This window comes from Anomaloglossus baeobatrachus, chromosome 1 (genome assembly GCF_048569485.1).
Source record: "Anomaloglossus baeobatrachus isolate aAnoBae1 chromosome 1, aAnoBae1.hap1, whole genome shotgun sequence".
Lineage (NCBI taxonomy): Eukaryota > Metazoa > Chordata > Amphibia > Anura > Aromobatidae > Anomaloglossus > Anomaloglossus baeobatrachus.
In genome coordinates, this window is record NC_134353.1 from 13,691,882 (window position 1) to 13,752,829 (window position 60,948).

General features: G+C 47.6%; 1 protein-coding gene across 2 annotated transcripts; it reads left to right on the top strand.

Annotated features, from left to right (window-relative positions):
* Positions 1-6,886: 6,886 nt before the first annotated feature.
* Positions 6,887-56,631, top strand: LOC142268988 (putative carboxypeptidase X1). 2 transcript variants are annotated; one of them, XM_075332376.1, is made up of 14 exons: positions 6,887-7,172; positions 15,158-15,262; positions 32,040-32,149; positions 38,977-39,116; positions 39,299-39,383; positions 46,004-46,154; positions 46,720-46,808; positions 47,796-47,919; positions 48,020-48,216; positions 48,286-48,465; positions 48,911-49,208; positions 49,290-49,429; positions 52,147-52,249; positions 55,346-56,631. In XM_075332376.1, the coding sequence occupies exons 1-14, from the start codon at positions 6,923-6,925 to the stop codon at positions 55,603-55,605; spliced, it is 2,232 nt and encodes a 743-aa protein (XP_075188491.1). In that variant the 5' UTR covers positions 6,887-6,922; the 3' UTR covers positions 55,606-56,631. The 2 variants fall into 2 exon arrangements, with proteins under 2 accessions (XP_075188491.1, XP_075188493.1); XM_075332378.1 differs by lacking the exon at positions 15,158-15,262.
* The last annotated feature ends 4,317 nt before the right edge of the window (positions 56,632-60,948 follow it).

The following is a 60,948-nucleotide window of genomic DNA, read 5'->3' on the forward strand; positions in this document are numbered from 1 at the left end:
TAAACCCAGTGTGCCCCCATCTGCTTTTCCAGCAATGGTATATAGTATACCATATGTGAGCGGAGAAAGTAATGAGAAGACTGTAACCCGGTCCTAGTAGCACACACACACACACATTATACACACACACACACACACACACACACATTACACACACATACACACACACACACAGTTGAAACCCTTAGTTTCCTTCCCCTCTCTATAAGACACATCTGCAGGTTTTCCCTCCGCTCTCAATAAAGACACATCTGCAGGTTTTTCCCTCCGCTCTCTATAAGACACATCTGCAGGTTTTTCCCTCTGCTCTCAAAGACACATCTGCAGGTTTTTCCCTCCGCTCTCTATACAGACACATCTGCAAGTTTTTCCCTACGCTCTCTAAATATATATATATTGATGGGTTATTTATTCATAGAGAACATTAGTTACAGTATTCTGCACAGGCCTATGTACAACAGAGTTTTATGACACTTACTTATGGTAACAGTGCCTGTTAAGGACCTGATTTTGAGAACCTATGTGCTCAAGATTTAATGGATTATCCTTATTTATAACCATCAGGAATCTAAACTAATGGTGTCACATGGCCCTGTGCTGTTCAGTAGAAGTAGGTCACACATTTGTGTGGATTTAAATACATCATTTGGATCCCATTTGATCACATGACCATAGGACCTTCACCTGTGGAATATTGGTTTTTACACCTGTAGTGAGAGGTCCTCTCCCGGACTTATGGTCTCCTCAGCAGGGAACCTGCCCCTTACCTCTGGTTGTTGAAACACTGACAGATGCAGTTATTTTGCGTCTTTTTTGCACAGCACGCTTCTTGCGACCCTGTTGGCTACTTGCCATGAAACGCTTGATTGTTCGGTGATCACGCTTCAAAAGTTTGGCAATTTCAAGACGGCTGCATCCCTCTGCAAGACATCGCACAATATGGACTTTTCAGAGCCCGTCAAATCTCTCTTCTGACCCATTTTGCCAAAGAAAAGGAAGTTGCCTAATAATGAAGCCCCCCTTATATAGGGTGTTGTGTCATTACACCGCACCCCTCCTCATTACAGAGAGGCACATCACCGGAGTTACTTCATTGGTAGTTGGCTCTCAGCCTATACAGCTTGGAGTAGGACGACATGTATAAAAAGCATCATGTGATCACAATACTCATCTGCCTAATAATTCTGCACACAGTGTAGTGCTGCTATTCCTCCTCCTTTTCCTTCCTCCTGAGTAACAACAAGCCTATTTGTTATTTATTTTTTGAAATGGAATCTGTTCTCCAGCTCTCCGTGTTCTGTGTTGCCTGTAGTCAGGGATCTCAGAGCCTGCACCTGTCACTCAGCCACCTACGTCTTCATTTGAAGTCTGAAAATGCTGAGCCACGCCCACATGACCCATGCAACACTGCTGTAAAAAGACTCTATGGGTACTCTGGGGCAATTCCTGAAACTGTCGTGTTGTCTGCCCCAAATTTTTGGAAATATGGAGACTCTTAGGCTCTGTGCCCACACTGCATTTTTCATGCATTTTTTTCTTGCATACTTTAATCAATACTGCAAAGTAACTTGCATCCCAGCAAAGTCTATGAGAATATCTGAAGTGCTGTGCACACGTTGCAGATATTTTCCTTGCACATTTTGGTGCAGACGTCAATTATTTCTGCATTTTTCCCAGCGTTTTCCCTATCTGAATGAATTAAAAACAAAAATGCATGAAAAAACGAGGCAAAAAAGCAAACCATTTTCTGCAGCATTTTTCCTGCCAAGAGATGCATTTTTATGTGCAGAAAAAAAATCTGCAAAGTGGGAACATACCCTTATTCAGGTCTCCAAGTTGTGTCTTGTCTGTAGTGGCAAGGAACTCAGAACGAGAGGCCTACTCCTGTCACTCATCCACCTTCCGCTTCATTTGAAAAATGAAAATGCTGGGCCACACCCTATTATACAGAGGGGTAGTGTTTGTGTGGGGGATATTATACATGGGGGCAGTGTGGGAGAGATATAATGAAGAGAGGCAGTGTAGAAGGTGTATTATAGAGAGAGGCGGTGTATTATGGAGAGAGGCGGTGTAGAGGGTATGTTATGTACAGGGACGGTGTAGAATGTGTGTTATGGAGAGGGGCGGTGTAAAGGATGTATTATGAAGAGAGGCAGCGTAGAGGGTGTATTATGGAGAGGGGCGGTGTATTATGGAGAGGGGCAGTGTAGATGGTATGTTATGTAGAGGGACAGTGTAGAATGTGTGTTATGGAGAGGGGCGGTGTAGAGGATGTATTATGAAGAGAGGCAGCGTAGAGGGTGTATTATGGAGAGGGGCGGTGTATTATGGAGAGGGGCAGTGTAGATGGTATGTTATGTAGAGGGACAGTGTAGAATGTGTGATATGGAGAGGGGCGGTGTAGAGGGTGTATTATGGAGAAAGGCAGTGTAGAAGGTGTATTATGGAGAGGGGCGGTATAGAGGGTGTATTATGGAGAGAGGCAGTGTAGAGGGTGTATTATGGAGAGGGGCGGTGTACAATGTGTGTTATGGAGAGAGGCAGTGTAGAGGGTGTGTTATGTAGAGGGGCGGTGTAGAGGGTGTGTTATGGAGAGAAGCAGTGTAGGTGGTGTATTATGGAGAGAAGCAGTGTAGAGGGTGTATTATGGAGAGAAGCAGTGTAGGTGGTGTATTATGGACAGGGGTGGTGTAGAGAGTGTATTATGGAGAGAAGCAGTGTAGAGGGTGTATTATGGAGAGAGGCTGTGTAGAAGGTGTGTTATGTGGAGAGGCGTTGTAAAGGGTGTATTATGGAGAGGGGCGTTGTAGAGGGTATATTATTAATTTTCTAAGGGAAACATTTAATTTTGTAGGACAACTTCAAGGATGCTAACACTTTTGGCCATGACTTTGAGGGGTGGAGGTGGAGCTGTTGTGGAGCCAGGGTGGAGTCTCAAGGGGGACCCAAAATTTTCCCAGTATGGGGCCCTGAAATTCCTAGTGGTGGTCCTGGGTATGAGTACTGGCACCTAAACATGGTAGTGCCCGCTCATCACTAGTTACAAGTACCGAGCACCCGAGCATGGTAGTGCCCGCTCATCACTAGTTACAAGTACCGAGCACCTGAGCATGGTAGTGCCCGCTCATCACTAGTTACCAGTACCTAGCACCTGAGCATGGTAGTGCCCGCTCATCACTAGTTACAAGTACCGAGCACCTGAGCATGGTAGTGCCCGCTCATCACTAGTTACCAGTACCGAGCACCTGAGCATGGTAGTGCCCGCTCATCACTAGTTACAAGTACCGAGCACCCGAGCATGGTAGTGCCCGCTCATCACTAGTTACAAGTACCGAGCACCCGAGCATGGTAGTGCCCGCTCATCACTTGTTACAAGTACCAAGCACCCGAGCATGGTAGTGCCCGCTCATCACTAGTTACCAGTACTGAGCACCCGAGCATGGTAGTGCTCGCTCATCACTAGTTACCAGTACAGAGCACCCGAACATGGTAGTACTCGCTCATCACTAGTTAAGTACCGAGCACCCGAGCATGGTAGTGCCCGCTCATCACTAGTTACAAGTACCGAGCACCCGAGCATGGTAGTGCCCGCTCATCACTAGTTACAAGTACCGAGCACCCGAGCATGGTAGTGCCCGCTCATCACTTGTTACAAGTACCAAGCACCCAAGCATGGTAGTGCCCGCTCATCACTAGTTACCAGTACTGAGCACCCGAGCATGGTAGTGCTCGCTCATCACTAGTTACGAGTACTGAGCACCCGAGCATGGTAGTACTCGCTCATCACTAGTTACAAGTACCGAGCACCCGAGCATGGTAGTGCCCGCTCATCACTAGTTACCAGTACTGACCACCCGAGCATGGTAGTGCCCGCTCATCACTAGTTACCAGTACAGAGCACCCGAACATGGTAGTACTCGCTCATCACTAGTTACAAGTACCGAGCACCCGAGCATGGTAGTGCCCACTCATCACTAGTTACCAGTACTGATCACCTGAGCATGGTAGTACTCGCTCATCACTAGTTACAAGTACCGAGCACCCGAGCATGGTAGTGCCCGCTCATCACTAGTTACCAGTACTGAGCACCCGAACATGGTAGTACTCGCTCATCACTAGTTACAAGTACCGAGCACCCGAGCATGGTAGTGCCCGCTCATCACTAGTTACCAGTACAGAGCACCCGAGCATGGTAGTGCCCACTCATCACTAGTTACCAGTACTGAGCACCCGGGCATGGTAGTACTCGCTCATCAGTAGTTACAAGTACCGAGCACCCGAGCATGGTAGTACTCGCTCATCACTAGTTACCAGTACCGAGCACCCGAGCATGGTAGTGCCCGCTCATCACTAGTTACCAGTACTGAGCACCCGAGCATGGTAGTGCCCACTCATCACTAGTTATGAGTACTGAACACCCGAGCATGGTAGTGCTCGCTCATCACTAGTTACGAGTACTGAGCACCTGAGCATGGTAGTGCTCGCTCATCGCTAGTTACAAGTACCGAGCATGGTAGTGCCCGCTCATCACTAGTTACGAGCACCGGAGCATGGTAGTGCCTGCTCATCACTATTTACGAGCACCGGAGCATGGTAGTGCTCGCTCATCACTAGTTACGAGCACCAGAACATGGTAGTGCTCGCTCATCTCTAGTTACGAGCACCGGAGCATGGTAGTGCCCGCTCATCACTATTTACAAGTACCTGACTCGCCCACCCCACGGCCTTAGGTGACTCGGTGTCGGGCCGGACTAGTCCGGGGTAGTCAGCGGTGGCGGGGCCCGATTCCGTGACCCTGGTGGAGTCAATTAAAAGTGGCGGTATTGGGGGAGATGGTGATAATGAAGTTTATATAAGATTCGTGACACCACCTGTGGTAATTTGCAGCTATGGAGCCGCAGCTGCTGGAAGGGACCTCCGGGGCTGGTGTTATGGCAGCTGAGGTGTTTCTTGCTCTCCACAGGTAGAGCGGGTACCCCGGGGCAACCTTTGATGCTTGGTAAAGTCTATGGTGTTTGTGGACGAGGTGCAGGGCCGACAGGGCAGTGGAAAGGAACAGACACAGACAGTAATTTCCTTTTACCTTCTCCTTTACATGTCCAACCAGTGACGTCCAGGGAGCCTGTTACAGGTGGTGATGGTGGTCCGGTGGCCTGGAAGCAGTCGAGGGTCTCACACTGGCCAGGTGAGTAATGAGGTCTGCTCCCTACGCTCTGTCTGAATAAACGGGGTCCCACTGTTTCAGTATACTGAGACCCGTTCTGCTGCTCTCTGAGGGGATTTGTTACCTCTCCCGTATGGCGGGCTGCGTGGACTGTCACGGGTGCCGTTCTTTCTATCTGGGCTCCCAGTCCTGGCTTTGCAGATGTGCCTCCTGGTGCGGGGTGGACAGAGACCTGCAGTCCTCTCGCCCTCCGGATGCGACCACTGGGACTCGAGTACTCGAGTGGCCCTGAACTCCGGTATTCAGTTTCTTTAGCTACGACGTCGGGGTGAGCTGCGCTCCACTCCCCGGTGTCCTTCTCCTCTTTGCCTCTCTGTGGATGTGTTTTCCTGGGCCGAGCGATCCGGCTCAGCTCGCAGCTCACACACCACACTACTCCAGTCCTTGTCTCTCTGAACTCTCCTCACAGACTGACTGACTCCTCCCCCAGGTCAGGGCTTAAGGAAGGCTCCTGAAACTCCAGGTTTAGAGCTCCCTCTGCTGGCCCGGGGGAGAAACTGTGTTGAATGATGGTACTTACTGGCCAATGGATTTCCCCAGCTACCTCCAGGCTCAGCATTAACCCTTTTGAGGAGGGCAACGCTGCTGTGGCAACCAGACCGCTGGGGCGCCACATACCGAGCACCCAAGCATGGTAGTACCCGCTCATCCCTAGTTACCAGTACAGAGCAACCGAGCATGGTAGTGCCCGCTGATCACTAGTTACCAGTACTGAGCACCTGAGCATGGTAGTGCCCGCTCATCCCTAGTTACCAGTACAGAGCACCCGAGCATGGTAGTGCCCGCTCATCACTAGTTACCAGTACTGAGCACCCAAGCATGGTAGTGCCCGCTCATCCCTAGTTACCAGTACTGAGCACCCGAGCATGGTAGTGCCCGCTCATCACTAGTTACGAGTACCGAGCACCTGAGCATGGTAGTGCCCGCTCATCACTAGTTACCAGTACTGAGCACCCAAGCATGGTAGTGCCCGCTCATCCCTAGTTACCAGTACTGAGCACCCGAGCATGGTAGTGCCCGCTCATCACTAGTTACCAGTACTGAGCACCCAAGCATGGTAGTGCCCGCTCATCCCTAGTTACCAGTACTGAGCACCGGAGCATGGTAGTGCCCGCTCATCACTAGTTACGAGCACCGGAGCATGGTAGTGCCCGCTCATCACTAGTTACGAGCACCGGAGCATGGTAGTGCCCGCTCATCACTAGTTACGAGCACCGGAGCATGGTAGTGCCCGCTCATCACTAGTTACGAGCACCGGAGCATGGTAGTGCCCGCTCATCACTAGTTACGAGCACCGGAGCATGGTAGTGCCCGCTCATCACTAGTTACGAGCACCGGAGCATGGTAGTGCCCGCTCATCACTAGTTACGAGCACCGGAGCATGGTAGTGCCCGCTCATCACTAGTTACGAGCACCGGAGCATGGTAGTGCCCGCTCATCACTAGTTACGAGCACCGGAGCATGGTAGTTAGTGCTCGCTCATACTATAGCTGACTCTTCACACTGGGCTGGGAAGAGAGCTTCATTGTGAGTTCAGTTCCCCTCTGGAATTAGATGGAATTTGAGGTGGGGGCTGGGAGAGCTTGGCAGGAGGAGGAGGTGGATTGGGGAGAGGAGGGCTGAGGGATTAGTGCAGCTGAGGTTTCTTTTATACACTCTGGAGTTAAGTTCAATAGAGGACGGTGTCCACCAGTGACCATGTACCTGACCCCGGTCCTGCTGACAGTCCTCTGTGCTGCTGTTTGTATATGCAAAGTCTCTGCTGCACCCCACAATGGCACTGCCACCCTGGTATTCAAAATCAGCAACCAGACAAAAAGCAAGAGCCCCTCCAGCACTGGAGGAGCCAATGGGACCGCGCAGCCCTATGTCAGCGAGGACCTGAATGAACCGGTCCCTAAAGACAGAAGACTGAGGCTGTCAGAGGAGAAACCTGCAAACAAGACAGGTGAGGATGAGGCCATTTCCCTGAGCCTGACCGCCTGCACTGTGACCGCCTGCACTGTGACCGGCTGCACTGTGACCGCCTGCACTGTGACCGGCTGCACTGTGACCGGCTGCACTGTGACCGCCTGCACTGTGACCGGCTGCACTGTGACCGGCTGCACTGTGACCGGCTGCACTGTGACCGCCTGCACTGTGACCGCCTGCACTGTGACCGCCTGCACTGTGACCGGCTGCACTGTGACCGCCTGCACTGTGACCGCCTGCACTCTGCCTGGCTGCCCTCTGCCTGGCTGCACTGTGACCGGCTGCACTGTGACCGCCTGCACTGTGACCGGCTGCACTGTGACCGCCTGCACTGTGACCGGCTGCACTGTGACCGGCTGCACTGTGACCGCCTGCACTGTGACCGCCTGCACTCTGCCTGGCTGCCCTCTGCCCGGCTGCCCTCTGCCCGGCTGCAGAGCTGCACTGTCCCCCACTAAACGCTGAGGTCACACTGGATACTCTACTATGTTTTATATACAGTATGGATGATATCTGATATCAGCAGACATTGCGATATGTGATATCTGCAGATGCTATATGATATGTGATATCTGCAAATACTGAACAATACATGATATCTGCAGATGCTATATGATATGTGATATCTGCAAATACTGAACAATACATGATATCTGCAGATGCTGTATGATATGTGATATCTGCAGATGCTATATGATATGTGATATCTGCAGATGCTATATGATATGTGATATCTGCAGATGCTATATGATATGTGATATCTGCAGATGCTATATGATATGTGATATCTGCAGATGCTATATGATATGTGATATCTGCAGATGCTATATGATATGTGATATCTGCAAATACAGAACGATATGTGATATCTCCAGATGCTATATATCTGCAAATACAGAACGATATGTGATATCTGCAGATGCTGTATCATGTGTGATATCTGCAAATACTGATGATATGTATGCTATGTGATATCTGCAAATACTGATGATATGTATGCTATGTGATATCTGCAGATACTGACGATATGTACGCTATGTGATATCTGCAGATGCTATGCAATATATAATATCTCCAGATACTGAACGATATTTTATAACAGCAAATACTGTACAATATGTGATATCTGCAGATGTTATATGATATGTGATAAATGTAAATACTGAACGATATGTTATATTTGTATGTGTGGGGGCTTCTCATCCATGGAGGTGGTCATTCACAATGTGTGGGGCTTCTCATCCATGGAGGTGGTCATTCACAATGTGTGGGGGCTTCTCATCCATGGAGGGGCTCACTCACAATGTGTGGGGGCTTCTCATCCATGGAGGGGGTCACTCACAATGTGTGGGGGCTTCTCATCCATGGAGGGGCTCACTCACAATGTGTGGAGGCTTTTCATCCATGGAGGAGGTCACTCACAATATGTTGGGTTTCTCATCCATGGAGGGGATCACTCGCAATGTGTGGGGGCTTCTCATCCATGGAGGGGGTCACTCATAATGTGTGGGGGCTTCTCATCCATGGAGGGGATCACTCACAATGTGTGGGGGCTTCTCATCCATGGAGGGGATCACTCACAATGTGTGGGGGCTTCTCATCCATGGAGGAGGTCACTCACAATGTGTGGGGGCTTCTCATCCATGGAGGGGGTCACTCACAATGTCTGGGGGCTTCTCATCCATGGAGGAGGTCACTCACAATATGTTGGGTTTCTCATCCATGAAGGGCATCACTCACAATGTGTGGGGGCTTCTCATCCATGGAGGGGGTCACTCACACTGTGTGGAGGCTTCTCATCCATGGAGGAGGTCACTCACAATGTGTGGAGGCTTCTCATCCATGGAGGAGGTCACTCACAATGTGTGGGGGCTTCTCATCCATGGAGGGGGTCACTCACACTGTGTGGAGGCTTCTCATCCATGGAGGAGGTCACTCACAATGTGTGGAGGCTTCTCATCCATGGAGGAGGTCACTCACAATGTATGGGGGCTTCTCATCCATGGAGGAGGTCACTCACAATGTGTGGAGGCTTCTCATCCATGGAGTTGGTCACTCACAATGTGTGGGGGCTTCTCATCCATGGAGGGGGCTCACTCACACTGTGTGGGGGCTTCTCATCCATGGAGGGATCACTCACAATGTGTGGAGGCTTCTCATCCATGGAGGGGATCACTCACAATGTGTGGAGGCTTCTCATCCATGGAGGGGATCACTGACAATGTGTGGGGGCTTCTCATCCATGGAGGAGGTCACTCACAATGTGTGGGGGCTTCTCATCCATGGAGGGGGTCACTCACAATGTGTGGGGGCTTCTCATCCATGGAGGAGGTCACTCACAATATGTTGGGTTTCTCATCCATGGAGGGCATCACTCACAATGTGTGGGGGCTTCTCATCCATGGAGGGGGTCACTCACAATGTGTGGGGGGCTTGTCATCCATGGAGGGGGTCACTCACAATGTGTGGGGGTTTCTCATCCATGGAGGAGGTCAGTCACAGTGTGTGGGGGCTTCTCATCCATGGAGGGGGTCACTCACAATGTGTGGGGGTTTCTCATCCATGGAGGAGGTCAGTCACAGTGTGTGGGGGCTTCTCATCCATGGAGGGGGTCACTCACAATGTGTGGGGGCTTCTCATCCATGGAGGGATCACTCACAATGTGTGGAGGCTTCTCATCCATGGAGGGGATCACTCACAATGTGTGGAGGCTTCTCATCCATGGAGGGGATCACTGACAATGTGTGGGGGCTTCTCATCCATGGAGGAGGTCACTCACAATGTGTGGGGGCTTCTCATCCATGGAGGGGGTCACTCACAATGTGTGGGGGCTTCTCATCCATGGAGGGGGTCACTCACAATGTGTGGGGGGCTTGTCATCCATGGAGGGGGTCACTCACAATGTGTGGGGGTTTCTCATCCATGGAGGAGGTCAGTCACAGTGTGTGGGGGCTTCTCATCCATGGAGGGGGTCACTCACAATGTGTGGGGGTTTCTCATCCATGGAGGAGGTCAGTCACAGTGTGTGGGGGCTTCTCATCCATGGAGGGGGTCACTCACAATGTGTGGGAGCTTCTCATCCATGGAGGGGGTCACTCACAATGTGTCGGGGCTTCTCATCCATGGATAGGCGGGGTCACTGACATTGTGTGGGGGCTTCTCAGGGACATTATCATGAATAAAGACTGGGGTCTTATGAAGTGTTTTTGGATTATGGTAATTTGAGGTGGCCCTTGTGCTCGCACTGCTCCTTACTCGGTTGAGCATTATGGAAGTCAGTAGGAATCCCCAACATTCTCAACCTCAGATGCTCGAGGCTCGGTCTAGTGATGAGCAGTAACTAGGACGCTCGCCCATCGCTAATGTTAATGTATCCAGTAAACGTAAAAACATCTGACAAAAGGATAAAAAAAAATTATGAAGTCGCAAAAAGTCAAAAACAAACTTTGTTGTTTTGTAAACTTTTGGTCTTGGCAATAATATTATTATTGTGTGATAATTATTACATGACCACCAGAGTCCTTAAAGGGATCATCCAAGCTGAAATGGAAAGTCTGCAGCCAGTCCGTGCACACAGGCACAATTCCCCAACGTCCCTTGTGCGGGTGGGTCGTCATTTGACAGGAGCCGGATGAGTCTCGTTGGCACTTGACCATTAGTAAGCAAAACATGTAAATGTAGCCACGTGGCCTCCCTCCCGCCCTAGGTATGCAGAGGAGCCATGATTCTACAGAGGAGCCATGATTCTGCATCGGAGCCATGATTCTGCATGGGAGCCATGATTCTGCATCGGAGCCATGATTCTGCATGGGAGCCATGATTCTGCATCGGAGCCATGATTCTGCAGTCTGGTTTGGTAACCAGTAGCGTCTGACCAGATTGGGTTTACGCAGAGCCGAGGCATTAATCATGGTGCTGGCCATCATCTGGTACGCAAGTATCTGCAGCTGGTGGCCAGGCTGTCAGTATTGAGAAATGATCCCCGAAAGTGACGTTTCTCCCTCTGTCCATCTCCAACGTTTCTCCAAGTGCATTTACTGTTGAGCGTCCCGCTGGCTGTGGGTTGGGACTTGACCATCCATAATGGCGCCTCCAGGCTTGTACTGCACCGAAGCTTCACGCTCACAGATGGCCCTCACTATGGCTGCGGCTCCTCTCTGCACCTGATCATGTCACCTTCGTGCTTTTCTTGCATATTCCCTCAATGGTTCATCAGTCTACACGGTGTTGTGCAGAGGTGTGGATTACCCATCTTCTTGACACACATTATATGTGCTCTGGTTGGGCCAAGCTTAGAGTTTGCATGTTACCGGATCATCACTCGCTGCTCACACCGGCTGTTCTGCCTTCACCTGCCACCACTGCATGGGTCATTTCACCTGGTGCCTGCACAAGATGCATGTCGTCATGTGACTGTGTGTGTGATTATATACCCGGTCTATCACTGTATATGGGTGCATGTGATTGTATACTGGGTCTATGATTGCATATGGGTGTGTGTGATTATATACCCGGTCTATGACTGTATATGGGTGCATGTGATTGTATACTGGGTCTATGACTGTATATGGGTGTGTGTGATTATACACCGGGTCTATTTGTTTGTGTATGGGTATATACAGTCATGGCCAAAAGTGTTTGCACCCTTGAAATTGTTCCTGAAAATGAAGTATTTCTCCGTAATGCTATTGCAGTTACACACGTTTTGTTATACACAGGTTTATTTCCATCGTGTTTATCGGAACGACAGAAAAAAAAGGCAAATTGGACAGAATTTCACCCAAAACTCCAAAAATGGGCCCGACAAAATTGTTCGCACCTTTCCAAAATTGTGGGTAAACAACTTTGTTTCCAGCGTGTGATGCTCGTTCACACTCAACTGTGACAAGTAACAGGTGCGGGCAATATGAAAATCACACCTTAAACCAGATAAAAAGGTGAGAAGTTGCCTCAATCTTTGCATTGTGTCTGTGTGTGCCGCACGAAGCATGCAGAACAGGAGGAGGAGAAGAGAACTGTCTGATGGCCTGTGAACCAAAATTGTTGAAAAATATCCACAATCTCAAGGTTACAAGTCCATTATCAGAGATCTTGATGTTCCTTTGTCCACAATACGCAACATAATGAAGAGGTTTACAATCCATGGCACTGCAGCTAATCTCCCTGGACGTGTATGGCAGAGAAAAACTGATGAAAGGTTGTAACGCAGGATAGTCCAGATGGTGGATAAGCCCCAATCAATGTCCAGAGAAATTCAAGCCGTCCTGCAGCTTAGGGGGCATCAGTGTCAGCGCGAACTATCTGTCCACATCTGAATGGCATGACACAGAGACAGAAAAAAGTCAAAATGTACGTGACCAAAATCATTCTGGAAAAGAGTCTTGAGGACAAATGAGACAAGAAAGGGCTTTCTGGTAAAGCGCATCATACTACTGTTTACCAAAAACAAAATGAGGCCTACAAAGTAAAGATCACAGCACCTACAGGCACATATGGTGGAGGGTCAGAGATGATTTCTGGATGTTTTGCTGCCTCTGGCACTGTGTGCAAGAAATCATGAAATATGAAGATTACCAAAGGATTCTGGGTGGCAATGTAGAGCCCAGTGTCAGAAAGCTGGAGGTGTGTCCTAGATCAGGGGTCTCCAGCAGGACCATGACCCCAAACACTTCCAGAAGCCCCAGAAGTGGATGGAAACAAAGCACTGGAGAGTTCTGAAGAGGCCGCAATGAGTCCGGATCTAAATCCAATTGACTCTTGTGGAGAGATCTGAAGATTGGGAGAATAGAAGAGAAGATGACACAAGACGACACAAGACAAGATGACACAAGACAAGACGAGACGACACAAGACGAGACGACACAAGACAAGACGAGACGACACAAGACAAGACGACACAAGACGAGACGACACAAGACGAGATGACACAAGACGGGACGACACAAGACGAGACGACACAAGACGAGATGACACAAGACGGGACGACACAAGACGAGACGACACAAGACGAGACGACATAAGACGAGACGACACAAGACGAGACGACACAAGACGAGACGACACAAGACGAGACGACACAAGACGAGACGACACAAGACGAGACGACACAAGACGAGACGACACAAGACGAGACGACACAAGACGAGACGACACAAGACAAGACGAGACGACACAAGACGAGACGACACAAGACGAGATGACACAAGACGAGACGACACAAGACGAGACGACACAAGACAAGACGTCTTCAGATATGAAAGCCCTGGAGACATTTATAAAAAAGAGTCGGAGTTTCCAGGTGAGAGTAGGAAGAAGCTGTGGATGGTTATAGGAGGCGACTGATGGAAGTTGGGCGTGCAACCAAATATTAAGATGAGGGGGATAACTATTGTGTCTGGATCATTTTGGGGGTTTTGAGTGAAATTCTATCCAATTTGTCTTATTTTCTTTGTTTTCTGTGTTGTTCCAATGCACACAAAGGAAACAAACACATGTATAGCAAAACGTGTAATTATAATAATTATCTGGGAGACATACCGTACTTCATTTTCTAGAACAATTTCAAGGGTGCAAACAATTTTGTCCATGACTGTATGTGTGTGATTATCTATGGTGGATGAGCTGCATGGAGGACAGAACGCATGAAGGATGAGCTGCACGGTGGAAGGGGCGCATGAAGGATAAAATGCATTGTGGATGAGATGCACGTCGGAAGAGACACATGAAGGATCATATGCACTGTGGATGAGACATCAAGGATGAGATGCATGGTGGATGGGACGCAGGAAGGACGAAATGCATGGTGGATGGGACGCAGGAAGGACGAGATGCATGGTGGAAGGGACGCAGGAAGGACGAGATGCATGGTGGACGGGACGCAGGTAGGACGAGATGCATGGTGGATGGGACGCAGGAAGGATGAGATGCAAGGTGGATGAGACGTGCGTGTGAAGGATGAGATGCATGGTGGACGGGACGTAGGACGGATGAGATGCATGGTGGATGGGACGCAGGAAGGATGAGATGCACGGTGGACGAGACACAGGAAGGATGAGATGCACGTTGGACGGGATGCAGGAGGGATGAGATGCATGGTGGACGGGACACGGGAAGGATGAGATGCATGGTGGACGGGATGCGGGAAGGATGAGATGCATGGTGGACGGGACGCAGGAAGGATGAGATGCATGGTGGATGGGACGCAGGAAGGATGAGATGCTCGTTGGACGGGATGCAGGAAGGATGAGATGCACGTTGGACAGGATGCAGGAAGGATGAGATTCATGGTGGACGGGACACAGGAAGGATGAGATGCATGGTGGACGGGACGCAGGAAGGATGAGATGAACGGTGGATGGGACTCAGGAAGGATGAGATACACGGTGAACGGGATGCAGGAAAGATGAGATGCATGGTGGACGGGACGCAGGAAGGATGAGATGCATGGTGGATGGGACACAGGAAGGATGAGATGCACGGTGGATGGGACTCAGGAAGGATGAGATGCATGGTGGATGGGACACAGGAAGGATGAGATGCACGTTGGACAGGATGCAGGAAGGATGAGATGCACAGTGGATGGGACACAGGAAGGATGAGAAGTACATTGGACGGGACTCATGAAGGGTGAGATACACGGTGAACGAGACACAGGAAGGATGAGATGCATGGTGGGTGGGACGCAAGAAGGATGAGATGCATGGTGGACGGGATGCAGGAAGGATGAGATGCATGGTGGATGGGACGCAGGAAGGATGAGATGCATGGTGGGTGGGATGCAGGAAGGATGAGATGCATGGTGGGTGGGATGCATGAAGATTGAGATGCATTAGAAGATGTGCTTGTTCCATGGCATGGATAAATGATGGGATGTTGGAAGGTTTGTTTCTGAATATATGAGCCGTATGTATAACCTCTGTGGCACCAGACAAATTACCCAATCTCCTGTTTTGCATTTTCTAGCAAAAGTGGCGAAAAAAAAGGTTAAAATTGTCAAAACGGTGAAAGTTCTGAAGAAACTGAAAGAGGAAAAGACGAGTCCTGGAGCCGAAGGAACCTCTGAGGAACGTATGTACTGAGCAGATGAGAGATGTACAGTATGAAGACACAAGGGACCCAATACCCATGACTCTGATAGGCACCTGGGGGCTACATGTTTGGAATAATGCAGCCCCCCTGTGTGTGGGATGGGGGCATAAGAGGTGGGGGCTTCAAGTATGGAATAGTGCAGCACCCCTATGTGCAGGACGGGAGGTGGAGGCTTGATGTATAGCATGGTGCAGTCCAATTGTATACAATAATGAGGCCCTCTGTGGGCATAACAGGGTACGGGAAGTGGGGGCTTCATGTATGGAATAGTACAGCCCCTCGAGGGGTAGATCTTGGTCCTACTTCTCTTCTATATCTAGAGGTGTAGAACTCAGTCCTATCACTGTTCTGTATCTGGAGGTGTAGATCTCAGTCATATCACTCTTCTATATCTAGAGATGTAGATCTCAGTCATATCACTCTTCTATATCTAGAGGTGTAGATCTTGGTCCTATCTCTCTTCTATATCTACAGGTGTTGATCTCGGTCCTATAGCTCTTCTATATCTAGAGGTTTAGGTCTCAGTCCTATCTCTCTTCTACTTCTACAGGTGTAGATCTTAGGTCTATCACTCTTCTGTAGATCTCGGGCCTATCGCTCTTCTATATCTAGAGGTGCAGATCTCAGGTCTATCACTTTCCATATGTGATCTCAGTCCTATCACTCTTCTGTATCTAGAGGTGTAGAACTCAGTCCTTTCACTCTTCTGTATCTAGAGGTGTAGATCTCAGTCCTTTCACTCTTCTGTATGTATCTAGAGGTGTAGAACTCAGTCCTTTCACTCTTCTGTATCTAGAGGTGTAGATCTCAGTCCTATCACTCTTCTGTATCTAGAGGTGTAGAACTCAGTCCTTTCACTCTTCTGTATCTAGAGGTGTAGATCTCAGTCCTATCACTGTTCTGTATCTAGAGGTGTAGATCTCAGTCCTATCACTCTTCTATATCTAGAGGTATAGAACTCAGTCCTATCGCTCTTCTATATCTAGAGGTGCAGATCTCAGGTCTATCACTTTCCATATGTGATCTCAGTCCTATCACTCTTCTATATCTAGAGGTGTAGAACTCAGTCCTATCACTCTTCTGTATCTAGAGGTGTAGATCTCAGTCCTATCACTGTTCAGTATCTAGAGGTGTAAAACGCAGTCCTATCACTGTTCTATATCTAGAGGTGTAGAGCTTGGTCCTATCTCTCTTCTATATCTACAGGTGTTGATCTCGGTCCTATAGCTCTTCTATATCTAGAGGTTTAGGTCTCAGTCCTATCTCTCTTCTATTTCTTCAGGTGTAGATCTCAGGTCTATCACTCTTCTGTAGATCTCGGGTCTATCGCTCTTCTATATCTAGAGGTGCAGATCTCAGGTCTATCAATTTCCATATGTGATCTCAGTCCTATCACTCTTCTATATCTAGAGGTGTAGATCTTGGTCCTACTTCTCTTCTATATCTAGAGGTGTACAACTCAGTCCTATCACTCTTCAATATCTGGAGATGTAGAACTCAGCCCTATCACTCTTCTGTATCTAGATGTGTAGATCTCAGTCCTATCACTCTTCTGTATCTAGATGTGTAGAACTCAGTCCTATCACTCTTCTGTATCTAGATGTGTAGATCTCAGTCCTATCACTCTTCTGTATCTGGGGGTATAGATCTCAGTCCTATTACTCTAATGTATCTGGGGGTGTAGATCTCAGTCCTATCACTGTTCTGTATCTGGAGGTGTAGATTTCAGTCCTATCACTCTTCTATATCTAGAGCTGTAGATCTTGGTCTTATCTCTCTTCTATATCTAGAGGTGTAGATCTTGGTCCTATCTCTCTTCTATATCTACAGGTGTTGATCTCGGTCCTATAGCTCTTCTATATCTAGAGGTTTAGGTCTCAGTCCTATCTCTCTTCTATTTCTTCAGGTGTAGATCTCAGGTCTATCACTCTTCTGTAGATCTCGGGTCTATCGCTCTTCTATATCTAGAGGTGCAGATCTTGGGCTTATCTCTCTTCTATATCTAGAGGTGTAGATCTCGGTCCTATAGCTCTTCTATATCTAGAGGTGTAGATCTTGGGCTTATCTCTCTTCTATATCTAGAGGTGTAGATCTCGGTCCTATAGCTCTTCTATATCTAGAGGTTTAGGTCTCAGTCCTATCTCTCTTCTACTTCTACAGGTGTAGATCTCAGGTCTATCACTCTTCTGTAGATCTCGGGCCTATCGCTCTTCTATATCTAGAGGTGCAGATCTCAGGTCTATCACTTTCCATATGTAGGGATATAGTTGTTCTATATCTCTTCTATATCTAGAGGTCACTGTTCCTTTTCTTCTTTTTTTTTGGTGGTATAAACATCAATAACGATATTTTTCCCATGTTGAGGTACAATGATTACTCTCCTGCGCCTCTTCTTTGTACATAGAAGCATTTTGCGGCTTTCTCTCTATTTCTTGCCCAGGTTTGTGAGCCACTCTCCAGAATAAATGTAGGAGTCTACTATAGATGCATTGTTGAATATTTCTCTTGGAGAACTGTCTGAGTATGGACTTTACTGTAGCGTTAATTTCCGGCCTCTTCCTCGGCAGGTGTTTTCCGTCACCATTAGATGAGACTCCTCTTTATATTCTCTCCAAATCATTACGGAGTCCTCAGAGGGAGTGAAAAGGGGGCAAAGGTTCCTCCGCTATGCAGAGTACAAATATGGTACAGGAGACGAGAGTGCAGAAATAAGGGAACAGCTTTTATCAATGAGAGAGAAAATCTAGGAGTAAATCAATGGTGAACTAGGGTATGGGAACAGTATAATTACCATCCACTGCAGATTGTAGCTGGGCCGCACCAACACTGCGTCGCCCCAGGGATCCCAACTATCAATACAACAGAAAACTTTACAAGAAGAACTTACCTACAGCTATGTAGAAGGTGGGCTTGCCTTATGCCGGTTATGTACTATGCGTGTTATATTAAGTACTGATTGCATGTGTTATTATGTTGTGCTGGGTGTAGGTTCCAGAAACAGTAGAGTAGGACTGATGCCAAAGGCGCAACATAGTGATTGTGCTGAGATAGCGGCAGAATGGAATATATAGGGTTAAAGGGGAAGAGACAGATGCGGGAAAGAGAATGGTTGGTAGGTGTCTATAGGAGCAAGTCTAGAATAGGGTTCAAGTGTGAGAAGACATGGTCCGGAGCCTACTGCTCACCCCGGTGAACTTAGAGAGTCGTCTGGATAGAGGTGAGCAGAGTCAAGGGGGAAGGAGACACAGACCCCGGAGCTTGAGGATGAGATACAAGATAGTGACGGGGAATAGGTCAAGAGGTAGTACCCTACACTGAGAGGAAGGAAGAAAGGAAGGCCATGTCTGTCGTAACAGTGTGAAGAATAAAGTGAACTTTCTGGTTGGCTGAATGAGCACTCGTGTCACATGTGTTGCTAACTGTCTACGACAATGATTGTCAATGGGGTGCCAGACGTTGGCCTGAAAAAAACAGTAAGTGTCATGCACCCCATCCAAGGTCTCACCCGCGCACAGTTGCTCCTTAGTGAAGGAGTGCGGTGTCCGAGTGGCCTGGAGCTGGCACCTTCCTTCAGTTATACTATGCCAACAACCTAACTGTCCTCTGCTAATCGGACCGTGCAGCTACTGAGGCCTACATATTCTCCTTCCAGTACAGGTGCGGACGTCTCTTCTACAGACTCAGGGTACCTTGACTCTTCGGGATGGTGTCTCTTCTTGTCTCTTGGATCGCCAACCTCAGGAGCTTCCCAGTCTGGTACTGGCTTGATGTTTATTAGGGTACTGCCATGGTCTGGCTCGCAGTCTTTCTCTCGCAGCCAGGCACCGTGCTTAATTCCCAACCGCCACCATTCTCGGACACTTCTCAGTCAGCATCTTTGCTCTTTATAGCGAGCGACCCATCTTCTGTTACTGCCCAAAACTCTTCTCCAGCTCTTTTTCCTCTTCCCGCACGTTTTGGCAAGGGTTAGTCCAACTGCACAGTTTAGAGAGGAGTGCTGACTCGGCTAGTCCACAGAACACAGGGGAGCACCGTCTTTTAAAGTCAGTCCGTAGGGGCGACAACCCTGCATGAGTTATCCTCATTGTAATCATTGCCACCTCTGTTGGACAGTATGGCCGCCCTCCTCTTTATTGTATACACAAGATCGTAATGTTATTTGAATCCATACGTCAATATCATTTCCCACAGATGTTTGGAAAGTTCTGTAACTATCTGCTCTATGAATTCCCCCGTATCCGCCATTATCGGAGGACGGTACAGGAGGTTTATTGTGGCAGCAGCGGTCACACAGGTGGGATTAGTTTCAGGATATAAAACATTTTTACTTTCTGATTCCGGCGTTTACTCGTCCAAGTTGGCCCATGCTGTGGGTTTTTTTCTAGTTATGGTTCTAGCATTGTCCGTTTATGTAAGAGTAACTTCAAATCTGAAACATGTGATGGATAAAGAGCCGAGGTCATTGGGAAACGTGGGCGAGGATGGCTTTTATGTGGAGAGGAGATACAAAATACTTTGATCGCTCTGATTATGGAAGAGGATGTGTGAGTTATGAAACAACCAGGATGAAAGGTTGAGGGACACGTTGGTCGCACATGTCCGGATGAGTCACTGCACTGTGGATGAGGCTACGGACGTCCAGCAGATCTACTGACCAGTCATATCCTAAGTCACTGAGACATTTCTTCAGGAGAAAAAGATAATGTCCAGATGGAAGAGGCAGATGACAGAACAGAAAAAAGTGGATTAAGGTGTCCACATCCTAGATAAAGGTCAGCCAAACTACTCATTCACTTGTGTGGACTGAATCATTGCCGACACACTGCACCGCAACGCCAGATCCAAACAATACAACCCCCAGACTGGTCTCCGTTATTGCCCCCGTGACATCTCCCAGACACAGCCCTGCCTGCGAAGGGCCTAACACCATTGCTGCAATCACCACCAGCACTGGGAGAACCCACATTTAGCAGCAGCGGTTCTCCATCTTTAACCGCAACCCGCAGTTGGCATCATATGACAAAAACTCTTATAAATCCCCTGTAAATACTCCCATTAACAAAAGGGGCCCAGGGCACGGAAACGAGCAATGACCACCAAAGTGACATTCCCATTACATGTATTGCCTAGGGCCGAGTACCCCTTTCTCTGGGTGCTACAGAGGTATCTGTCAGAGGACGAAGGAGTCTAGAAGGGGAAAGAAGGGTCTGGAGAGGGCACTGAGATTTGTTGGGAGACAGAGGGGTCTTGAGGAGAATAGAGAGGGTCTGGGGTCAGCAGAGAATTCTGGAGTGAGAAACAGAGGACTGGAGGAGACAAAATGGTAGGGAAGGCCAACAAGGATCTGCAGGGAACAGAGGGGTGTGAAGGAGAACACAGTCTGGAGAAAAGAGAGGAGTCAGGAAGGAGCAGAGAATTTTGAGGGTAGAAACAGGACTGGAGGTGACAAAAAACGTATAGAAGGTCAATAGGGATCTGGAGAAGAACAGAGGGCTCTGTAGGAGAATATGGTCTGGAGAAGAGAGGGGAGTCAGATTATTCTGGAGGGAGAGACTGCGGACTGAAGTAGACAAAAAGGTATGTAAGGTCAATAGGGATTTAGAGGGAACAGAGTGGTCTGAAGGAGAACACAGAATGGAAAAGAGATGATTTGGGGGGGCAGAGGATTCTGGAGGAAGAAACAGGACTGGAGGAGGAAAAAAATATGGAAGGTCAATAGGGATCTGGAGGGAACAGTGTGGTCTGAACGGGATAGAGTTTTTTTTTATGGGAAATCACCTCCCTGTATCTCTCATCTTATTTATCTACGCCTGCAAATCCCAGCATTTTGACTTGTTGGGGAGTATTTCTCCACAATCTTACATTTAAAGTTAGATTTACATCCATGTAACCTAACAAGGCATCATTTATGGCCACATTAGGACCATGTGATGTAGACAGGATTACGGCTGATTCTAAGGTCGCTCTTCGATCTTGTCCACCGGTGGAATAATGGGGGACGTTGGGTCATCTAGTACAGGCTGTGCATCCATGATGGAGGCCGTCCAGGCACTATATACAGACTAGATGAGGATGTTTTCAGTCTTTTGTCTGTAGCGGAGCATTGAGCTGAGCTGTGTAGACGTTTGACGACCACAAGAATGTGACTATGAATCAGCGCGGCACGTTCCTGGAATATGAGGCAGCAGATTATCGGTCAGGACTCAAAGTGAATAGTAAAGTTTATCTCCTAGGTGAGTTACGGGTAGACTTCAGATCACATTATAGTGGGGTGAGAAGTATCTGCCCCTTCCAGACACCCAGTTATTGCACATGTGTCCCAGCAAAGGTTTCCTCATCAGTGTCTGATGTAAATCTTATTCTTTATTGCTGATGCTGATTCTGAAAGAACATTTCAATTTTCCTCAAACAAATAACCACTATTTTCATGTCTTTCTTTCCTGCTCAATGTCATTTTGATACAGAAGTCGCCATTCACACTAATGCGTGCTTTACACGGTGTGACAGGGTGTACAGCAGAGCAAGGAGAGACAACAGGCCGAGGATGATCCAACAGGTTTACTAACAGGAATACAGGAGCAGCACACGACAAGTCCAAATAAAACAGATTCGGAGGCACCTCCCGATATTCCAAAGTGCCAGATCACGACGTAATATTCCTTTTCAGAGTCCCAGAAATCGCACACAATCCACTGCACGGCGAGATCTGTCCGCAGAATCAGATCTCACTCCCTTCTACTTCAAAACTCAGCTCCCAACTGCACTTAGAAACAGGAGTGTATTGTCTGGTTTGAGCCATACGCAAATGACTCTGGGCAAAACTAGCAAGTTGGGCCAGGGTTTCTCGCAGCTTTAGGACATAAGGGACAACAGGGGCTCCTGTATCTTTAACCTGCCCCTCCCAGTATTCCTTGAGCAGGGTTAAGGGTCCTCGGACCTTTCTTCCATAGAGTAGTTCAAAGGGGGAGAACCCAGTGGACTCCAGGGGAACTTCCCGATAGGCAAACAAGAGATGGGGTAGGTACTTCTCCCAGTCTGAATCTCGGTCCGTGAAGGCCCTCAGCATATTCTTCAGAGTGCCATTGAATCGTTCACAAAGTTCATTTGTTTGGGGATGATACGGGGTCGTTCGGAACGCTCGTACTCCACAGGTGCGCCACAGACACTGGACCAACTCTGACATGAACTGGGAGCCTTGGTCCGACAAGATCTCACTGGGGAATCCTACTCTGGTAAAAATAATAACCAAGGCCTCGGCCACCTTGGCTGCAGAAATACTTGACAAGGCCACGGCTTCTGGATATCCGGTGGTGTAGTCCACAACAGTGAGAATGTACTGCTTTCCAGATTTACTTGGTTTAGCCAGAGGTCCAATGAGATCAACAGCTACTCTTTGAAAGGGTTCTTCTATTATAGGGAGCAGTTGCAGGGTTGCCTTTGGGTGATCTCCGGGTCGCCCTCTACGCTGACATATGTCACAAGTTCGGCAGAAATGCGCCACTGCTTGGGAAATCCCCGGCCAATAAAAAGTTTGAGTCAATCATCTCTCGGTGCGGGTTTTGCCTTGATGGCCAGCAGTAGGAATGTCATGAGCCAGGTGTAATAGGGGAATTCTGTACTTCTGAGGAACAATCAGCTGTTTGCTATAAGTCCAGGGCTTATCTAGGGAGTCGGCATTGGCAACCCGATACAGAAGTCCATTTTCTCTGATAATTCTTTCTCCGTTCTCCCCGAGCTGCCCTATTTCAGCTCGAGCTCTAAAACTAGCAAGGGTGGGGTCAGTCTCTACTTCTTGTCTAAACTGAACTTTATCCCAAGAAACATTCATATTATCCCCACAAGAAGAATCACTCACCGGCTGTAATGGCAGTTCTGGTGGCCTCATTTCCATGGATGGGTTGTACACGTCCACATGGGCTGCTCTCTTGGCCTGACTTCTGGTTATCGCACCGACAAAGTGGCAATGAAGATTCCCCACATCATTTCCTAGAAGAACGTCTGCAGGGAGGCCGCTCATCACACCGACCACACATTGTTTAGCCCCAAAGCCATAATCCAGGGTCACACTCGCTCTTGGAATATATCTTTGGGTACCTCCTGCCAGTTCAATGGCAATTCCTGGTCCCTTTTGAATTGCTTGTGGTTGAATTACTTGGGGATCGGCTATGGTGAGGAAAGCCCCAGTGTCACGGAAGCCAACAAATTTTTGGCCATCCAGCACGACCTCCTGTAGATGTTTGTGCTGAAGATCAGAAGAACAGGTGGCTGGCGCTCGCACCCCATAGACTCCGGGTAGGGGAGCCAGGATATCAGAGTCACTTGGCAAGTCATCAGGCACAGAATCCAGCTCTTCTCCTGGTGAAGGTGTCTGTAGATAATGAACAGGCAAAGGCGGTCTGTAGCTGTTCTGCTTCCGAACACCTGGACATTGGAATTGCATGTGCCCAGGCTGCCCACATCCATAACATCTGCGCTCTGGGATTCTTCCTCCACGTCGTATTCCCAAAGGTGGAGCAGGAGAGCAGGAGTAATGCGAGGCACAGTCACACAAAGGTCCCCATGAGTTGACGGTCTAGGGTGATGGTGAACATTGGGGCCAGAAGGACCAGGGGCCGCCAGCGTTGGGGGGCTGGTGTTTTTTTTTCCCACTGAGAAGTAGTTTTTTCCACTGAGGCTTGATGGTGAGAGCCTCATCAGCTAGAGCTGCAGCTTCCTCCACAGTGGCTTGTCTCCTTTCACGCACCCATTCCCAGATCTCAGCGGGGCACTTGAAGTAAAACTGCTCTTTTAGGAGGACCTGGAGGACGGTCTCCAAGGTTAAGGCCTCCTCTGCCTCCAGCCAACGGTGCCACAGATGTTTGAGTTTGTGGGCATACATCATGAAAGACACTTCCTCATCACATGCTAAAGTACGGAACTGAGTCCTGTAAGTGTCTGGCGTTACAGCATAATGTTCTAGAATAGTCTGTTTAATATCCGCATACTCACAGTTCCACCGAGGGTCCATAGCTCTATAGGCTGCGGCAGCTCCACCCTCTAAGAGCCCAACCAGATGCCGGACGCGCTCCCTTTCTGGGACTTCCATTAATCGACACTGATGCTCAAAGTCCTGGAAGAAGCCCTCAATGTCACCAGCAGCCTCATTAAACTGCTTGAAGTCTTTGCGGGACACTCTGGGAAGTTCCCTCATGGTGGGTTCTGGGGTTACAGTCTGTCTGGAACCTCTAGCGGCTTCCACAGCAAGCTGCTTATCCAGCAGTGCCATCTCCTCCATCCTGCGCTCCTTCTCTTTAGCTCCACGCATGACCTCCATCTTATATTCTATGGTGGTCTCCTCTCCCAGCAAGGCAATCTCCTCCTCGTACCACACAACCCACTGACTTTTTTGGGTATTTACCTCCGGCTGCCGTCTTTCTTCCGTTTGCTGGGAGGATCCTTTCTCAGCGTCATTTTGCGAGCAAACTCCTTCCAACGCCTCAATCAGCTGCTCCTTGGAGAGTCCCTTGTAGCTAACTCCCAGTTCACGGGCCTTTGTTTGTAGGTTCACCGCAGTCCAGTTCTTGTACTCTGAGGTTCTGGTTCTAGCTGTTGATGGGCCGTTGTCCTCCATTCCTTCTGGTCTGATCCCACTGCTGCCACCAGTTTGTGACGGGGTGTACAGCAGAGCAAGGAGAGACAACGGGCCGAGGATGATCCAACAGGTTTACTAACAGGAATACAGGAACAGCACACGACAAGTCCAAATAAAATAGATTCGGGGGCACCTCCCGATAATCCAAAGTGCCAGATCACGACGTAATATTCCTTTTCAGAGTCCCAGAAATCCCTCACAATCCACTGGACGGCGAGATCTGTCCGCAGAATCAGATCTTTGTTGCTGATGCTGAGTCTGAAAGAACATTTCAATTTTCCTCAAACAAATAACCACTATTTTCATGTCTTTCTTTCCTGCTCAATGTCATTTTGATACAGAAGTCGCCATTCACACTAATGCGGGCTTTACACGGTACGATCTATTGTGCGATTTCACGATCGATCGCACCCGCCCCCGGTGTTTGTGCGTCACGGGCAAATCACTGCCCGTGTCGCACAAAGTTGTTAAACCCCCGTCACACGCACTTACCTGCTGAGCGACCTCGCTGTGGGTGGCGAACATCCACTTCCTGAAGGGGGAGAGACGTTCGGCGTCACAGCGACGTCACACAGCCGCCGGCCAATAGAAGCGGAGGGGCGGAGATGAGCGGGACGTAAACATCCCGCCCACCTTCTTCCTTCCGCATTGCCGGCGGGTGCCGCGGGATGCTGGTAAGCTGTGTTCATCATTCCCGGGGTGTCACACGGAGCTATGTGTGGTGCCCCGGGTACGATGAACAACTGGCGCAAAGAAGGTTAAACGATTTTTTACAAATGAGCGACCTGTACACGACTCGCGATTCGTAACCAATTTGCGATCGTTTACATACGCTCATAGGTGTCACACGGGACGACGTCGCAAGCGATGCCAGATGTGCGCCACGAAAACCGTGACCCCGACGACATATCGCACGATAGATCGTCTCGTGTAAAGCCCGCATAAGACTCGGGTAGGATGTTTCCGTTCAGGTAGTTAACACTTTCCTTGAACTTGTACAATTAGTCGTAATGACGAGTAAATCAAATTTGTGTTGAATTGTAAGAAATTCACTGGACCCGGGAAATACAAATAATTTGAGATTCGATTTAGGCAGATCATCAAAAAAATGCCCCCCCACAACCCCGACATTTCCACAAAGCAGAATATTAAATGATTCATTGAAGGCTGAGATGAGCTCAGGTGCAGCTGTGACGCCCTGGGCAAGCCAGGGGTCACAGGTCATCACACCACCACACCCTACACCCCAGTTAGGAACACCAAAGCTACCGAAATCCTTGTTGCCTTCCTCCAGGGGCTGATGTTCACACCAGGGGGTGGGCCAGGCGGTTGGCTCCGCCCACCGAGGAGTTCACAGCCCTGGAGGCGGGAGGAACCAGGCAGATTAGCTCAGGGGGAGCTTGAGTGAGGAGCTAAGTGAACAGAGATAAGTCTAGGGAGGGGAGTGAAGTGGAAGTGAAGTGGTAGAGGAGCAGAAGAAAAGAGTAGCAAAGCCTGAAGTTGGTCCGGCTGTGTGCCAGGAGAGTGTCAGCAAGGTCAGCAGACGGCGGTGACAGTCTGAAGGGGGACTGCTCGGAGGTTTCTGGAAGGACCGCGGACGGGTAGTGGCCCGGCGGTCTGGAGCAGTATACGAAGAACAGTCAGCACCAGGGCAGGGGCCTCTCGGACCCCGGCAAGGCTAGGAGTCGCCGTAAATTTGCCAAATCCGTCAGTGAAGGGGACGTCTGTCTCCAAACAACCAAGTCCCGATTGAAGGCAACAGTCCAACCATTGAGGAGAGACACCGCCACCGCCAGGGCACCAGTTTCTCAGGGCCAGCGCCTGCGGGCAAAGTAGGGCTCCTCCGGCCTATATCCAAGCCGGGGAGCGGGTTACCGGTGGGAACCCATCGCTACCAACACAGAAGCATCAGGTGCAGGAAAAGGGACATCACTGTCACCTACTGGGGAAAGCAAGTGCAGCCGTCCGTGGGAACCGTCTTTCCAGCCGTGTGTTTTACCGAGAACTGTGTCATCGTCTCAGGCTGAGTGAGTACCACAGTGCCGCAAGGCACAGCGCTGCCCCCGCGTCCCTGCGCCCACCAAGCCCTGCATCTCCCACCTCATCACTGGGCCCCGGGATCACCGACTCCTACCCACGGAGGGGCAACACAACAACTGGCTGCTCCATACCATCCTTCCCGGGAACCCCATACAGAGCAGCGGTGGTGCTAACAAATCACCACAACCGTGGGTGGCGTCACGGACAATAAACAATCCCCACACCCAAAACAAACCCCCTTTCACTCATGGGCGAGGAGCGCCGCTCGAGTCCCCGGGATCCGGCCCATCGCTCGAGCCACCGAGCAGCGGCAGCAGCAGGCCGCAGTGCCAGCCGGACCCGAGCAGCAGAGGGAGAGCGCGGCGTCCCCTCCTCCGCCCGCGACACAGCAGCGCAGAATTCTCCATAATGCCCTGCAGCTATTAAGTCACATGGTATAGTGCAGCCTATCAGTCTGTATAAAAGCCAAGGCAGGGAATGCAGCAGACAATGTGTATTGAATCTGAATAGTTAGGGGACGTTACATTGCAGATAGTGTGTGTGCTACCATCCATTTACCCATAGCCACGTACAGTATGGTGAGGTCACATGGACATTACTTCCATTAAATTCTGAGATTCAGAGATCGGGAACATAAGGAGCAAAGAATATCCTGGAACAGTAATGGTCCTGAAAACCCAGCTTAATGGGGGACGTTTCTTCTTGTGAAGAGTGCCAGGCCGCTGTAAGGAGACTTATTAGCCATTCAATGCTCCTTTTGGAAATTAAATATTCAGATATCCTCTATAGCAGCATAGGTACATGAAGCCAGGATAGGACAACTCCTCAAATAAATATTGTGCTGGCTGTGATGATAGATCAATGTGCTCTAGAGAAAACCTACCACTAGCTCCAGGCCTCCTGAGCTATGGGCACCATGAATCAAAGCCTTGGTCCACGAATGCATCCCCGGGTCGTTTTCATCTGATATGCTGCATTGCTTTGTACAAGCGAATTATTAAAAAAAAGTTTACAATCTTTCCATATAATGTTAGAAGTAAGAAAATTTGACTCAGGTGGTTTCAGGAGTTGTGGAGCATGATATGCACCTAGAAGAGAGACTTGGACGAGAGGTCGAGCTGGCCACTCATGGCATGGTCAATTGTCCCCCTGGTCTGATGTGGTAGGACCCCCAGCACTGATGACCCAGATTCTGGAGCAGGCGGCTGACAGCATCTGGGGGCCGAGGAGGGATCTTTAGTCTTAGGAAACTGTTTTCATAAGTCAGCAAATCGATGAATGAGGAGCAGATGTGAAGCGCCTGAGTCCTCCAGAAAGCGCTGTGTATCGGACTATCAATGAGCCCTGGGCAGGGGAATCTCTTATGTAAGAACCTGCAGCTCCACAAACCTCATCAGCCACCACACATGGCTTCTTGGTGCCATGTGAGACCTCAGGGTAGAGATGATACAAATGGGGTGCGGTCCATACACTGCTAGGTGCAGGCACGGAGGCACAATACGTCTATCCGGATATTAGCGGTGGTCTTCAGACATTAGGAGGCCGCAGAGGGGTGCAGTGTTTTTCAGGGCTATTTTCCTTCAGTTGACATTGGCGCAGTCATGGTCCTGGAGTCTTTCCACCCCCCACGTCTGGAGCTCATCAGCAGATGTTTTCTTATCAGAGATTTGGCCATAAGTAGAAAAGAAGATGGCGGGTATAATAAGATTATCGTGGTGGAATGACTCAGAGCCCAGGACAGAGCGAAAATTCTGGGAAACCTGAACTTGATTTCTCAAAATGAAACGAACGTATTCTTACAATTTCATACAGATGTCCCTGGACGAAATCCTCAAACCCAGGACTCATGTGGTCCTATTTCTGTGGTATAACATTTGGTTTCTGTCCTAGTTTCGATGGTATTGACATTTACAGTCCTAGTCCCGGTGGTATTGACATTTACAGTCCTAGTCCCAGTGGTATTGACATTTACAGTCCTAGTCTCGGTGGTATTGACATTTACAGTCCTAGTCTCGGTGGTATTGACATTTACAGTCCTAGTCCCGGTGGTATTGACATTTACAGTCCTAGTCTCGGTGGTATTGACATTTACAGTCCTAGTCCCGGTGGTATTGACATTTACAGTTCTAGTCTCGGTGGTATTGACATTTACAGTCCTAGTCCCAGTGGTATTGACATTTACAGTCCTAGTCTCGGTGGTATTGACATTTACAGTCCTAGTCCCGGTGGTATTGACATTTACAGTCCTAGTCCCAGTGGTATTGACATTTACAGTCCTAGTCTCGGTGGTATTGACATTTACAGTCCTAGTCCCGGTGGTATTGACATTTACAGTTCTAGTCTCGGTGGTATTGACATTTACAGTCCTAGTCTCGGTGGTATTGACATTTACAGTCCTAGTCTCGGTGGTATTGACATTTACAGAACTAGTCCCGGTGGTATTGACATTTACAGTCCTAGTCTCGGTGGTATTGACATTTACAGTCCTAGTCTCGGTGGTATTGACATTTACAGTCCTAGTCTCGGTGGTATTGACATTTACAGTCCTAGTCTCGGTGGTATTGACATTTACAGTCCTAGTCTCGGTGGTATTGACATTTACAGTTCTAGTCTCGGTGGTATTGACATTTACAGTTCTAGTCTCGGTGGTATTGACATTTACAGTCCTAGTCTCGGTGGTATTAACATTTACAGTCCTAGTCTTGGTAGTATTGACATTTACAGTCCTAGTCTTGATAGTATTGACATTTACAGTCCTAGTCTCAGTGGTATTGACATTTACAGTCCTAGTCTCGGTGGTATTGACATTTACAGTCCTAGTCTCGGTGGTATTGACATTTACAGTACTAGTCCCGGTGGTATTGACATTTACAGTCCTAGTCTTGATAGTATTGACATTTACAGTCCTAGTCTCAGTGGTATTGACATTTACAGTCCTAGTCTCGGTGGTATTGACATTTACAGTCCTAGTCCCGGTGGTATTGACATTTACAGTCCTAGTCTCGGTGGTATTAACATTTACAGTCCTACTCTTGGTAGTATTGACATTTACAGTCCTAGTCTTGATAGTATTGACATTTACAGTCCTAGTCTCAGTGGTATTGACATTTACAGTCCTAGTCTCGGTGGAATTGACATTTACAGTCCTAGTCTCGGTGGTATTGACATTTACAGTCCTAGTCTCGGTGGTATTAACATTTACAGTCCTAGTCTTGATAGTATTGACATTTACAGTCCTAGTCTTGATAGTATTGACATTTACAGTCCTAGTCTCAGTGGTATTGACATTTACAGTCCTAGTCTCGGTGGTATTGACATTTACAGTCCTAGTCTCGGTGGTATTGACATTTACAGTCCTAGTCTTGGTAGTATTGACATTTACAGTCCTAGTCTTGATAGTATTGACATTTACAGTCCTAGTCTCAGTGGTATTGACATTTACAGTCCTAGTCTCGGTGGTATTGACATTTACAGTCCTAGTCCCGGTGGTATTGACATTTACAGTCCTAGTCTCGGTGGTATTAACATTTACAGTCCTAGTCTTGGTAGTATTGACATTTACAGTCCTAGTCTTGATAGTATTGACATTTACAGTCCTAGTCTCAGTGGTATTGACATTTACAGTCCTAGTCTCGGTGGAATTGACATTTACAGTCCTAGTCTCGGTGGTATTGACATTTACAGTCCTAGTCCCGGTGGTATTGACATTTACAGTCCTAGTCCCGGTGGTATTGACATTTACAGTCCTAGTCTCGGTGGTATTGACATTTACAGTCCTAGTCCCGGTGGTATTGACATTTACAGTCCTAGTCTCGGTGGAATTGACATTTACAGTCCTAGTCTCGGTGGTATTGACATTTACAGTCCTAGTCCCGGTGGTATTGACATTTACAGTCCTAGTCCCGGTGGTATTGACATTTACAGTCCTAGTCCCGGTGGTATTGACATTTACAGTCCTAGTCTCGGTGGTATTGACATTTACAGTCCTAGTCTCAGTGGTATTGACATTTACAGTCCTAGTCCCTGTCCTTAGCTCTTATTCTGCAGTGATTAATGTTCTGGCTCCTCGGGTCCAGTAATGAAGCTCTCCAGTATCTGGACATGAGTGTGGATTAGTGATAATCGAGCACTATCATGCGCGGGGGCTCAGTATTCATAACGAGCAGTTGGACGCTCAGATGGGTGTGAATCAAGAACACAAATATAATGGAAGTTAATGGGGAACTTGAGAATTTTTCCGGAAGATTTCCTGCAAAAATGGCTGATTTTCCCCATTGGGCTTCCACAGTCAGTTCTCACTGTCCATGATGCGGTGGATTTTGCAGCCAAAACAAACCATCCTCAAAAATCCCCAAATCTTAGGCTATGTGTCCACGGTAGAATGTACCTGCGTATTTTTCTGAATGAAAATCCGCGACTTTCGCGGCAAATCCGCACCTTATTTTTGCCGCGGATTTGCCGCGGATTTACCGCGAATTTGCCATGGATTTTGATGCGGATTTTTTTTTTTTTCCCCATTCTATACCCAAAATCCGCAACAATAATTGACATGCTGCAGATTTTTCCGGATCAAAATCCGCGGCAAATCCGCCGCGGAAAAATCCGCAGCATGGACACAGCATTTCCAAAATGCCATTGAAATGGCTTGGAAGTGCCGCTGCTGCAGATTTTCGGAAAATCCGCGGTAAATCCGCGGCAAATCCGCGGCAAAATCCGCGCAAAATCCGCAGCGTGGGCACATAACCTTAGAGGTTCTAGTGTAGAAGAAACTGTGGTGAGGCTCCACATGTCCTCTCCTACTACCTCTGCAACAACTAGTCAAATGGCGTGATAGAGGGGGCTTCACTTCTCAGGACCCCTGATTCTTCCAGATAAGCTCCTGTCCTTCTGGAGGACCATATGTTCCATTTGGGGATACTCATGTAATAATCTGATTGTGGGGATCCAGCTCCGAGTACCTGTTGTATGGTGAAGTGGATCCAGGTGGATGGAGACCATCGTTAATACCAAGTGCCATTTTCTTCACATCATTAGTGTGGTATTCTGTGCCCTGATCTCACTTCATGTTTTGCCCTTTATCTTCAGAGTGCCCCCCACTGGGACTGGAGTCTTTGAGGGTGTCTGACCACCAGCTGAGGGCCTCCAGTATAAAGCGCTATGGACTGGGCTCCCACCGAGGTCGCCTGAACATACAGGTGGGTCACACCATTACACATTACCTGCTATGACCAGATACCACAGCAGCAATGAGTCACGATGCAATGCACGGAGCCATCACAGCTGCAGCTCTGCTCCAATGTCACCCGTCCGAGGATGACCCCTAGAAGACGTCATCTTCTCTGCATCACTGGGGATCTAAGTCACACTCACAATACACATCCTCCATCACCGCCCATCAATATACACCTGTCCCAATGTATTGTACCAGGTCATTACAGGAGAACGGCCCATAATCCACATCCACAGACACTGACTGTATATAGTAACAGGATAAACATCAGCACATTACACGAGAACTGCCCGTACTCACCATCCACAGACAGGGCCACCATCAGGGCATAATAACCATGACTGGTGTAAGGGGCCCAGTGAAAAGGGGGGTCCGGTTGGGCCCTAGATAATTACTTAGCTTTATTAAGCCCGGGGTCCGGCTGGGTCCCCCCTCTTCACCTGGCCTCAGTCCCAGCCACAGCAGAGGGGGCCTGCTGTGTCTCTTTGGCACTATAGATGGCTAATTTACATGTGAAGGGGTGGCGTATGTACATTAGCCATGTGCTGGACTGGAGCCAGGGTTAGTGGAGCAGATCAAGGTGCCGGTGCACCATCCCGCGACCCAGCATGCAGCAACGTGATGAGGCTATCATTCTGTGACCTCATCACACTGCAGCAGTAACAAAGCTGCGGAGGTGGTGAGGGCGCGGCAGCCGGCGGAGAAAGGTAACAGATAAGCGCTCGGTGAGCTGAAAACACGAACCAGGGGTGGTGGGGGCCTGCCAACACCAGCCCCTGCCTTGCTTCAGCTGGATGTGCGTCAGAGGGCGTACATCCAGCTGACATGCATCTCGGCTCAGAGGATGCCCCTCGATGTGGGAGCTCGGAAGGGTGAGTAAAATCTGTTTTGTTTTGGGGTTTTTTTGTGTTTTTTGCGGCAGACAAATATGCCAGGAGAGGATATACATACTTGGTAGTGGTCAAAAACCAGAATGGGACATAAATACCAGAATGTGTCTAGGAGGGGTCTATATATACCAGGAGGCCCCCAGGATGGGACAAATAAACCTGGATGGGGACAAATAAAGCAGGATGGGGACATATATAACAGGAGTGGCCTAGGAAGGGGATATATATACCAGGAAAGGGACAAATAAAGAAAGGTGGGAACATATACCAGGATGGGCCCAGTAGGGGGACATACATACCAGGAAGGGCCCAGGATAGGGATATATATACCAGGAGGATAGGGATATATACCAGGAGAGGGACATATATATTTACATATTAACTTAGCTTTTATTGATACAAAACGTATAAGGCTTACAAAAAAGGTTGAAAACCTACCCTCTATTTACTTACTGCCACATTACCTTTAAGGTGAGGCTCTACAGCCAGGTATTGTGTGTTTTGGGAATATATTATTTATCTGCGGACACTGCCTTGTTTATATATTTATTGTGCATTCTATTCAGTGCCCTGATACTTCATTGAGGATAAGAACAGGATTATTTTATTTTACTCTTTTCAATGATGTTTTAACCTTTGTTTTTGTCAGCCTTATATGTTTTGTATCAATAAAAACCAAGTTTATATATAAATAGCTGGCTGTGCATATTTTTACTATGCAGCTTTTTTCCCTCTCATGTTACAATTATATTTTTGCATAGCTTTTGTCAGCACCCCTCCCTTTATTTATATTTATTACAATGTGCTGCCCACTACTTCTTCTTTTTTAACAAAGTGTTGCGAAGAGCAGTGTGTAGAGGAGATATTATACAGAGGGTTAGTGTGTGTATAGGGGGATATTATACAGAGGGACAGTGTGTGGGGGGATATTGTACAGAGGGGCAGTGTGTGTATACTGGGATATTATACAGAGGGGCAATGTGTAGGGGGCTATTATACAGAGGGGCAGTGTGTATGGGGGGATATTATACAGAGGGGGCTGTGACTGGGTATGCGACAGAGCAGTAAAGGACACCAGACCGATCAACAATCCAAGAAGATTTAATGAGGCAGGGAGCATAAAACATCCAATATCCAAATGGTTCTTTCGAATCCACACAAAGGAAACAGATCTGGGGCAATCCGACGCCAAGGAGAATGCAACAGTCCTCAGATGAGTTCCCTAAATCCAGCAGCGTGGCAGCTGATCCTCAATGTCCAATCGTCCATGTACGGGCAAAAAGGAGCTGGCCTCAGCACAGGTCCTCGCCCTTCACCCAACAAAGCATAACTAAACTAAAAAACATGTGGCCTAATCTCCCACCTCTCCTTAGATCCACCCCCTTAACATTTGCTACTTGTAGCTACCAGTTAGAAAGAAGTTCCTAGACACAGTCTCCAGAGATTGTGTACTAGGGAAGCCCCCTGCAGAGGAGAACAATATATATGCAACCCCCACCAAATCAAGGACAATAGCTACTGCTGAAGCCTGATTGCAATATGATACAGGCTGGGGGGATATAATGTTACAACCCCTTCCCCCCTCAATTTGTGTACGGACTAGTGACCTCAACAGGTCGCTTGTCAAGTACACGTAAACATGCCGACCCTGACTCAGGGCTCCTCCTGTCTGGACAATCCGTCTGCATTTTGGGTGTTGGCTCCAGGTTCTTTAGTGTATGGTGAAGATGTAGGGTTGAATGTTCGGCTCCAGTTTGTATCCTCTTTCACTTATACAATGCCGATTTGTGGGTGCAGGAAGCAGAGTTTATCTCCCACATCGTTGCCTAGGAGAATGTCTGCAGGAAGGCCGCTCATCACACCGATTATGCATTGTTTTGCCCCAAAGCCATAATCCAGGGTTACACTCGCTCTTGGAATGTATCTTTGAGTACCTCCAGCCAATTCAATGGCAATTCCTGGTCCCTTTTGCATTGCTTCTGGTTGAATTACTCGGGGAACTGCGATGGTGAGAAAAGCCCCAGTGTCACAAAAGCCAACGACTTTTTGGCCATCCAGCACGACCTCCTGTAGATGTTTATGCTGAAGATCATAAGAACGGGCGGCTGTGGCTCGCACTCCATAGACTCCTGGTAGGGAAGTCAACATTATCAGAGTCACTTGGCAAATCATCAGGGCCTGAATCCAGCTCTTCTCCTGCTGAGGGTGCCTGTAGATAATGGACAGGCAAAGGTGGTCTGCAGCTGTTCTGCCTCCAAACACCTGGACAGTGAGCTTGCAGATGACCAGGCTGCCCACATCGATAACATCTGCGCTGCGTCTCACTCTTTCCAGTTTGCCTTCTGGAGAAGTAGGTAGGAGACCTTGATGACTGATATTGAGGTGCAGGTGCTGGAGGTGGTTGTCGATTTGGAGGATGACTCCACTGGATACATGGGCATGTGGCCCACAGATGCCCGGGATGCCCACAGCTATAACATCTTCACTCTTCTACTTTCTCTCCTCGTCGCATTCCAGAAAATGTGGTAGAAACAACTGGAGGCACATTCACACTGGTATCCACATGAGGTGGTGATCTAGGAGGTCGAGGAACATTGGGCACTGAAGGACAAGGAACCTCTGGTGTTGGGGAGCTGGTCATTTTTGCTCCCTCTGCTAGCAGCTTCTTCCATTGAGGCTTGAAAGTGAGTACCTCATCAGCTAAAGCAGCAGCTTGTTCCACTGTCTCTGGTCTCCTCTCGCGCACCCATTCCCGGATCTCAGCAGGGCACCTGGTATAGAAATGCTCTTTTAGGATGACCTGGAGGAAGGTCTCCCAAGTTAAGGCCCCCTCTCCCTCCAGCCAGCGATGGAATACTTGTTTCAGTCTATGGGCATACATCTTGAAAGACACTTCTCGATCAAAGGCTAATGTACGAAACTGAGTCCTATAAGTATCTGGGATCATGGCATAATGTTCCAGAATGGTCTGATTTATCTCCCCATACTCACAATTCCACTGAGGGTCCATAGCTCTATAGGCGTCGTCACCAGGTGTCTGACTCGCTCTCTTTCTGGGACTTCCATTAATCGGCACTGATGCTCAAAGTCCTGGAAGAATCCCTAAATGTCGCCTGCAGCTTCATTAAATGGCTTAAAGTCCTTGCGGGACACTCTGGAGAATTCCCTCATAGTTGGTGCTGTGGTTACAGTTTGTCTGGAGCCTCTAGCTGCTTCCACAGCAAACCTCCTCTCCAGCAATGCCCTCTCTTGAGCTCTGTGAATGGCATCCATCTTATATTCTATAGTGACCTCATCTCCAAGCAGTGCCATCTCCTCCTCATACCACACAACCCATTGACTTTTTTGGGTATTTACCTTCAGCTCCCGTCTTTCCTCCCCTTGCTGTGGAAATTGTTCCTCAGTGCCATCTTGCAGGCAAGCGTTTTCCAAAGCCTCAATTAGTTGCTCCTTGGAGAGTCCTTTGTAGCCAACTCCTAATTCATGGACCTTTGTTTTGAGTTTCGACATAGTCCAGTTCCTGTATCCTGAGGTTCTGGTTTCAGATGTTGATGGGCCGTTGTCCTCCATTCTTTCTGCTCTGATCCCGCAGCTGCCAACCAGTTTGTGACGGGGTATGCGACAGAGCAGTAAGGGACGCCAGGCCAAGGAACAATCCAAGAAGATTTAATGAGGCAGGGAGCATAAAACATGCAATATTAAAATGATTCTTTAAAGTCCACACAAAGGAAACAGATCTGGGGCAATCCGACGCCAAGGAGAATGCAACAGTCCTCAGATGAGTTCCCTAAATCCAGCAGCGTGGCAGCTGGTCCTCAATGTCCAATCATCCTTGTACGGGCAAAGAGGAGCTGGCCTGAGCACAGGTCCTTGCCCTTCACCCAACAAAGCATAACTAAACTAAAAAACATGTGGCTGAATCTCTCACCTCTCCTTAGATCCACCCCCTTAACATTTGCTACTTGTAGCTACTAGTTAGAAAGATGTTCCTAGACACAGTCTCCAGAGATTGTGTACTAGAGAAGCCTCCTGCAGAGGAGAACAATATATATGCAACCCCCACCAAATCAAGGACAATAGCTACTGCTGAAGCCTGATAGCAATATGATACAGGCTGGGGGGATATAATGTTACAGGGGCATATTATACAGAGGGACAGTGTGTGAGGGGGATATTATACAGAGGGGCAATGTGTAGGGGGCTATTATACAGAGGGGCAGTTTGTGTATACTGGGATATTATACAGAGGGGCAGTGTGTATGGGGGATATTATACAGAGGGGCAGTCTGTATGGGGGTATATTATACAGAGGGGAAGTGTGTGTATACTGGAATATTATAGAGGGGCAGTGTGTATGGGGGATATTATACAGAGGGGCAGTCTGTATGGGGGTATATTATACAGAGGGGAAGTGTGTGTATACTGGAATATTATAGAGGGGCAGTGTGTGGGGGGGATATTATACAGAGGAGTAATATGTGTGGGGAAATATTATGCATAGGGGCAGTGTGGGAGAGATAATATAGAGAGGGGCGGTATAGAGGATGTACCTCATTTTCTGGAAAAACTTCAAGGGTCCTAGGATTTTTGGCCAAAAAAATGTTGCCAGTATGGGGCCCTGAAATTCCTAATGATGGTCCTGTCCACAGACACTGTATATGGTAACAGTATAACCTCAGGACATTACAGGAGAGCGGCCCATAATCCACATCCACGCTGACTGTATATAGTAACAGTATGACCTCAGGTACATCGAGGGGCCGTTTAAATGTTTCCCTCCTCAGGAAACTTTTTCCATTTCTCGTCTTTTCTTTTGCTGGAAATATACTTGTAACAAGAAAACTCACACAACCAAAGAAAGGGAAAGTCTGAGCAGGATTTAAGGATTTTATGCCAAAATAATCCCACATTCAGCATTAATATTTAGTGAAGCGCTTCTGAGAATCTTTGACTGACCACAAAGATGGATGATCACCTGATCCCAGCTACTGTATAAGGGGGTATAACTAACCTACAAACACTGTGCAGTCACTGCGTACATACATTACTGATCCTGAGTTACCTCCTGTATTATACTCCAGAGCTGCACTCACTATTCTGCTGGTGCAGTCACTGTGTACATACATTACATTATATACTCCAGAGCTGCACTCACTATTCTGCTGGTGCAGTCACTGCGTACATACATTACTGATCCTGAGTTACCTCCTGTATTATACTCCAGAGCTGCACTCATTATTCTGCTGGTGCAGTCACTGTGTACATACATTACATTACTGATCCTGAGTTCCCTCCTGTATTATACTCCATAGCTGCACTCACTATTCTGCTGGTGCAGTCACTGTGTACATACATTACTGATCCTGACTTACCTCCTGTATTATACTCCAGAGCTGCACTCACTATTCTGCTGGTGTACTCACTGCGTACATACATTACTGATCCTGACTTACCTCCTGTATTATACTCCAGAGCTGCACTCACTATTCTGCTGGTGCAGTCACTGTGTACATACATTACATTACTGATCCTGACTTACCTCCTGTATTATACTCCAGAGCTGCAGTCACTATTCTGCTGGTGCAGTCACTGTGTACATACATTACTGATCCTGACTTACCTCCTGTATTATACTCCAGAGCTGCACTCACTATTCTGCTGGTGTACTCACTGCGTACATACATTACTGATCCTGAGTTACCTCCTGTATTATACTCCAGAGCTGCACTCACTATTCTGCTGGTGCAGTCACTGTGTACATACATTACTGATCCTGAGTTACCTCCTGTATATACTCCAGAGCTGCACTCACTATTCTGCTGGTGCAGTCACTATGTACATACATTACTGATCCTGTATTATACTCCAGAGCTGCACTCACTATTCTTCCCTCTTCTTGCAGTCGGGGATCTATGATGATGATTTCTTTGATGGCGCTTGGTGTGCCGGGGAGAAGAGCAGGAATGAGTGGCTGGAGGTGGACGCCCGGCGTCTCACTCGCTTCACAGGAGTCATCACTCAAGGGAAGAACTCGATCTGGACGTGAGTGCGGCCTCTTCCTGCAGATCACGACTGTTGGATTTGTCACAGTGTGTCGGTGCAGGGAGCAGCAGAGGACGCCCTCTGTGCAGTGCTCATCCTCTGACTTTATATATGAGGTTCAGCTGTGATATTGTGGCTGGTTGTTGTAGTCCGCTCCTCCTCACATTGTGTCTTCTCTGCAGGGATGACTGGGTGACGTCCTACAAGGTGCAGGTCAGCAATGACACCCACACGTGGCGGAGCTGCAGGAACGGCACAGAGGTGGCGGTAAGCTGGACTGCGCTCAGTGTGCACTGCTCAGAACTGCTGCCATATAATAACACCGCCACTCAGAGCCAGGAAAAGTGCTGCACCGTGTGCACGTAATGCCACCAGACCAGGCCCACTCATTGTCCTCAGAAAAGGCATCTGCCAGGAGATTTCATCTTCTCCATCTGACAGCGCATGATGTCGAGGCAGAGACCCTGATTTCAGTCGTGTCACTTACTGGGATGCTTCCTGCAGTTTAGAAAAAACGTAAACCTGTAAATATGTCAGAAAATGGGATACGCTTGTTACTCAATCCAGCATCGGGGTGGTCCAGTCCTCATGTTTCTTGCTGTTAAGCAGTCAATCAACTTGTGGAGATTGCCTGCCATACAATCTAATGCCATAACCATGGTGGTTACTGGCATTGCTGTGATTGGTGGCCGCATGGCGTCATCTGGTCTTATAGGAGACCAGGGGGTACGGTGCTCAACACACTGTCCTGTAGAAGCAGGTCAGGGAGAGTTGGTGTATGAGGGAGAGCTTAGATTAGAACAGGCATATAGGCAGGGTTGTACACTTGCACCCTATAGTGCCTTTCATGTGGGTGTTTTTAACCAAGTGTAACCTTATAAATAAATGAAAAAAAAATGTCTTGGGGTCCCCCCTATTTTTGATAACAAGCGCTGTATAAATAAATAAATAAAACATTTTGGAGTCCCCCTTATTTTTGATAACCAACCAAGATAAAGCAGATAGCTGGAGGCTGGTATTATCAGGCTGGGAAAGTCCATGGTTATTTGGCCCTTTGCAGCCTAAAAATAGCAGCCCGCAGCTTCCCCGGAAGTGGTGCCTCCATGAGATGATCCAATTCTGGTGCTTTACCCGTCTCTTCCTGATTGCCCTTGTGCGGTTGTAATCGTGGTAATACTTTTGGAGTTCATGTCAGCTGTGAATTGACAGCTGGCCTCAAGCCCAGTGGTTAGTAATGGAGAGGCGATTATCAGACACCCCTATTACTAACCCTGTAAGTAAAAAGAAAAATCACACACAACAATAGTTTATATTTATAAAGACCCCCCCACACTCCCTCGTTCATCAATTTTATTATCAAAAGTGGTCAAACAAATTTCTGTCATAGTCGACATTTCCTGAGTGCAGCTCTGGCACCTGTGAATGCAGTAAAGTGCAGTTATTCACATGTGCCGGGTGACGATCACTCTTATCAGAGCCACCGGGTCTCGCTGAGCGCAGCATTGAGCCAGCTGCATTCGTGGATCGTGGTCTACAGCAGAGCTTCATAGGAACATTTTTGATAATTGGTGAACGAGGGATAGTGTGTATTTTTTTCCTGTGTCTTTTTTATCCTTACACTTATTGGGTTAGTAATGGTGGTGTCTGATAGATGCTGCTCCATTACTAACCCGTGTGCTTGATGCCAGCTGACACTATACAGCTGACATCAACCCCAAAAGTATTACCCCGATTTGCCTTGGTGTGGGGACAATCAGGAAGACCTGGGTAAAGGGCCAGAATTGGATCATCTAATAGATGCGCCACTTCTAGGGGGATGTGGGCTGCTATTTTTAGGCTGGGAGGGGCCAAATAACCATGGGCTTCCCTAGCCTGATAATACCAGTCCCCAGCTATCTGTTTTATCTTGGTTGGTTATCAAAAATAAGGGGGACTCCAAGATGGTTTTTCATTTATTTATTTCTTAGGTTAAACCAGGGTAAAAACACTCTTTAGCGCCACATGAAAGACTATCTTGGCTGTGAATCCTTCTGGAGTGGCTGTGAGTCCCCCTGGAGCGGATGTGATTCCTTCTGGATTGGTTGTGAGTCCTCCTGGGGTGGCTGTGAGTCTTGGAGTAGCTGTGAGTCCTTCTGGAATGGCTGTCAGCCCTCCTATAGAAGCTATGAGTTCTGGAGTGGCTGTTAGTCCTTGTGGAGTGGCTGTTAGTCCTTGTGGAGTGGCTGTTAGTCCTTGTGGAGCGGCTGTGAGTCGTCCTCCTGGGTGGGCTGTGAGTTGTCCTCTGGGAGCGGCTGTGAGTCGTCCTCCTGGAGCAGCTGTGAGTCGTCCTCCTGGAGCGGCTGTGAGTCGTCTTCCTGGAGCGGCTGTGAGTCGTCTTCCTGGAGCGGCCGTGAGTCGTCGTCCTCCTGGGTCGGCCGTAAGAAGTCCTCCTGTGTCGGCCGTGAGTCGTCCTCCTGGAGCGGCCGTGAGTCGTCCTCCTGGGTCAGCCGTGAGACGTCGTCCTCCTGGAGCGGCCGTGAGTCGTCCTCCTGGGTCGGCCGTGAGACGTCCTCCTGTGTCGGCCGTGAGACGTCCTCCTGGGTGGGCCGTGAGACGTCCTCCTGGGTCGGCCGTGAGACGTCCTCCTGGGTGGGCCGTGAGTCGTCCTCCTGGGTGGGCCGTGAGTCGTCCTCCTGGGTGGGCCGTGAGTCGTCCTCCTGGGTGGGCCGTGAGTCGTCCTCCTGGGTGGGCCGTGAGTCCTCCTCCTGGGTGGGCCGTGAGTCCTCCTCCTGGGTGGGCCGTGAGTCCTCCTCCTGGGTGGGCCGTGAGTCCTCCTCCTGGGTGGGCCGTGAGTCCTCCTCCTGGGTGCGCCGTGAGTCCTCCTCCTGGGTGCGCCGTGAGTCGTCCTCCTGGGTGGGCCGTGAGTCGTCCTCCTGGGTGGGCCGTGAGTCGTCCTCCTGGGTGGGCTGTGAATCCTCCTCCTGGGTGGGCTGTGAGTCCTCTTGCAGTATTGTGAGGAGGAAGATGCTGGTGATAGTGTAGCAGGTGTGATGTCAGCAGAGAGTGAATATAATACTATGGTATGTACAGTGATGATCTGGACCCGGGAGCTGTGCACAATGACACCTGCACCCATCACTCCTACATTAGGGGCGATGCCTCTGCCGGACCCCGGGTGTACATTACCAGGGTACATTTCCCGCGGTACATTACTGGGGTCCCCTGTCTTTGTGGAGTCAATATCTCTTTTCAGCACTGGTGCTGAGGTTATTCTGGGGCACACGCCTGGGCAGCTGCTTTCGTTGGCAGCTCTTACCCGGTGGCTGCCATCCCTTCTTCTCTCTGGGACAGGCGCCAGTCCTCCGGCTGCTCCGTAATGTGAAGTCCATGTAATGCAGACACCGGGGATGATGGCGGTGGTGACATGTAGAGCAGACCCACACACTGGACACCTAGCGCGAGCAGACGGGCCGCCATATACATCATGTCTGCGGTTATGATATAGACCGCACATAACACACGGGGCGGTTCCTGCATAGTCCGTTCTGGTGTGTGAAGGAGACCGGAGCCCTGAATACAATGTACCTCCATAAAGGGGCCATGGCCTCCCTGTGGACACCACTGGAGCCCACAAGTGATAAGCACAAAGACTGTCGGTTATTATGTTAGGACCCCATATTTCCAGGCTGGAGGGCTGCTGATAATAAACTGTTTGGGGGTGACCTGTATTGCCCCATGATCAGCTGATAATGTGGGGGGGGTCCTGGAGCACAATGATCAATTCCTAGCACCAACTGAACTATATGAAATGCATTGATGTGCTGGGCGCCCGCTTATAGAGGAAGAAACCCCCCAATGTGTCATCACTTTATGACCAGTGGTGGTCCGACCTCTGAGACCCCCACAAAGCCTAAGAAAGAAGGGTCCGCAGCACTAATTTGGCAGTGTCTGATTCAATGCTCTTACCTCTACACTGGAGCCCCCAGCCACCTGCAGTACTGGGACCAGCAGCCGCCCCAGTATATGGATTTAAAGAAGGTATGTGGTATTTGTAGTTCCTGCATCACAACCCATCATCCCACTATGAAGGGGGTCTCCTCTTTTTGCCCTTGTATGTTTCCACATTGATGACCCTATGGAGTAGGGAGGAGCAGACAGATGGGAAAGTAGCACCTATACGACAAGCTACCTCTACAGTAGTGGTCTGGTGTGATCCCGCTATGATTGTGCCCCATATAGGGCCCTGAACATGCAGGTGCACGGAGGATTGGTTTATTCAGCTCTTATCTAAGGCCACAGATGCGATGAGTGACGCTGTGCTCTGGAGCTCCTCACAGGTGAGATGAGTGAGGCCTTGGTCGGGAGCTCCTTACAAATGAGATGAGTGAGGCCGTGCCCCGGAGCTCCTCACAGATGAGATGAATGAGGCCGTGCCCTGGAGCTCCTCACAGATGAGATGAGTGAAACCGTGCTCTGGAGCTCCTGACAGATGAGATGAGTGAGGCCGTGCTCCGGAGCGCCTCACGGATGTGATGAGTGAGGCCTTGGTCGGGAGCTCCTCACAGGTGAGATGAGTGAGGCCGTGCTCTGGAGCTCCTTACAGATGAGATGAGTGAGCTCGTGCTCCAGAGCTTCTCACAGATTATGCCGCTTAGGTCCTGCTTTATTAATCCCTCTCCTCACCGTGTTTGCTCTGGTTTCGGCGGCTCCTCTCTGTGGTACTTTCTTTGGAATATTTCCCATTCCTGGAATGAAAATTGTGCAGCAGCCAAGAAGTATTTGGTCTCATGCTGATTTTGGACGCGAAGGAGCCTGGGAACCATTAACTCCTACACGTCCTGCCTGTCCAGATTTAAAAACAGAACATTACTCTTCTCCCATCTTTTCGAGGGTCCTGTATGAAAACGTCCTTAATTATACTCTGCACTTCCAGTAATTTGTTGATAAAATTAGGCCATTCAGGAACGTTGGGCGATAGCTTCATATATGGACTGGCAACCAAAACTGAATACCACTGACTGACACCATTGTCATTCATGGTCCTGTAGGTTGCGTCCTGCGGAGTACAGTCCTCACTTCATCCTTGAGTTAGATGGTCTTCTTAGCCATATTCTTGGCTTTGATTGTCTGAGAGGAATGGTCATCTGGGAAGTGAATGAGAAGCGTTGTCACTAGTGGCACTGACCGCAGGAGAGGAAGACTTTCACAGCTGATAGGACCACAAACCCCTGAAATACAAGAAGCCACAATTAGGCTCAGCTCTGGACAGTGTTCACTATGAAGATCGTTGAGTGTCCGTCATGGCTGGTAGACTCTGGCTTCTCATTCAGCCTATTGGCTAGGTGACAGGTCTTCCATAGAGTCGTAGGGGGTAAAATTTCGCAAACAGGCATCTTCTCCTTTTTGAGGAGACTCTGGTTTGGTTCCATGCTAATGTGCATCATTACAGAGTCAACATTGATGTAACCCAGAGGATGGGGGAGATTCCTTTAACCTAAAATTCAAATAAAAGGTATTTTATGATAAAACATTGCATCACCTTTAACCCTAGACCTGAACTGGAGCCACATGGCCCCCTCACTTCTCCTCGCAGTCTGTAGGCCATTTACTCATTATACCAACCATCCACAAAAGGAAAACGGTGAAAGGGTTAAATTGGGGAAGAGTCCGTATCGTTCTATTCCAAGGATAGCATGACCTTGTCTCTCCAGATCACTGTACATTAAAGGGGGTGAGGGTAATTGGAGTCTTCAGTTTCATCCAATTATGGCCCCTCTTCCTCTGATGATTAAGCAGTTGGGGCAGGTGAGTTTACGGTGATTAAACCACTTGATTTACAAATGTTTATTTTTTTTGAGGGTTTTAGTTTGCATTTTATCAGGCATGTTTTGGAGTGGATCTATCTGAGAAAGACGTCATGTGCAAAGAACCTAAAAGTCCTCAAATTGTGTTCAGCCATCAGCGTGACATCCCTTCTCATTCCCTGAAATGAAATTGATTTAGAGACCCTCACTACAAATGGCCAACGTAGCATTCCGCCATAGCAGAAAAATGACATGACCTTGTAAACAACTTCGGGTCAATGTCTCGTCTTCCTTCCATTAATGTCTCCTCCTCCTTTTGTTCTTATTACATCTTCTTGGTAATATCTCATTCTCTTCTTAGTAATGTATCTTCTTCTTGTTAATCTCATGTATTTTTCCTTATAATGTCTCATTTTCTTCTTGGTAATGTTTTGTCGTCTTCTTGGTAATGTTTCGTCTTCCTCTTGGTAATGTCAAGTAATTTTCCTGTTAAAGTCATGTCTTCTTCCTTTATAATGTGTGATTTCTCTCTTGATAGTCTTGTCTTCTTGGTAATGTCTCTTCTTCTTCTTCTTGGTAATGTCTTGTCTTCTTGGTAATATTTCATCTCCTTTGTAATACCTCGTTTTCTTCCTTTTGGTAATATCTTGTCTTCTTCTTGATAATGTCTTGTCTTCGTCTTGGTAATGTCTTATCTTCTTGATAATGTCTTGGTAATGTCTTATCTTCTTCTTGATTGTCTCGTCTTCGTCTTGGTAATGTCTTCTTCTTGAAAAAAACTCACCAGAAAAAGCCACTAGCCAACAAGGGTCAAATGGCAAATGCACTAGCAGGATGCAGCCGTCCCCCTATGATAAAGGTGGGGGTAACACATTAAGCGTAGGGACCCTTGACGTTTGTGTTATGAGCTTATGTATTTTTGCCAAAATATTGACCAATTCCTCACATTAATTATCATTTTATATCATTGTCTATTACACAATTTTCTGCAGGATGCAGCCTTATCTTCTTCTTGGTAATGTCTTGTCTTTTTCCTGTTAATGTCTCATCTTCTTCTTAGTAATGTCTCATTTTCTTCCTGGTAATGTTTCATCTTTATCTTAGATTTTTAATGCCAATAAAGACCCTGACACTCCAGTGCTAAATAAACTTCCCACCCCAATGGTCGGAAGATACATTAGGATCAACCCTCAGACGTGGTTTGAGAATGGTACCATTTGCTTGAGAGCTGAGATTCTGGGGTGCCCTCTTCCAGGTGAGTAATCACGTCAGGTATCTCCGAAGTGTGACATCTACAACAACTTTCTTCTTCTTAATATCTCAGGTCAAACACAAGTCCTTCAGGATAACATGGCTGGTGGGGTTATGTAATGAGACGGACATAGCTGCCTTTCTGTCTGCTCCATGTTCCTTCTAGATGGTTACAGTGAGGTGACCACTATATGGGCACCAAAGGTCGTTCTCTCCGAATGTCTCATAGATGGTCAGAGTTAGTCCACAAGAGCTAAATGGCATTTTTTGTAGAACACCAGTGGATTCATTGTGCTCTGGTGATTTCTGGGCTTGGATCCTGACCTTTTGGGCGCTTGCTCAGAACACCAGAATTTCCATTTTATTCCTTACTCTAATTATAAAGGTAACAAGCGTCAGCAAAATAGAACTTTCTTTCAAAATTACTGAGGAAAGATCAGACATTAATATCAACTAAAAGCTTTCAGAAAAATAGACATTTCCTGAAAATAAGGAGACAACTATGGCCAAAGAGGTGTGAGCGGAGAGGGGGCTCGGGGTTCATGTGACATTGTGGCTTTTTCACACAGACCCGAACACTGTTTTCATGTGGGAACAACATCCACAGCCGACCGACAAGCTGGAGTTCAAACACCACAACTACAAGGAGATGCGGAAGGTGAATATCGGCATCGCAACATCAACCAAGATCCAACAGAAGAGGTTTCCTCCAAAAACAGCTCCACTTTTGAGCTGCAATACCAGGGGCAACTCAGGTGCAGGGGGGCATGATTATTGTAATCCTATATACCCCGTACACTGGCTATATATATGGAGGGTGGTACCACAGGGGTGATAAACAGTCTCTTATAAGGGGTGAGCACTCTAACGACGGAGAGGCGAGCACTCTAATGACGGATGGGCGAGCACTCTAATGACAGGCCGCACCATAGACTTAAGATTACTATCAGTTACCGTCCATAGAGATCTGTTCAGAGGCAGTGCTAGGCGACACAACCACAAAGCGTCTGACTAAAGCGGGCTTTACATGCTACAATATATCTAACGATATGTCATCGGGGTCACGTCGTTAGTGACGCACATCCGGCATCGTTTAACATATCGTAGTGTGTGACTGCTACGAGCGACTGTGAACGAGCAAAACTACTCCCATTATCGTTGCTCGTTGACACGTCGCTCATTTTCAAAAAATTGATCGTCCTTCTGCGCGCCGGTTGTTCATTGTTCCCGAAGCAGCACACGTCGCTCCATGTGATACCCCGGGAATGATGAACTGCAGCTTACCTGCGGCCACCGGCAATGAGGAAGGAAGGAGGTGGGCGGGATGTTACGTCCCGCTCATCTCTGCCCCTCTGCTTCTATTGGGCGGCCGCTGTGTGACGTCGCTGTGACGCCGAACGTCCCTCCCCCTTCAGGAAGAGGATGTTCGCGGCCCACAACGAGGTCGTTCGGGAGGTAAGTACGTGTGACGGGGGTTACCGACTTTGTGCGACACGGGCAGCAGATTGCCCGTAATGCACAGACGATGGGGGCGGGTGCGATTGCATATGCGAACGCACGATAAATCAACGCATGTAAAGCAGCCTTAAGGGACCAGAATTGCTCAATATCGATCGTCTGATGTGGGATTTCTGTGTTTTTTCAGCTGATGAAAAAGGTTAATGAGGACTGTCCCAATATCACACGGGTCTACAGCATCGGAAAAAGCTACATGGGGTTGAAGATGTATGTGATGGAAATATCAGACAACCCAGGAGAGCACGAGCTCGGTACGAGGACACCCAACAAGGCAGAGGATAGAGATCCATGACTCACCGGCAGGTAGTGGTAAGATACAAGGTAAGAGGCTGACGATGTCTGATATTACAGGGGAGCCGGAGTTCCGTTACGTGGCCGGGATGCACGGAAATGAGGTGCTGGGTCGAGAGCTGATGCTGAACCTCATGGAATATCTGTGCCAGGAATACAAGAAGGAAAACCCCAGAATCCTGAGGCTCATCACCGAGACCCGGATACATCTGCTGCCCTCCATGAACCCAGATGGATACGAAATGGCCTACAAACTGGTAGGTGCCTGCACTGTCACTCCTACCGGCCAGACAGCCTGACCCTGACACACTTGTGTCCCAACCTAGGGCTCCGAGCTGTCGGGATGGGGCATTGGCCGATGGACTTACCAAGGAATTGATCTAAACCACAACTTTGCTGACCTGAACACCCCTCTGTGGGACGCAGAAGACAATGAGCAGGTTCCCGAGCACTTCCCCAACCATTACATACCTATTCCCGAGTACTACACCTATGAAAACGCAACGGTGAGTAACGGGAGGCTCCGTTGCAACTGGAGAATTGTGCATGATTAGCTGGATCATTTTTTAGGGAAGGAGATCTACAACAATTCTTTTTCTTAGTTATCACACTGACATAACTGATATCGGACATGTACATGTGTTGTTACGCTGGGTTCAGACCATGTTGGAGCCCCCATTCATGACTTTATTAGGAGCTTCAGTCTGAATCCATGTAAATTGTGCCTCAGATGTGCCCCTGGAGGAGCCATTGATCCAGTTAGGTAAAGTCTCAAGATGTGAAACTCGGGACTCCGTCTTTTTCTTGATCATATCTGTTTCCTCAGTTGGACACAATTGTGTGGCTTTTCATGGATTCAGACAAAAGCCCCACAGAGTCAGCAGTGGAGGCACAGATGTGATCTGAGCCCGGCCTGCGCCCCTGCAGTTACTCCTATGCTTTGTGTTTCAGGTGGCTCCAGAGACCCGCGCCGTCATTGACTGGATGCAGAAAATACCATTTGTCCTCAGCGCCAACTTGCATGGTGGAGAGCTGGTGGTGTCCTACCCCTTTGACATGGCTCGCTCCTACTGGATGGCCAAGGAGCTGACGCCGACGGCAGATGATTCCATGTTTCGCTGGTTAGCCACGGTCTATGCCTCCAGTCACCGTGTCATGGCCGATGACAATCGCAGGATCTGCCACTACGATAACTTCATACGGGTGGGAAACATCATCAATGGAGCAAATTGGCACACAGTGGCCGGCAGTGAGTGAGGTCCCCTCCTGTGAAGCTGCCTCGGATGTCGGGCCCTTCTCCCCCAATAATCATGTCTTCTCCTCCACTCAGGTATGAATGACTTCAGCTACCTTCACACCAACTGCTTTGAGGTAACGATAGAACTTTCCTGCGATAAATTCCCACACGAGGTGGAACTTCCGACTGAGTGGGAGAATAACAAGGAGTCTCTGCTTCTGTACATTGAGCAGGTGAGTAACTGCCGCCTGGGATCTATCTGCTCGGCTTTATATAATGCGACTTATTGGCACTGTGAAGGGCCCTCTGAGGGAAATACTCGGCCACTTATGATCTTGAGCTACAAAAAACGTCAGGTCACGTTCTTCAAGAAGATCGTGGAGGAAAATAAAACAATGACGGAAAAAGCTCTTCCAAAAACTCGCAAGGATACTGCAAAGTCTTCAAAGACAAAGCTGCTTCAGAAAGGCGCTCTTTATCCTGAAATGGCGATTTTGCCACCATTTTTGTGGACGTTCACCACAAACGTTTTTACATCGAAGTATATGAAGCGAGTGGTCTCCAAACAAAGCTGCCCAAAGAGTAAAGTATATAGAGCGAGTGGTCTCCAAACAAAGCTTCCCAAAGAGTGAAGTATATAGAGCGAGTGGTCTCCAAACAAAGCTGCCCAAAGAGTGAAGTATATAGAGCGAGTGGTCTCCAAACAAAACTTCCCAAAGAGTGAAGTATATAGAGCGAGTGGTCTCCAAACAAAGCTGCCCAAAGAGTGAAGTATATAGAGTGAGTGGTCTCCAAACAAAGCTGCCCAAAGAGTGAAGTATATATAGCAAGTGATCTCCAAACAAAGCTGCCCAGAGAGTGAAGTATATAAAACGAGTGGTCTCCAAACAAAGCTGCCCAAAGAGTGAAGTATATACAGCGAGTGATCTCCAAACAAAGCTGCCCAAAGAGTGAAGTATATAGAGCGAGTAGTCTCCAAACCAAGCTGCCCAAAGAGTGAAGTATATAGAGCGAGTAGTCTCCAAACAAAGCTGCCCAAAGAGTGAAGTATATAGAGCGAGTGGTCTCTAAATAAAAAGGCCTAAAAAAGGAAGTATATAGAGCTAGTGGTCTCCAAACAAAGCTGCCCAAAGAGTGAAGTATATAGAGCGAGTGGTCTCCAAACAAAGCTGCCCAGAGAGTGAAGTATATAGAGCGAGTGGTCTCCAAACAAAGCTGCCCAAAGAGTGAAATATATAGAGTGAGTGGTCTCCAAACAAAGCTGCCCAAAGAGTGAAATATATAGAGTAAGTGGTCTCCAAACCAAGCTGCCCAAAGAGTGAAGTATATAGAGCGAGTGGTCTCCAAACCAAGCTTCCCAAAGAGTGAAGTATATACAGCGAGTGGTCTCCAAACCAAGCTGCCCAAAGAGTGAAGTATATAGAGCGAGTGGTCTCCAAACAAAGCTGCCCAGAGAGTGAAGTATATAGAGCGAGTGGTCTCCAAACAAAGCTGCCCAGAGAGTGAAGTATATAGAGCAAGTGGTCTCCAAACAAAGCTGCCCAAAGAGTGAAGTATATAGAGCGAGTGGTTTCCAAACAAAGCTGCCCAAAGAGTGAAATATATAGAGCGAGTGGTTTCCAAACAAGCTGCCCAAAGAGTGAAATATATAGAGCGAGTGGTCTCCAAACCAAGCTGCCCAGAGAGTGAAGTATATAGAGCGAGTGGTCTCCAAACAAAGCTGCCCAAAGAGTGAAGTATATAGAGTGAGTGGTCTCCAAACAAAGCTGCCCAAAGAGTGAAGTATATAGAGTGAGTGGTTTCCAAACAAAGCTGCCCAAAGAGTGAAGTATATAGAGCGAGTGGTCTCCAAACCAAGCTGCCCAAAGAGTGAAGTATATAGAGCAAGTGGTCTCCAAACCAAGCTGCCCAAAGAATTATATAGAGAGAGTGGTCTCCAAACCAAGCTGCCCAAAGAGTGAAGTATATAGAGCAAGTGGTCTCCAAACCAAGCTGCCCAAAGAGTGAAGTATATAGAGCGAGTGGTTTCCAAACAAAGCTGCCCAAAGAGTGAAATATATAGAGCGAGTGGTCTCCAAACCAAGCTGCCCAGAGAGTGAAGTATATAGAGCGAGTGGTCTCCAAACCAAGCTGCCCAAAGAGTGAAGTATATAGAGCAAGTGGTCTCCAAACCAAGCTGCCCAAAGAGTGAAGTATATAGAGCGAGTGGTTTCCAAACAAAGCTGCCCAAAGAGTGAAATATATAGAGCGAGTGGTCTCCAAACCAAGCTGCCCAGAGAGTGAAATATATAGAGCGAGTGGTCTCCAAACCAAGCTGCCCAGAGAGTGAAGTATATAGAGCGAGTGGTCTCCAAACAAAGCTACCCAAAAAATGAACAAATTGCTTCCTTTTACAGCTTCAAGATATCCAAACCTCAAAGTAATTAATATAAGTGACATGAGGGAACATGGGCACAGCAATGTAACTTTGATGTTGCTGTGCAGTATGTTCATTATTTGCGGCACTTTTTCAGGTGAAATATACCTGACGCTTCCATAAGCCCCAAAAACGGAGAATTTACTGCAGCAATTTCTGATTGAAAAACTTGTGGTTATTGAACTTCTCAAAAACTCCATTTGAACAGAACCAAACTGCTCTATGTATTGTAGGGGGAAGCGTCTGTCCACAAGCTTGCTAATCGCCTCCAGCAACAAGCAGCAGAATTGTGATCACAGCTCTGGAGGTTAAGAGTATCCACACACAGACGGTTTGGGGTTTTTTTTAGGACTTTTTTTTAGCACAATCTCTCCAAATCATCCTTAAAAACTTGAAAGTGCGACTCAGTTTCTGTCCCAAAAAAAGCCTCTGTGTGCAAATAACACATATTGTAAGTCCGGGTCAGTCACGTGAGATCTTGTTAGGAAGGGTCAATGATGTAATCTGAAAACCAAAGCATGTCTCCTATTTCAGGTGCATCGTGGGATTAAAGGTGTCGTGAGAGATAAAGATACAAACCAAGGAGTTCCCGAGGCTGTCGTCATGGTGGATGGCATCAACCATGATATCCGCACAGGTAAACACATCGGCAAAACCTTCCGTAAAGCAGAAACAGTAATAAAGATAGTACACCTCCTTCAAGATGTCTGTTCCCAACATTGAAGGGCTGATAATAGAGAGCAATAGACTGTATACACAAAATGAGAGAGTCAGTGTAGACTTGTTAAAGCACATCGAGTGGTTTGTGTCCTGTTAATGTTTTGGAAATTGAGCAAATTTATTCCCCCTCCACCTCCTTTCAACAAAAAAACTAAAACACTTGCATCAAAAGGAGACATAACATTTTGTTAATTGAGTTCAGTTCTGTAAAATTGGCCAAGAGACCGGCAGAAAAAAATAACCTGGAAAAAATAGTCAGATTATAAAATAAACATTCAAATCTGGAAGAAAAACTGCGTCCTGGAGAAAAGGGGCCGGTCACATCGGTAGAAGACCAAGAAATCATCAGAAACCCATAAAATGTAAAGATAAAGAAAAATGGTTGATAAAAAAGAACAGTAAAGATCGGCCCCTGTACTCACTGGGTGTGAGGACCCTATGTTCCTCCACGTGTAACCCACAAGTACGTCCAGTTCTCTGCCTTGGAGCGTTAGTCAAACATAAGTGAAGTCTTCTCTGGATTCAGATCATGCAGATCGAGTCACCTCATAACTTCAAACTGAAACTCCAGCTATAATTTAGGTAGTCGGGTGGTTAACGCTGCTGTCCTTCACAACATAAAAAGCTCCTTCATATAATCTCTACCTTAACAACTCACTTACTATTTCGTGGAGCAACAGAGCGGTCTCCTGGTCAACTTCTCAGACTACAAGCCTGTGTATATCTATCAGAAAGCCCTCCATGACCCCTCACATGGGGCAAGAGACAGGTCTCCTGGTCAACTTCTCAGACTACAAGCCTGTGTATATCCATTAGAAAGCCCTCCATGACCCCTCATATGGGGCAAGAGACAGGTCTCCTGGTCAACTTCTCAGACTACAAGCCTATATACATCTGAAAGTCCTCCATGACCCCTCACATGAGGCAAGAGACAGGTCTCCTGGTCAACATCTCAGACTACAAGCCTGTGACCATACATCAGACAGCTCTCCATGACACCTCACACGGGGTAAGAGACAGGTCTTCTTGTCAACTTGTCAGACTACAAGCCTGTGCACATACATCAGAAAGTCCTCCATGACACCTCACATGGGGCAAGATACAGGTCTCCTGGTCAACTTCTTAGACTACAAGCCTGTGTATGTACATGAGAACTTCCAACATGACCCCTCAAATGGGGCAAGATCGGGTCTTTTCTCAAAGTCAGCTTCTACATCTTCACAAATACCATTTTTATTCTAATCTAATATCAACTTTTAATTGATCACGAGCACAACTTAATTAACATATTAAATCCTAAATTCAGGAAATTAATCCACCATAGAAGAATATTAAAAGCTCAAATAGTTTATTAAATTCAATATTTTTAAATTAATTTATAATACTGAACAATAATTGCAATAATCAAGGATTGCTGGAAACTGCAGGCCCTGGACAGAATACACCCAGCTCAGAATTGCACAATAATACCCGGTTTACAAATATAAAACTTAATTTCATAGTTTTATAAGAATCCCTAAATTAATAGTGTAAATGTAATAGACATGTACTAATTTATCAGATAAGGGAGACACTTGGTATGATATCAAGTTATTTGTGCCCATGTAGTGGAGAGTAAATTTATCACTCCCCATCAAAGCTGAAGAATGAAGTGAGACGAAACATGCGTTGAGGCGGCAGGGACCTGACAGATACTTCATGCCAATTGTAAGTAATCTACATTTCTAGAATACTTTCTATCACTGTTCATATATCTTCATTGGGAAACAGTGGTAGCTTTGATGGGGAGTGATACATTTACTCTCGACTAGACAGCCACAAATAACAACTTGATCTCATACAGAGTGTGTCCCTGGTCTGATAAATTACTATGTGTCTATTAGATTTACACTATTAATTCACAGACTCTTATAAAATTATGAAATGAAGTTTTATATTTGTAAACTGGGTATTATTGTACAATTCTGAGCTGCGTGTATTCTGTCCAGGGACTGCAATTTCCTGCAATTATTGTTGTATTTTAAATTAATTTAAAATGATTGAATTTAATAAACTATGAGGCTTTTACTATTCTCCAGTGGTGGATTCCTTACCTGAATTTATTATTTAACGCTGCAGCTACACAGCTAGCTAATACTTTGGGAAGGTTTCTGGGCTGTTCCTCCAACTTAGGACAACAGACTGGTCTCATGATCTGCTCCTCAGCCTTTGTACATCAATAAGTTCGTTGGGCTTTTCCTACCACATAGGACACCAGACTGGTCTCCTGGTCTGCTCCTCAGCCTGTGTACAGCAGTAAGTTTTTTGGGCTTTTCCTCCAACTTATGAGAACAGACTGGTCTCCTGGTCTTCTTCTCAGCCTGTATACATCAGTAAGTTCTTTGGACTTTTCCTACCACATAGGACACAGACTGGTCTCCTGGTCTGCTCCTCAGCCTATATACATCAGTAAGTTCTTCGGGCTTTTCCTACCATATAGGACACAGACTGGTCTCCTGGTTTGCGCCTCATACTGTGTCCATCAGTAAGTTCTTCGGGCTTTTCCTACCATATAGGACACAGACTGGTCTCCTGGTCTGCTCCTCAGCCTGTGTTCATACTGTGCAGAGTTCTTTGTCCCTCCCAACACCCCTAACCCCACACTGGACAACAGATTGGTCTTTTGGTCTTCTTCTCAGCCTGTGTACACACAGTACATCAGTAAGCTACTTGTGCTTTTCTTCCCTTGGGACAACATACTAGTTTCAGTCTGTTTCTCAGCTTACACACCTATGTAATTAGTTCAATAAATTCTCTGAGCTCTTTACTTCTCGAGCAATAGCAGACTGGTCTACTGACCGGCTTGTCAGCCTGTGCAGTCCCATTAAGTGTTGGCTCGTCCATGGTGCATGTAGAGGAATAATAAGGGCCCACAATGTGCAGGAATATCCCATGTACATCATGTAATACCTTGTAATGACTTCATATTGTGCTGCATGTTCTAGTACATAATATTATGTGTTGTCTGTTCTAGCCGTCGATGGAGATTACTGGCGACTGCTGAACCCGGGCGAATACGAGGTTACTGCAAAAGCAGAGGGATATCACCCATCTACTAAGTCCTGCCATGTCTCTTATGAAGACCGTCCAACCATCTGTGATTTGTACATATCTAAAACTCCAAAGCAACGCCTGAAGGAGCTGCTGGCCAATGGAAAGAAACTGCCCAAAGAGCTTCTATTGCGCCTCCGTCAGCTGAGGAACCGCAAGCTGAAAGCCAAGAGCCAAAAGTGAATAGCTGGAACCAACGACCAAAGAAACCATGAGGAGAGGAAGAGGCTGAGGGACCGATTACCCGACTAGTCCAAGTCCCTCAGACTGATATAATCTTTGTCTCCTGTTTCCCACTGTAAAACTGGGGAAGCTGGAAAACTTTCAGACATTTATGGTAGAGAAGCTGCTAAATGCTTAATGCAAGGAGGGAAGATGGAGGCCTGGAGTCATATTGTAAGAGAAGGCTGAAGTGGCTGTATCAGATTGACCTTTTCGGGCAAGAATCATACAGCCAATCTGGTAAAATATGTAAGATTTTCTTCATAGAGCCATCAAGAGGACAACAGGGAGGACCCTGAGGACCCTCTGCGTCCCGCAGAAGTTGACCTCTAGAATCTAATCTTTAGAAATGTAAATATATGCAAAGATCAGGTTCCCTCTATCACCCTACAATTCATCTGTAGAAACGTTACAAGGGCATGTCCATTTCTCTGTCACCACCATGTAGCCCTACCGGACTATTCATGCGGCGATGATGTCCGCCGCTCTTCATAAAGTAGACATTGACCGCACTGGGTGCACTCACCGAATCATATAGAAGGCACTTACTTAAAACCTATCTCCACTGGCTCCACAAAGTCTTTAGCCTCATAATCACCGCATGGACAGCATCTTTCCTTTGTCTTGTAGGGTTTACTCTGACCTCAGGATTTCTCGCACAAGTCTGTGCAGTCTGGAGCGTCAGTTTCTTCTACAGCAGGCAGGACTTCCAATAACCATTTCAGTACTTAGATATATGAGCTGATTTGGTCGTCTCCTCAAAAAAAAGTTAATTATGGCTAGTGTTAAAGGAGCAGTGGATCTAGGCTTTAGGCTTCAGTGTCCACCATGATTCTCGGGAAGACGTGTATACACTGACTGTGATGTTCGGACAGGCTGGGCCTGCCTAGGACAAGTCATGAACAGGAATTACGTGGATGCTGGCATTAATATATATCTATGTACTTGCTAGTCAAGTGATATCAGTATGAGCCAATAATAAACATTACTGCTTTTATCTGTGTCTGTACATTGCCGAGGGGCCAATACCTGGACAGTGTGCCAGCCATGTACAGGGTAATGCATGACGTGAACGCCCCCTAGTGGTGGATGCTTGGCTGTGTGTGAGGACTAGAAGGCGGTCAGAAATCCAGAGCTGTGGAGCTGTAATACATTATTAGATAACGCAGCACTGAATGGCGGATGCATTAAAAAGCGAACAGCTGTGCAGGGGGACTGTCACCAAGATAAGAAAAACTGTGCAAGATAAGAAGAGCCCGAAGCCATACATGTATCTACAACTTCAGCAGATGATGTTACATTTATGACCACCACAGGCACCAAAATTGTCATGGGTGAGGGAAAGACTCAGGAGAAGTTATGCTGGCCCTAAGATTGTGCTGACCTTAGAGGTACCCTTGAAGGTGGGGAGGTTCAGGCCCCCACCTTGGCCCTGTCTCCTGTCCAACACTGTCCTAATATCTCCCTGAAACCCCTGCCCTGGGATAGGCTGGACACAAAGTAACAACCTCCCCAAGACACAGGCAAAGGGGTTAAACTGAAACACACTCACTCGTAAATATCCACAAAGGGGAGACAAAAAGACACCGGAGGGAATAAACCAAAAGGAGTATGAGAAAGTCACACCAGGGAACTTTCAATCAGCGCAGACAACAAGTAGCTGGTCACCAAAAACAGGAATGCCACGGACACCGGGATTTTGCAACAGCTAAGCAGATGCTATCTTCGGCGATAGCACAGAAAACTCCCCAGACTTAAGTAGCAGGAGACCAGCTGGAAATGGTGATTAGCAACCTGGTTCTCTGAGAAGCCATACACTGCTGCAGGAGGCATTATCTGCTAAAGTGCCACAAGCAGTGGTAAATAAAACAGCCGATGCCCGACAGAGCAGAGCTCCTCAACAGAAACCAGGTTGCTTGTTGGAAGTGTTTACAGAGTCCAATCAGATAGCGGCAAACTGTGGGTGCCGATCCGGGTAACGCAAGGTAGGTTGTGCAGTAGCGATCAATAAATGAGGATTCGGACCGGTCATGGCAGTACCCTTCCTTCTACGAGGGCCTCTGGACCTACAAGGACCACCAGACCCAGTTTCTCTGGCTGACCATGATGAAAAGCCCTCACCAGGAAATTAGCATGGACACCAGACACTGGCACCCAGGTTCTCTCCTCAGGACCATAACCACGCCAATGCACCCAACGAGAATCTAATATCTTGGACATCTCAAACTCCAAAACCCCGTCAACCATCAAAGGTGAAGGGGTGGGCGGCGGGGTGCCCTGTCCTACAAACCTTTTTAACAGAGATTTATGGAAGATGTTATGTATCTTATATACCACTGGCAAGGATAACCGATAGGTCTACATTGAGTGCTGGAGTGATCGGGGCACTTCATACTTACCTCCATCACGCAGCACTTCACTCTCCCGGCTGTGTCTATTAGTGATGTGTCGGTCGCGAACGATCCGACACAAAGATCTGGCTCCCTGCTGTGAACGACAGGAGCCGGATCACTAGTGTGAGCCATTAAAATATCTAAACGGCTCTTTTCGCCGTCAAAACCCCGCCCACCTGTGGCTAAACTCCGCCTACTCAGAAATCTAATTGGCTGCTTGTAAGTGGGCGGGGTTTAGTCGTGGGTGGGCGGGGCTTTGGCGGCGTTACTATAATCTTAAATATGTGTTCACCTGGGGTGAACACATATTTAATAAGGAGCCGAGAACGATCTGAAAGATCCAGCTCTTTTTGGTGAGCGGAGCCATGGGAACCGGATCACCAAAAAAGAGCCGGACTGCCCATCACTAGTGTCTATCTGCACTCTGCAGGAGAAGGTGGGCGGGCCTGAACTAGCTCCGCCTGTCACATGACCGGAGCTCGGGCAGGCCCCGCCCACCTCCTGCTCCTGGCTCCACCGCGCTCCTCTGCACCGGGGGAAGTGACTTAAGTGTCTTCAATTAAGGCAGGTAAGTATAGAGATCGCGTGGAAAAATCCATAGGAATAATTAATATATTTTTCAGTAGGGAAATCCGCACTATTTCCGCTGCGGAATAATCCGCAGCATGGGCACAACATTTCCAAAATGCCATAGAAATGGCTGGGGACTTTCGCAATTACGCGAAAAAATCGCGGCAAATTCTGCAAAAATTCCGCAGCGTGGGCACAGCCTGAGGACAACTAAGGGATTCACTTGTAAACACTATATTACTTTAAAGGGAATCTGTCACCACTTTCACCTCTTTACACTGTTAATCTGTGCATACCGGGTATAGAATGCTGGCGATACTCACCTTTATGTCTCATATCAGACGCCTTGTTCTGGATAAATCATCTTTTATCATTTTATGTAAATGAGCTCTACCAGGCTATGGGGCGGACGCTCCCTGGAAGATAACTCCGCCTCCAGAGAGTAGTAATAAAAAAAAGAGGACGTTACCAGTGTGAGACAAGTAACTGACACAGAACAGGAGAAATGACATTTGTCGTCTTTCAAACACGTTTTTTGCAGCTCCCTGAGCTCTGCTTCATCCCAACAATAGAGTCGCACAAGTTCTGTACCCTGACAATGATAAATGGAAAAAAACAACTTCTTAACATGCGTAAAATTACATGTAATACTGTGAACAGCCAGCAGGTGGCGCCAAACACCACAGAAGCCATTAGATTGCACTCGTGCTCCAAGAATACACATTTATGTCCAACAAATCTTTATTATTCAGACAAGTGTGAATATGCACTGAGTCTTCACAGACATCACGCTGTTTATATAGAGAAGGTGGAAAAAATCCCACACGAATGAGGACTCTCATCTCCTATAAGTGATGAGCCGGCATAATGTTGTACGGGAGGTTTTGTGTTCAGAATACAATTGGACGTATATCAGTCTAGGAGTAATATAAGAAATGACAGTTAACAAACCACAGCATTATCTTCTGTGCAGTGAGGCACCCAGAGCGACCCCCCACATGCACGTTTCGCCTTCCTTGCCTTCTTCTGGGGGTGACCTCCACATCCACAGATGTCACCATATAATAACATGACTGAGGTGGGTGATGTATACGCCCATAATAAAATGACTGCCAATCCCTACATCCCTAATGGGTTTCACAGGCTCTGCTAATTATGCACCACTGTGTGTGATTGGTGTGCATATATCTGGGCTCCCTATGAAGCTTCTGGGACCCCATGTGATCGCACTCAGGCCGGATGCAATATGGCGCATGCACTGATGTGGGAGCAGCTGACACGCCCCCAGGGTGGCACCATGGCGACCTGCCCGCCCACAACATGAAGTCATGTGAGAGTAATACATGTCACCATGAAGATAGCTAAACAGACGCATCAGTGCAAGCGCCGTCCAAGGCGCATGCGCACAGATCCCTGTGTTACACTGGTATATCACAGGACTCATCGTGTTGCCCAGTGTACAGATATGCATGGTTGTATATAAGTATATATCTACAGTTAGGTCCAGAAATCTTTGGCCAGTGACACAATTTTCGCGAGTTGGGCTCTGCATGCCACCACATTGGATTTGAAATGAAACCTCTACAACAGAATTCAAGTGCAGATTGTAACGTTTAATTTGAAGGTTTGAACAAAAATATCTGATAGAAATTGTAGGAATTGTCACATTTCTTTACAAACACTCCACATTTTAGGAGGTCAAAAGTAATTGGACAAATAAACCAAACCCAAACAAAATATTTTTATTTTCAATATTTTGTTGCGAATCCTTTGGAGGCAATCACTGCCTTAAGTCTGGAACCCATGGACATCACCAAACGCTGGGTTTCCTCCTTCTTAATGCTTTGCCAGGCCTTTACAGCCGCAGCCTTCAGGTCTTGCTTGTTTGTGGGTCTTTCCGTCTTAAGTCTGGATTTGAGCAAGTGAAATGCATGCTTAATTGGGTTAAGATCTGGTGATTGACTTGGCCATTGCAGAATGTTCCACTTTTTTGCACTCATGAACTCCTGGGTAGCTTTGGCTGTATGCTTGGGGTCATTGTCCATCTGTACTATGAAGCGCCGTCCGATCAACTTTGCTGCATTTGGCTGAATCTGGGCTGAAAGTATATCCCGGTACACTTCAGAATTCATCCGGCTACTCTTGTCTGCTGTTATGTCATCAATAAACACAAGTGACCCAGTGCCATTGAAAGCCATGCATGCCCATGCCATCACGTTGCCTCCACCATGTTTTACAGAGGATGTGGTGTGCCTTGGATCATGTGCCGTTCCCTTTCTTCTCCAAACTTTTTTCTTCCCATCATTCTGGTACAGGTTGATCTTTGTCTCATCTGTCCATA

Bases quoted from the DNA above. Each gene is read 5' to 3' on its own strand.
- LOC142268988 (XM_075332376.1), top strand. From the start codon at position 6,923: ATGTACCTGACCCCGGTCCTGCTGACAGTCCTCTGTGCTGCTGTTTGT. The intron at 48,217-48,285 runs GTAGGTGCCTGC...GTCCCAACCTAG, and splicing joins ACGAAATGGCCTACAAACTG to GGCTCCGAGCTGTCGGGATG. The intron at 49,430-52,146 runs GTGAGTAACTGC...CTCCTATTTCAG, and splicing joins TGCTTCTGTACATTGAGCAG to GTGCATCGTGGGATTAAAGG.